At 39.1% G+C, this 72,089-nt stretch overlaps 3 protein-coding genes and 1 long non-coding RNA gene across 5 annotated transcripts in view; 3 read left to right on the forward strand and 1 right to left on the reverse strand.

Annotated features, from left to right (window-relative positions):
- LOC131220338 (F-box protein At4g09920-like) overlaps positions 1-1,779 on the forward strand; it is a 2,427-nt gene extending 648 nt beyond the window's left edge. The window contains exons 2-4 of the mRNA XM_058215285.1: positions 1-550; positions 752-919; positions 1,402-1,779. The exon at positions 1-550 is cut by the window's left edge and continues 450 nt beyond it. Coding sequence (XP_058071268.1) covers positions 1-550; positions 752-919; positions 1,402-1,779 — 1,096 coding nt within the window. The remainder of the gene's footprint in view (positions 551-751; positions 920-1,401) is intronic.
- A 30,651-nt stretch (positions 1,780-32,430) lies between these two features.
- On the forward strand, positions 32,431-34,167 carry LOC131220689 (uncharacterized). Its single transcript, XR_009158778.1, has 3 exons — positions 32,431-32,750; positions 32,909-32,964; positions 33,127-34,167. It is a non-coding gene; the product is annotated as an uncharacterized LOC131220689 (long non-coding RNA).
- A 4,623-nt stretch (positions 34,168-38,790) lies between these two features.
- LOC131220339 (uncharacterized) lies at positions 38,791-48,591 on the forward strand. Its single transcript, XM_058215286.1, has 7 exons — positions 38,791-38,853; positions 39,130-39,207; positions 39,356-39,468; positions 47,002-47,398; positions 47,477-47,545; positions 48,134-48,190; positions 48,303-48,591. Exons 1-7 carry the CDS (start codon positions 38,791-38,793, stop codon positions 48,375-48,377), a joined length of 852 nt encoding a protein of 283 aa, XP_058071269.1. The 3' UTR covers positions 48,378-48,591.
- A 15,357-nt stretch (positions 48,592-63,948) lies between these two features.
- On the reverse strand, positions 63,949-66,496 carry LOC131221921 (callose synthase 3-like). Of its 2 annotated transcripts, XM_058217228.1 has the most exons (5): positions 66,389-66,496; positions 66,154-66,248; positions 65,938-66,022; positions 64,780-65,521; positions 63,949-64,210 (listed from the first exon to the last, which is right to left on the reverse strand). In XM_058217228.1, the coding sequence occupies exons 1-4, from the start codon at positions 66,467-66,469 to the stop codon at positions 65,510-65,512; spliced, it is 273 nt and encodes a 90-aa protein (XP_058073211.1). In that variant the 5' UTR covers positions 66,470-66,496; the 3' UTR covers positions 63,949-64,210; positions 64,780-65,509. The 2 variants fall into 2 exon arrangements, with proteins under 2 accessions (XP_058073211.1, XP_058073210.1); XM_058217227.1 differs by lacking the exons at positions 63,949-64,210; positions 64,780-65,521 and having other exon boundaries at positions 65,726-66,022.
- Between the last annotated feature and the right edge of the window lie 5,593 nt (positions 66,497-72,089).

A 72,089-nucleotide genomic window follows, 5' to 3' on the forward strand; every position in this document is an offset into this window, starting at 1 on the left:
AGCAGCAAAAAGAGTCAAGGAGCTTCATATCGACTTCAAAGAACATGTGCCTTATAAATTTCTTAACTCCATCTTTGATTGTGATTGTATAACCCATTTAAATTTGAGTGGCGGCGATTTCAGATTAGCATTGAATTTCAAAGGTTTCACTTACCTCAAAACCCTCCACCTAAGTGATTTTAGAGTTACAGATGCCTTGTTTGAAATCATGCTTTCAAATTGCCCTCTTCTTGAGGATTTGAGTTTAAGGAGTTGTCCTGATCTGACTCGTGTCAAGGTTTCCGCCCCGGATCTGCCACTTAAGAGGTTGACTGTGTTCAAGTGTTGCAATCTCAATGAGATTGAGATTTTTGCTCCAAACCTACAGTCATTCTATTTCGATGGTAGTTTTGTTCGTACGGCTATGTCTTTCAAGAACATTTCGAGCTTGGTGGATGTCTTTGTTAATGGTAGAAGTCGGGATTTATATAATCAAAGCCGTGATTGGATTACAGTTCTGAACCATCTTAAACATGTTAACATTCTGACATTGTGTGATGTCTCACTTAAGGTATATATGCATTTGTGCCAAACAAACATCTATATTGATCTGCATCAGCTGGGGCCCACCTTCTAGATGGCCTGGCTTGAAATCAGTCAGTTCCACCTGAAATTTTTGGCCAGGTCATCTACACAGTGGGACCCACCTGATGCATGGAGACCTTAGTAATGTGACTTTTATGTTACTAAGTCTTTCTTTTGATATCCACAGCATGTACATTATGACTGGTATGGTAGAATCCATGATTTGCCAATTACATTCTACAATTTGCAAGAATTGGAGTTATTGGTGGATCGGAGTGAAAGCCTCTTTCCAGTCCTCACATATAGCTTCTTCAAAAAATGTTTATCTCCTTCTCTTGAGAAGCTTTTCATTGAAGTAGGTCTACATATGCTCCCATTGTAATTTCTGTTCCCATTTAATTTCTTTGAAGAGTTTCAACAGACATCCTAGCTATAAATGAGATGGGCTTTACTAATTGATTGACCTGATGAAAAAATCAGGCCAATCAATTCATTAGCCGGGCCACAGATGTACATTGTTTTTGTACCCGTGCCTGGTCATCTGACCGGTGGGGTGTTGTTATAATGGCCATGGCCATGAATGCAGCTATAAAATGAGTCTGTGGGAACCCATGGATACTACCCAAAAACAACATGGCAAGGGTCATCTAAAACCCAATTGACAATTAGCGGCATTACCGATCACCTCTTCAAGCTTCGATTTCATCAAAGAATCATGGGGTCCACCTGATACATGGCCAGGATGTTGTTTTTGGTTTAGCCAATCTCGTTTTGAATAAAATCTACTTTAGAGCCGCTTATTTAGTATCTTTTTTTGCTTTCGATGCAAATTTGAAGCTTTTGTTTACCAACATTGACGAGGACAAGAAACTCTGGGCCATGCAAAACCGGGCCATGGGATGTCGGACAATTGAGACTCCGGATATTACCTTTCATCATCTGAAAGTGATAAAAATAAATGGTTGTAGAGGGCTCTATGATGAACTGAAATTGGTGAAATTCTTCTTAGAGAAGTCTATTGTATTAGAGAAATTGGTTTTGGTAGTTCATCCAATAGGTCTCAGAACGAAGAATGTTTTGCGCTATCTTCGCCGGCGGGTATTGCTCTTAGCAAATGCATCATCATCTAATGCTCATATATCAATATGTGAATATTGGGACGAAGATCGATCTCTAGCCCCGGTGCATGATGAAGTTTACCACGATAAGAAATAAGAGATAAAAGGTAGCAGGACACAGCAGAAGCTCGTGAAAAGGTTTTCATGCCCTTAATAATTATTATCTTTGATTTGGACTGACCGGCTCCAGCTTCTTATTTTATTTGGATTTCTTGAAAGGAGGTTTTTTTTTTTTTTTTCCCCCGCAAGTAATAAAAGTAAACATTTGATACTGTTGAAATAAGTAACTTAAGCTGGGTAGGTAAATGAGATTTTGCTTCTTCATGGAGCAGGAAAAATAACATGTATGTGCACTGAAATGATTGTAAGTTTGTAACATGCAATCAACCAAGATCTTGTCAAGTGACTGGAAAGAATGCTACTAGTTTGACCAATAATGGATACAATCAGCTGAATTGTTTTTATCCATACAAAAATCGATATCTTGTATGATGGTAGGTCCCCCCTTGTCCTTAGATTTTATCCAATGGGCCCCATCCTCCATCCTCTAGAGCAAAAGTTGATTGTTGGATAAAGCTAACTTTCTTTCCTGTGAACCATGGATCGGTGGTTTATAGAAAAGGAGCAATGGTTGCCATAGATGGATGGTTAGGATGATATGATTGGTGGAAATTTGGACCCAGTATCTCTGGGGTGGGGCACACCAGATGAAAAGTCCTGATTGGTGGTTGTCAACCAGTTGGATTTTAGTGGGTAGTGATATAAATAGTTCCAAAATATTGTGATATTTTCCTGAGAAATAAGCTGGATGGTATATCTAACAATATCACTAGATTTCCAAATTATAGACCTATTATTTTTGCAATATATTTTTTTGGATGCCTACAAGTTGTCCCCACCACTTTTTAGGGCAAGCTAATGCTTTCGGATGCAAACAATCACCTTCAAATCACGTGCATCATGTAAAGCATAGGGAAGGGGAATCAAACTCGCGTATGTGAGGAACATACCCACAATCTAGCCATTCACCCAAATGGCCAAACCCCAGATTTTTTTTTATTATTTTTTTTTTTGCAATTTTCTCATTTTTATTTAAAAACTATTTACTTCGAAATGCTTTGTTGTATTTTTTTTATTATTTGTTAATTTGTTATAAATACATTTTAAATTTTCTGTTGAGTGAGATTCTCCCAACAGTATCCTAAGAAAAACCTCAAAAAACTCCCCCGATATTTCCGAGAACGAGATGTACCACTATGCCGATAGGGCCATGGCCTGCCTGAGGTCTAGCCCAGCTCCTCAGCAATGGCCCATGACCAAGGTTTAAAATCAGTGTATCAGGCATTGAATCGTTAACCACCTAAACGACAATGTTTTGCCCCATATCTGGTTCTTTCAGGCCAACCATATTGTTCATGGACAATACTAATATTTATCAAGTGACACATATTGGTTACGGATAATACTTTAAACCTTACTCATGACAGCATTAAATGGACCTTGATCATGCTAAAGTGGACCTCCACACAAATTAATTGAGTTAGGCTTGGATAGGCCCATTTATTCATTGGGCCTAAATCAGGCCCATGGATTCAACAGCTGGGCTGAGATGTGGCCCAAGAAACCACTCAGAGAATCCCAGCCAATTAATAAGCCCAGTTCAGATCATAGGATCAGATAAGTGGTGGGACCAGTTCAGACACACCCCATTGCCGAAAGATGGAGTTTAGAGCGGCCACTGCACCATCCAAAGGAAATGTGTTAAGAATCAACAGTATGGATCGCATTGGAATTAATGCATAAACGGTCATGATTCAGGTATGTAAGATGATCACAACCCACTTCCTGCCTGAGTTAGAAACAAAGTTAGGTGGTCCTCACAATCTCCCTAGCAGGTTGTGGGCCAGGATATCATCAGTATTATGATGCATTGGATCATTTCCTCTCTTTCTTATTAACTCTCCTTGCTATTTTTTCGAGTTTTGAAAGTATGACTCTTTTGCAATGCTGGATCTAGCACCAGGCACATGGTAGTGGCCCAACCATAGATGGATCATAGAGAGATAATTTCATTGGTCTAATACTCAGAACCATTTGATAGGTGGTTAATTTGACAACAGTTGAAATATTCCAATCAAAGATCATCTATGTTTCCTCATCAAAGATCACACGTGTGGCCCATAATAAAAATGGTTTGGATCATTTAGAGAAAGGATAAAGTCCCTATTGCAATGCCTCGGGATTTATTCTAGCAAACCTATCTAGTAACGTGCGGTTGAGATAAGTTAGGCAGATTATAAATGATTAGACAATGTGCGTTCTCACACACATATGTACTTAGATGGTAACACCTGAGTGTTGAAAGGTTTGGGAGTGTTATAGTGGGGCCCTCCACCTTTAGTGGCAGAGGATTGCATATTTTCAAAAAAAAAAGAAAAGAAAAGAAATCACCCTTGAACCGCCCGGGCCTGAGGTTGATCTTGGCCCAGATTTTGAACTGTTTTGGGTCGGGCCGTCAGGCTGGCAAAATTCAAAATCTTGAGTTTGCAGGTCCGACTTCGACCCATTGTCACATTTATCTTTAACTTTGTTAATTTTTTTCTAAAATGACTAAAATGCCTATCAAGTTGCATTTGGGGTCATTTAGCACAAGGAAACAAAGTCAAATGGTGGGAATCAAAGGTAAATGCATAAAATAAGTATGTTTGGAGAGTAGTACGAGAGGTAGTAAATGTATGATCAATTTACCATATTTTCATGCGTTTCAAATTCCTTCCCAAAAGCTTTGTTTCTAAATCCTATTACCACAGTTTATCATAGATTACGCCAGCTTTAAAATCAACACTATGATTACTCCAAGAATCAGTGGGCCCCACTATTATGTTTATGTGAAATCAACTCCAATCAATAAGTATGTCCCATAAATTTAACCATAGAGCCCAAAAATTAGTTCAATGTGTGATTCAAGTGGGCCATACCAAAGAAAAAGTCCATAGAGAGACACTCACCCTTGATTTTTTCCAAGGCACACCATGACAATTATATGAAATTTACTCCAACTTTTAGATACAAAGTTAAAATGTAGATATCCAGACAAAAAAAATCAGGCCCATTCTTGATTCATGTGGGAAACACGAAAGAAAATAATTTAAGGATGAGGCTTACTATTTTCATTCTTATGGCCCACTTGAATCAGGGAGTAATCTGACATTTGGGCCCTACGGCTCAAATTAAGCGACACAGTTAGTCATTGGGTGGATTTTACATAAACATCAAAAATGGCCACGTCCCACAATATTTTTAAGTGCCAAATGGGTTCACATGAGTTCTTGCATTAAAATAACTTTGTTGGCTTTAAGAATTGATATTGGAGCCTTACTTTAATATTCAGCTGAAATCCACCCCAATAATCATTAGGTGTGCCACTCCATTTAAGCTGTAGGACCCCAAAATCAGCCCAGATCATTATTCAAGTGGGCCATATGAAGGGAAACAGTTAGGAGAGGTAAACCCTTGTATATTCAAGTGGGCCTAGGGTTCTCGCTCGATCGCAACCGTACACCGCTATTTCATGCCAGGAACTGTTTAGATGTCGTGGCTTCACCGTTGATCCTCTTTGCATGAAACTTATCCAATGTTTGGGATGGATTCCCACCATCATGGCCCACCAGATGAGTGTCTTTGATCGAAAAATGGGGCCCACATCATCATGGTATGGTGTGGGTTTCCCGACTGGATGGGGAAGATGGAATCACCACCCATGGCAAGTTTTTATCGACGGTGTATTCCGACGATCCGAGTTGTCTGGATGGACCAGATGGGTCCCCTGACCGTTCTGGGGCCTACTAATCCTATCGTAGGTCACCCGAATGCAAATACTCGCGAGAAACTCCACCGTGGCTTTTTCTCATGCGGAGGGTAGATCTTTTCGGAAGTAGGTGGCCGGCCGTTGTGCCATAGATAGGACGTCCGGGATGGTGACATGAATCCCCAGCAACGGTCCGGATCGCGCCAGCTCGCACCACCCGAAGAGGAAAGCATCTTTCCTCCTTTCGTCAAGCCACGGAAAACGTCCTTCCTGGATGCTGAACAGAGGGCTGGGATGGGTCAAGGTGGATGGCTAAGATGGAAAGGGAGGAGGTTGCGCGGATTGCCACCCTGGCAAGATGAAACGGAGTTCCGTTTTTGAGTCGCACGCACACCTCTTCTTGGGCCGAAGATTGCATGCATGAACACGTGTGATATCACGCAAAAAGGGTTAGATTTTGGTCGGAGGCATCCCCAGTCACGATGGACGGTCCCGATCACTCATATGGGACATGATGGTGGGCCCCAGTTCGAACGAACGAACGCTGTCCGTTCAAACAGCGTTCGGTGGGAAGATGAGAAGAGGTTTCGTTCTTTTTGAGAAAATATTGAGTCAACGATTGGTTGACCTGATTCAGGATTGGGTGCACAGCGGGTGTACTCCCACTAAGTGCACACACACAATGTTTGTGGACTCACAGTGATTTTTGGAGAAATCCACTCCGTCCATGATGCTCCATGAGTCCAACTGAGTCGTCTGAAATGATATGAGGTAGACAATTGGTTTTACTGTTTCTTGATGAGCAGCATTGAAATTAGAGGAAATAAAAGCATGGATATATCAGAGTGAATTTTTTCCTCTATTTTTTTTATTGATATGAAATCTAGGTTTTTGTTGTTTTTCAAATCAACGGTACACCAATTGTTTGTTTGAGTGTTTCATAGAGTTTGAAAGTATGTTTTTGTCCTAACTCGAGATTTGATGGTTTGATCATTGAAATCGAAATATATATACTAGCTCTTGGTGTAAATCTATGTTAATCAGGCCCAAGTCTGTCCTGATTAAATTCTTTTGAAACCCAAACCGTATATGTTAATCAATTCTGCATTTATATTAATCCTATGTTATACATATACATATTTTTAAAGCTTTATACATATCCTGTAACACCCCGCCCTCAGTGTTACCAACTAACCTAATCAAATAAAACCTAACTAGATGCAATGCAAACGTCCACGATTGTTATGGATTGCATCCAACCGTTGGAGGAAAACATCACCTGTATAGGATAACGTCGATTTAAAATAGATAGTGGCCCTGGGTGGCTCACCAGTTATATGAACAGTGCTGCTTACGGGATCAGACCACAGATCACCGTCAGATCAGCGAAGATCCATGATTAATATCCGATATGTTGGATCGGCCTCATTCTTAGACTCGTGGCCATATATGCCTCAAAGGATCGGATGGACGGAGTGGATTCATCAAAACCATCATCATGGCCCCACCCTGAACTATGTATGCATGTGGGGTGAGTGCACCCGCTGAACACGGTCAGGAAACCTAGTCAAACGAGTGATGCTCGCTGTAGTAAGGTGTGACCCATCACACGTGATCGGAAGACCAATCTGAGCCGTCCATCGTGATAGGACAGCAAATCCCACTGGGACTTCGCGTCTCACACGCTTCCATGCACGTGTGCAAGTGCACAAATAGCGTCGCAATCAGGCAGAATGCATTGCCTTTCGAAACGAAAACCACTCATTTGCATTGACTGGTAGGCAATCCGCAAGCAGCGGAATCTTCCAATCTCAGAGCTGCATTTGGGCGTATCCCAGCCCTCCTTTTGGTGCCACGAAAGGAAGGACATTCCACTGAGCGGCGAAAGTAGAGGGATTCCCTTCCTCTTTTAGTAACGAGAGCTGGAGCGATCCAGACCGTTCCTGAGGCTTCAGGCTGCCATCCTGGATGTCCGAATTGGGGCAGCAGCGGCCCTAGCAACTCCCCATAAGAGATATCCCGTCCGCATGAGAAAAAGAGCTGAGGCAGGTAAAATATCGTGAGTCAATGAGGTAGCCATCAGGGATGGTATAAGTGGACCCCACAATGATCTTAGGACTCATCCGGTCCCTCCAAATGGTTTGGATTGATGAGATGGACCGTCAATAAAAACCCGCCATTAACGGCACCTTCATCTTCTCCATCGAACCGAAGAACCCACCATGATGGTGTGGGCCCCATTTCCTGATCAAGGACGCTTTTCCGGTGGGCCATGGTAATAAGAGATCCGTCCCACGGTTGATTTGTTAAGATTATGTTAACTTAAATTAAGAGATATTATTTCATGTGTATATTTATGAGATTTGCAATCCCTTCAATCAAGGGAATTACATAGATCTTAAAGGATATTATTTCATGTATATATTTAGGAGATTTGTAATCCTTTCAATCAAGGGAATTAGATAGATCTTTATTTTATTTTTTCGTAATTTAGGATCTTGATTTGCTCTTGTAAGTTTATATATAGTAGTCCATTTTGACTGTTAAAAAAACACAGAAAAAAACATAAATTTTTTTGTAAACTAATTTTTCTCATGGTATCAGAGCGCCAATGATCTTGTTGCCTCTATAAATCATTTCCGCCTACTCTGATCATGCTATGTCTACGTCTGCAATTAATTCTGCAGATCCTTTTTTTCTCCATCCTTCTCCTGGCATGATTCTTGTTTCAAAAGTCTTAGATGGAATCAATTATGCTATGTGGAAGAGATCTATGCTGGTAAGTCTCAGTGCTAAAAACAAACTGAGGTTCATTAAAGGAACAATTTCCACCCCAGATAAAAAAAGATCCAAAATACTCTTTATGGCAGCGCTGCAATGATACGGTGCTTTCTTGGAAATTTAACTCTCTAAGTCAGGAGCTTACAAACAACGTACTCTATGCTGAAACGCCTTCAGAGATCTGGACAGATCTTCAAGAACGATTCTCTCAAGGTGATTTTTCTCATCATTATCAAACTCAACGATCTATTGTTGAATTGAAACAAAATCAAGAATCAATTTTTTCTTACTATACAAAGATGAAAATGTTGTGGGATGAGCTAACTACCTGTAGTCCTTCAATCACGTGTACTTGTGGAGGACAAAAAGATCTAAAAGAAAAGGAAGAAAGGATTCGGCTGGGACAATTCCTTATGGGATTGAATGAGACATACTCTGCTGTGCGAGGGCAAATCATGTTAATGCACCCTCTACCAACTGTCAAAAAGGCATATTCACTTCTATGTGAAGAAGAAAGGCAGCGAGGACTTACTGAGGCCAAGGGTACTGATCTCATTCATGCTATGAGTATCAAAACCTAGACAACTCTAGGGAATCATAGTCTGATGCTCAATGGCAACACAGACAGTGGTCATCCTCTCATTCCAAGTCACATGGCACCAGAAAATCTCTTTAATGTTCTTATTGTGAGGGCACAACTCACACTGTGGATCGTTACTACTACTTGAATGGATTCCCAATTGGTCACAAGCTTCAGGCAAAGATGTACAGCCACCAAATCGAAGCAGAAAACATGCTGCACATCAAACCAATGCCGAGATACATCAGGACTCAATCAAGATACCAATAGAGCAGACCCCTTAATTCACCTCTAAAGAGCTTGCCCAAATAAAAGCCTTTTTCCGTAATGGTAAAAATTCTGTCAGATCAAACTATACAGGTATCTTTGTCCCTTTTTGCTCATCCTTTAGTGTCCAAAAGAGATCCTTGAATCATTGGATTATTGATAGTGGTGCAATAAATCACATAGCATATTCAATATCTAATACCTCTCCTTTATCTTCTCAAGTAACCTTGCCCAATGGTGCATATTCTAAGATAATTGGCATTGGCTCCACACAACTCTCAGATCATATGCATGTTAAAAACATTCTATATGCACCATCTTTTCATGTCAATTTACTATCAGTGAGTCAACTCACAACTGCCATGAATTGTTCAATTCACTTCTTTCCCACTTTTTGTATATTGTAGGACCTAACTTCGAAGAAGATGATTGGATTGGGGAAGCAGCTTAATGGCTTGTACTACTTTGTTCCTCCAGTGAAGTCTGTACCAACTTCTTATCATGTTGATTCTACTATAAACCTTCCATGGCACAAGCGGTTAGGACATCCCTCCAAGGCACCTTCACAATTTTTGAGCCATGTTATTCCCTCATTTGTATTTGATTCTAAACATTCTTGTGAAACTTGCCATTTGGCTAAGCAAACACGGCTACTATTTTCTTCAAGTTCTATTCAAACTTTACATTCATTTGATCTTATTCATTGTGATATTTGGGGACCTTTTCGTACTGCAACTCATACAAGGGCACATTATTTTTTAACCATTGTTGATGATTATACTCGATTCACGTGAATATTCTTAATGAAATTCAAATCTGAAATGTAAGGATTATTAAAAACTTTCATCTCTTTTGTCAACACTCAGTTTAATTGCCTAGTTAAATGTATTCAAAGTGATAATGGCTCAGAATTCATCTCCATGAAATCTTATTTTTCCAACCTTAGCATTTTATTTTAAAGCTCTTGCCCATCTACACCTCAACAAAATGGTGTAATTGAACGAAAACATCGACATCTTTTAAACGTTGACAAGGCCTTAAGAATTGATACAAATCTTCCCTTGCATTTTTGGAGGGAGAGTGCCTATCTTATTAATCGTCTTCCTACCCCTATGCTGCGACATAAATCCCCATATGAAATGTTGTATAACAAACCACCTATCTACTCTTACTTGAGAGTTTTTGGATGTCTTTGTTATGCAACCAATTTGTAACCATCTCATAAATTTGACTCTCACGCTAGAAAATGCATCTTTGTCGGTTATCCTGTAGGCCAAAAAGCCTATCGCTTATATGATCTCAACACTCAACAATTTTTTTCAAGCTGTGATGTCATTTTTCATGAATCATTTTTCCTTTTCTTGCTCCAAAAACCTCACCAGAAAACATTATTTCCCAACCTGAGATATCTGAATATATTACTGATTCACCTTCACTTGCAATTCCTCCTGTTTCTTCATCATCCGAGATCACTCCTTCATCCTCTCCTTCTTCCTCTATATCTCCTGCTGCACCTCCTCTTCGCAGAAGTGAACGTGTCAGACAGTCATCCACCCTCTTTCAAGATTTTCATTATGGACAAGTTAGTACAACGCCATCAACTGCAACTTCAAAACAGGCATCTTTGACTAAGTCAGGTACTCGGTATCCTTTAAGTACTTATCTTTCCTATAATTCTTTATCTTCTGCTCATAAACACTTTATTAATACTATTTCGAGTGTCCTAGAACCCACCTCATATGCTCAGGCTATCTTAGATCCCAAATGGCAAGACGCAATGCAACGTGAACTTAATACTCTCACTACCCAAAAGACATGGTCCTTGGTTCCCTTGCCTGTTGGTCATCGCCCCATTGGCAGCAAATGGGTCTATCGTATCAAATACAATTCCAATGGCACAATTGAATGCTACAAAGCTCGATTAGTCGCTAAAGGATTTTCTCAACAAGAAGGCTTGGATTACACCGAAACATTTGCTCATGTTGCCAAGTTAACCACTGTTCGTTGTGTTCTTGTTGTTGTTGCTACTAGACATTGGCCATTGTATCAAATGGATGTGACCAATGCCTTCCTACATGATGATTTAGAGGAAGAGGTGTACATGACTCCACCACCAGGTCTTTGACAACAGGGGGAGAAATTAGTATGTCGACTCCATAAGTCTCTTTGTGGGCTTAAACAAGCCCCTCGAAATTGGTTTGCAAAATTCTCGCATGCTATCAAACAGGCTGGCTTTGTTCAATCACATTCAGATTATTCATTGTTCGTGAAGACTAAAGGCTCATCTACAACTATGGTGCTTATCTATGTAGATGACATAGTAATAACTGGAAATGATGCAACTGCTATACAAAGTCTCAAACAATTTCTTCATCAACAATTTCATATTAAAGATCTTGGTCTCCTTAAGTATTTTCTTGGGTTGGAAGTTGCAAGGTCCAAAGCAGGTATTGTTATCTCTCAACGAAAATATACTTTAGAGATCATAGAAGATGTTGGATACTTGGGTGCTCAACCATCAAACTTTCCCATGGAAATGAATCTGAAGCTCACAGATTATCAAGGTGATCTGCTACATGATCCAGCTCACTACAGGAGATTAGTTGGACAACTAATCTATCTCACAATTACAAGGCCAGACATCACATACTCAGTTAATATTTTAAGTCAATTTATGCATGCTCCAAGAAAGCCTCACTGGGATGCTGCTCTTCGCATTATCAAATATTTGAAAGGCAGCCCTGATTTAGGATTGTTGTTCTCCTCAAGCAATTCCTTTGCCTTAAAGGTTTATTGTGATGCTAATTGGGCAAACTATCCTATGACAAGAAGATCAACTACAGGTTTTGTGTGTTCTTAGGGAATTCATTGATTTCATGGAAAGCAAAGAAGTAGAAAACAGTTTCAAGATCATCCTCAGAAGCTGAGTACAGGTCTATGACAGCGGCAACCTGTGAGCTAACTTGGCTCAGATTTTTGCTCAATGATATGCAAGTTTCTATAGGACCAGCAATGTTACTATGTGATAATCAAGCTGCTCTCCACATAGCAACAAACCCAGTATATCATGAGCGCACCAAACATATAGAACTTGATTGTCATGTTGTAAGAGAAAAGATACAAGATGGTCAGATTATCACCAAATTTGTTCCATCTCATTTGCAGCTAGCAGATGATTTTACGAAGGCTCTTCAAGGAAATGTGTTTAAAGAATTAAGAATCAATTTGAACATGTTGGATATACATGCTCCAACTTGAGGGGGAGTGTTAAGATTATGTTAACTTAAATTAAGAAATATTATTTCATGTGTATATTTATGAGATTTTTAATCCCTTCAATCAAGGAAATTATATAGATCTTAAGGGATATTATTTCATGTATATATTTAGGAGATTTGTAATCCCTTCAATAAAGGAAATTAGATAGATCTTTATTTTATTTTTCTGTAATTTAGGATCTTGATTTGCTCTTATAAGTTTATATATAGCAGTCCATTTTGACTGTTAAAAAAACATGGAGAAAAACATAGATTTTTCTGTAAACTAATTTTTCTCATGATTTCTCCCAAGGAAAGCGGAAAATGGAGAAAAGAACGAGAGAAGTTGCCAATATCCTGGCTGTTCGTTGTAATGGATAGGGGCGATCATGAGCGAGCCATAAGCCTATAAAAGGGGCCCTGTTTCATCAGGATTCCTACCAAGAGTCAGGAGAAATAGAGAGGGGGAGAGAGAGAAAGCAAGAGAGAAAATCGGGTCCGAGTTAACTCGAACTCGGGCAAGTTTGGTTATGGGAAGAATCAGGAAGGAGAGAGAGAGAGAGAGAGAGAGAGAGAGAGAGAAATCAGGTGAGAATAGAGGAGAGGATGTGGGCGCTGCCACTGCACTCGCTGCCTTGTTGGGACAAGTCGACACGGTCGACCCGAACCGAACCGGTCTGACTCGGGGCGAGCTGGGGACCCTGTGATAGGGACAGAAAGAAGGAGAGAAAGGAGGAGAGAAGAAAGGAGAAAAAAATAGGAGAGAAAGGAGGAGAGAAAGAGCTCAGGAGCCCAACACAGAAACTCTCCCCGCCCTGCTGTCTCAATCGTCGGGCTGCTGGTGGCCCTTGAGTAACTCAGACTCGAGCTGGACTTCTCCGAGTCACAAGGTAGGGCCCTGACTCAGTCTTGCTCAAGATCCAGCTCAAGGTCCACCACTCCAGAACGTCCCACCAAGAGCAGAGAAAGAGGGATCAATGTGGTTAGCCTCTCGCTGAGTATAAACGTACAAAATTGATGAACGCGGCCCACATGCGTCTGCAAACAACTGAATCAAAGTGCGTACTAAATTCGTTTCAAAATGAGAAACTTCCCGTGTAATAGATTATTCTTCGCCAGCTATTTTAAAATCGGTTTCGATCAAGATTAATATGGACCATTGATTGTTTTGATCAAAGCAATGAATGATCGATCAAGATTAATCTGGACCGTTGATTGTTTTGATCAAAGCAATGAACACTCCAGATTAATCTTGACTGAAACTGATTTTAAAGTAATTGGCGGAGAATAATCAGTTACAGTGAAAGTTTCACATTTTGAAATGACTTTGTCTCGCACTTCAATTCAGTTTTTTGCAAAGGCGATTGTCCAGATCTTGTGGGTCAGCACTGTTATGTGAATGTTCACTGCGTTCATCAATTTTGCAAGTTTACGTTTCTATTACATTCCAATTATAAGAAAGATTAGAAGCTCCGGTGGGCCACAACATAAGGACGTTTTAGCCGGAACTTTCTTACCGTTGAAACCAACCTAAAACCTGCTTGATTAACTGTTCAGATCATGAACATGCATGATGGTGGGCCCATAAATAAACTCCCGTCCTCATATCTCCCTTTCCCTCCAACAACCCACGCATCATCTCCCTCTCCCTCCCATGGCGTGTTGAGGTAATTCCTTCCCCTCAAACCCTAAACTTCATCTTTTAGGGCCTGTTTGGATGCCTGTAACTTTTTTAAGTTGTAAGAAAGTTACATGTAACTTAACTTACAAGTGTAAGTAAGTTACAGGTAATCCTGTTTGGATGTAAGTTGTAACTTACTTACAGGTAACTTTGTTTTTGTGTTTGGATAACCTATAACTTTGTTATAGGTAATAAGTTGAATATTCACACTAGATAGAGTTGAAATAGGGAATCGTTGAAAAATCAGATTAAATGGGATAAAATTATTCCATTTTATTAAGCCCATGTAAATGAATAGTTTGGCCGATTCTTAAGCTAAACTAATCAACAGGTGGGCCATAAAAGTGAGCCCATGTTTTCAAAATGCTAGTAATGTGGGCCAAAAACTTGAGCTACATGTGTGTTTGACATCTTAGCTGACCATCAGATGAGTCCACTGTGTCCGATGACTAGCCCATAAAATTAGAATGGTCTAATTATCAGAAGGTCAACTTGTACACTGGACGTGGACCACTGAAACAATCCATCTGCCGAGCAAAATGGCCTATGTTTGGGCCAATACATCTACACAAGGGCGCCCGCTTGATGCACGACCTGGTTCTCCCATACATGACAGGTTGGCATGTATGGCTGCATGTGTGGGATTAGCAAAGCTCAGGGTAATGATTTCATTAACAAAGGAGACTAGCCAAATACAACAAGTATAACCATAAACCAGCAGTGACTTGATTTGCAAATTTTTTAAATGATGTTATCACTATAAGTAAGCCATGAAGGCTATGTGACGTGTTATGTGGGCCCACTATGATGTATTTGTTTCATCCACACCATCTATCCATTATTCCATATCATTTTAAGTCATCAGCCCAAAAATAAGGTACATCAAAATTTCAAGTGGACCACATCACTGGAAACAATGTTGATTGAAAACCCACCATTAAAAACTTTTGGTGGGCCACCAATGTTTTCGATCAAACTAATATTTGTTTCATTCCCTTCATCTAGGTCTTTATGACCTAATCAACAGCTTGGATGTGAAACAAACATTACAGTGGGCCCTAGTAATTTTTTAATGGTGGATTTTCAATCATTATTGTTTTTGGTGGTGTGGTCCACTTGAGATTTAGATATCCCTCGTTTTTTAAATCAAACCCTTAAACGATCCAAAAGAATGGATGGACAGCATGGATAAAATAAATATAATATGGTGGGCCCCACAGATATCAGCTATTATCCACGCCACCTCCCCAAGCTGTGTCCGTCAACGCAGAAACATTTTTTTAAAAAAAAGGAAAGGAAAAAAGAGAGAAAAAGGGTTTCCTACTTTGCGGAAGCTCGATGGGAGAGGGAGAAGTAGACTGACTGAGGGAGAAGGAGACTTGGGAGAGGGACGCTTCTTCAATACATGTGCGATTCTTCCCAACGATTTTCATTCCAAAAATTTCAACTGTTACCTATATCAAAGATATAGGTAACTTGAAAAATGACTCAAGCACCTATAAGATTTTCGCCTCTTTCTCCTGTAAGAAAATCACGGGTTGAGAGAAAGTTACCTGTGACTTTCCTCCCCCAAACACCAACTGTAACAAAGTCACCTGTAACTTTGTTACATTTTAGAAAATTTACAGGCATCCAAACAGGCCTTTAGAGCAATTGCGATTATTTTTATTTCATTTTTTGCTAGTTTTCATAGTTTCTCTCGATCAATTTTGTTCTTGCTTTCGTTTGTTGTTTTTCCCTATTGAATGTAGAGTGAATACTTATTTTGATGCATGTCTCTAAATCCGTGTTCGTTGTAGAAGAGAATCTGTAACACCCTGTACTTCTGATACGCGGGTGTTACCATCTAAGCCCAAAGCAGTGGATATCAAAGCTCAACTAATAATCGACTTGAATCAAACATATTCAGGATGGGACTTCCAATCATCAATAAAGTCGTCCATCAGGGGCCCTAGGAGCTGAGACAAACTCCATGTCTCTCAGAAAGGTAAGGTCAACTAAAAACCCCAACTTATAGAAGCTTGTATATCATTTGATCGAATCAAATGAGGACTCCTACAACCAACTCTTGAGAGTTAGTTAGTGTCCAATCAAACCCTCATCGTGACCTAGACCCCAAATTGACCGTTGAAACCTGATTTCAAACCGATCCAGCCCTTGGATCAAGGTATATTGGCCAAACAGAGGATGGGGATGTGTGGTACGGCACCCTGGGCCTCGGCCCCACTCCAAACTGGGCCAGTACCCCTATATAGGACCCTCATGGCAAATGGACGGACTAGATTTGTCGCAAACATTATGGTGGACCCCACATGGAGCGCATGTGCACCCCATACGTTCGTGCATGATGTGCACCGGAATGTCGGGCTCAGTCAAACAGCCTTTGACCGAGCCAAAATTTAACAAAAAAGGAAAACGGACTTCTCCCTCCAATGGACCGTTTAAATCTAACGGTTTTCGGACTCAAAAGTGGCCCACCTGGGCACTTTCCGAGCGATCTAAACCGTTCATTAGACTCTTGGGCCCCATTTAAACAAAACCGTATAAGTTCTTAAGCCTACGTAAAGGAGCGAAGAAATTAGACTAAAATCGTCCAAAGACCAACCCGTGGCTAGGATCCATGATGTGGGCCCGATCTGTGGCTGGATGGGTGGCCCATGATCGTCCTGATCGTTCCATCCAACCATCCATCGCCCATGGAAGCCACGTTCTCCCATTTCCGGAAATAGCCGGGCAAGGCCTGCCTATAGAAAAGCAAAAGAAGAGATTTTCCACTTTGGGAAGGAAAGGCTGGCGCTCCTGGCCGTTCTTGGGCCACGTGGAGTCATCCCGACCTTGCCTTAAGAGCGGTACGAGATCAAGGAGACAAACACTCTACATCGTGAGAAAATGAAGAAAATCGGGTTATCTCGCGAGATAATCTCAAACTGACGTTTGAGGCTCAAAAAGTGGACCCCACATTGATCAAAGGTTCCATCTGGTCCGCTCAAACGGACCAGATCGTGTTAAAATACGTGGTGAAGTGATTTGCCATTAGAGGCCCGATCGTCTTCCCCGATTACCCACCAAAATCCGATCACGAGATCGGCCACACCGGGCCCAAAAATTTACTTTTCGGATGGGCCAGGGCACCATCAGTCCATCCGCAGGCGTGGATGGGCCCCACACATAGCCCTCTTTTGATCACAACCGTTACAAGGAGGGCCATTTTTCAGCCGTTGGGACTCTCTCTCCCACTCCTATAAAAGGAGCCCTGTGCCCTTGGGATTCGCACCAAGAGAGAGAGAGAGGAGAAAGAGAGAGCTGAGTCTGTGGGTCGACTCGGCCCGCCCGTGAGTTGACTCGGTCGAGAGAGGAAGAAGAGAGGAGCCCGAAAATACCAGGTAACAGTCTACCCTTCAGCTGCACTTGGCTGTTAGAGTCGTAATCGGCAAGAAAAGTCCGGTCTAGCCTTCACAGTGGCTGTGTCCTGGGCCGAAGCTAGCCTCCATCCTAGATGAATTAGGGACCGAAGCCAGCCTACGCCGTAGTTGTATTTTGGGCCGAACATCCGGCTATAATCTATGAGAAAGGCAGCCTCTGATCAGGCCAAACTAGTGGCGGTGTTTCGGGCTGAAACCCGGTGATATAGGAGCTCTGTTTTGAGCTGGAAACAGGCCGAGCAATGGCCGTGTTTCAGACTAATAGCAGGCCAAACAGCTCAGTCCCAGAGACCACTACAGAGACCAGGAAACAGCTCAGTCCCAGACCGAAATCAGGCCAGGAAATGCCTGCGTTTGGGCCGAAACCATGCCGAACGACGGCTGCCAAAAATCAGGCCAAGGCAGCAGCAGTATTTGAGCTGAAACAAGCCAATCAAATGGCTGCGTTTTGGACCAACGTCCAGGGCCTTCATGCCAAGCCAAGGTGAGCTCTCAGCTGGACTGAAACCGAACAGAAATCGGTCCTCCAGCGAGCAGTAATCTGGGCTGAGAATGACCCTCAGATGGGTTTGAGTTGGGCTCTCGTCTAGGCCTCAAACCCAACCGTGATCAGGCCTAAGATTGTGGTCGAAGCCAGCCAGCCCCAACTGGACCATGTTGGGTGCTGAAATCACCGACCAGTTGGGCCGTTAGTGGGGTTGCAACTGCTCCCTGAATGGACCTTCAATCCAAGCTGAGACCAGCCATGTTTCGGGCTGAGATTTAAACCAGGAGCAGACCTTAAATGGGGCTCTGCTATGAGCTAGAACTGGTTTCAGCTGGGCCGAAACCAAGTCAAAAAATGACTGAATTTTGGACTTCTAGTCTGGCCACAACATGCTGCACATCGGGCCATAAATGTCTCAGCAAACGGGCCTCGTTTCTAACCGAAAAACAGGTCAGGTCTTCCAGTTAAAGTCAGTCTGGAAGTTGGGCTGAAATCAGGCCCAATCTGGACCTTGGAATGACCCAAATGCAGCTTCCAGTCTAGGCCAAAAGATAGCCCAGACCTCCAGCAACACAAGTGGGCCGCAGTTTGAGCCAAGCCCAACTACAGACATAGGCCCAAACCAATTTCCAGGTGAGCCGCACGGTTGTATACTGTGGGCCTCATAAATTTCAGTGGACCGCACCTGAGACCAGCTCAGTGGGCCACACCATGTAGTCTCAGTGGGCCGCACCATGCCAAAAATCTGGTGGGCCGCACCATGTAGCAGTGGGCCGCACCACTCTGGGGTAGTAGGCCTCGCCGAGTGCAGCCCATCCTCACACATTAGGTGGGTCCCACCTACATGCTGAGTCAAACCATCGGCTGTCCATTGATCTAAGTGATGGAACCCAAAAATAGGCCGTTAAGCCCACTAATCGGGGCCTTGTCGTGGAACAAGGTCAGGCCTAATTTGGATCTAAGCCTTGGGTAAACTCCAGGCCCTGTCAGCCCACTCGTTGGGCCAAGTGTTGATGGGCCTGATTCCCTTAGTGGAAGCCCAAACAACCTTAATTATGGGTTTTTCAAACCTTCCACCAACCTTTATGCTTAAGGCCTTAGAACTTATTGTCTAATGCAAGCAGAATTTCTCTAGGGGGCTATTTGAGTGACGTGGAGCCGCTAAATGCTCACAGGAATTCGCATCTAGGGGCGAGCTGCAACTTTTCTGGTGATGACTTTTTCCCCTCGAGCTTTCCATCCCTGATCTAGACTAAGGATAGTTCTTATTGTGACTACGAATGATAACCCAATAACAGTTGCTGGTTCGGTCAAACGTTTGGACACGTCTAACCATTGATTTGATCATTTGGTTAGTTACTTGAATTCATTGAATCACCTGGGTAGTTCACTTATATATGTATGCCTTAGAATCCATTAAGTCACTTGATTAGCTTACTTAAATTTGTTAAACCACAATTTGTTAAACCACTGAGTAGTCTACTTAACCACACGTCTTAGAACTTATTAAATCACCCAATTAGTTTATCTAATCGCATATCTCAGAAGTTATTAAACCACTTGTTAGATTACTTGAACACATATTTTGGAGTGGATTAAATCACTGGATTAACTTGCTTAGATACATGCCTTAGAATTGATGGGTCATGATCATATGAATGTTAGGACTTGACTACTTAAGGGCCTCCTGAATTATATGGATATACGAGCTTTACTTGATTATTGAACTGTGCTATTAAATCTCCATGTCGTCCTTTCAGATTATTGTATTGATTTTAAGAAATATGATTCAAAATCTCTCTAAGGAAACCTCCATTCGAAGAGAGTCAGTACTTGGGTGTAACGGAATTGATTATGATAAGATTAGACCCTCAACATAATGGTTATGTTAGTGGCAGTCTGATTCATGGGGTTTACCATCTATGGAGTGATTCCACCTACCTGACTATGGAATGAACCCTTCCACATTTTCACTGTGGACGATTAACCACGTTTAAATCATACATACCGCCTTCATTTAGTTGTTGTATTTAATATCTACAATCCTTCATTCCCAGTCAGCATACATTGGTAGTCCTCGTACATTGAGAGTTGATTGGCCACGTGTTGATGGGTCCTACCCACACCCTAAGGCAGTAGACTCATGGGTCAGGGATGGTGGTCATGGGATATTATGCTTGAGCCGTTGGCCTACGCTGGGCTAGAAGCTCCCCGTAGTGACCTTGAATTTCATTAAACCTGTTGATTGTAAATGGATTAATAATGGCCTGGCTAATCATGCATTCATAGCATTCGGGCGATGACGGGTGGCTAATTCTGGATGTTGTAGCACGTGCCTAATAGGATTTAGTTGGGGTGTCATTTCGCTAGCTTCCAAACCATCAACTATCGACCCACTTTCGGTGAGTTTGGCACTACACATGTACTATGTACTTTCACTGGTGACCGGCCATATTGCATGGGTTTTCCCCAAAAGTCAATAAGATTTGCATCTTGCCCTGTTTTATATGCCATGTTGTTTTATGCTATTTCTTGTTTATGGCGGCGGTGTGTAATCTTGAGGGGAGATCACACTGATCTGACCACTCATTCATCAATGTTCAACCGTATAGAGGATGCAGGGGCTGATAGACCCGCGGCGAATCTGGAGGCAGCTGCAGTCGAGGAGGAGCCATACCAGGAGGCAGTTGCATATTATGGCCTCAACCAGTAGATTTTATTTACGATAGTTTGTTTTGAATTATTACATTTGGGGATTTTGTATTTGGCCCCCAACTGAATGGGCCAGGATATTGTTCCCATTTTGATCATATCTATGCTATGGTTGTTTTCCGCTACTTGCACTTTGATTTCCATTGATTACCATTAATATTCAGTTAACTCCTGGGTTTTTGGGATACGAGTCACGTACCGGGTTCTGAAAACTGGGGCATTACATGATCGGATGAAATATTTTTGTTATTTTAGTCTTCATTTTATTGTGTTTGTAGAAGAATTGGAGATGCCCACCAGGCATTTGATGAAATCGGAGAAGATGAGAATGGTGAGATCGGGGAAGAGGACGAGCAAGGAGTTGAAGAAGATGGAGAGTACGGAGAAGATGATGGTGAGGATGAGGATGAGGTGAGATTCTTATCTTTTACATATATATATATATATATATATATATATAAAGGACTATCCTTCGATTAATGTTAGTTTTTATTTTTTTCCTCGTCACTTCAGTGCTTTCTTTTACTTTTTCTTGTGATTTCATGGTTCTGTTTTTTAGTTTTTCTCATTATATATGATTAATCTGTTTCTATGAGGGTTCATTCTCCAGATACCTTATTTTGAATTCCTTGGTTGGATAATATAATGTTTTTGCCACTTGTTCTGATGATAGAGGGCCCAAATGGTGAGTTTCACTGAAGATTCTTTCCAAGCTTGGAACATCAGGAAAATATATATATATGAATGACAGATTTTTAGTTTAATTTTTTCCCATTTTGTTATTGTTTGGTTATGTACTGGGAGTGTCTGTCATGTGTTAATTTCGGCATCCATCATGTATTTTGTGGTGTTTTATCCATCTAGTAATTAATTAACTATAGACACTTTTATTTATGCATAAACCAGTTTAGGAGTTAACAAGTGGGGTAAGTTGTAAGTTAATTGTATGAGGTTTGCCAATAATAATGTGGAGAATGCTTCTTCCTTGCTCATCTTTAAAATTTTGAGAACTAGTTACAGCAGTCATATCATTTTCCTATGCAAGCTTTTATTTTGAGTTTTGGCCTTTTGAAGGTTTTAAGATTGAAATGTATCCTCCCTTTGATCTGGCTTGTGGTCTAGAGGACATGATCAACGGTTTAGCTAGGATGTTCATGTTCAGACTTCTGTATGGTGACCCAAACCACTCACCATGATTATTGTTATCAAAATAAGGTGCTTCAGTGGAAAGTGGGCTGTATAAGCTGATGGTTGGATCATTATATCTGTTGTATGATACTTAGTCCTTTTTTCCAAGTCCTTAACAAAAAAAACAAAAAAAACAAAAAATTGAGTTGACCCGGCAAGTTCTCCACCCATGTATTTAACAATGCATAATTCAAAGAAATTTTAAACACCCGTATAAAGTCGTAGCTTCTCAGGAACACGATGTACCTTCAAGATGGTATGCATAAATAAACCCATGAGCAAATCTGAGATTACATGCACACAAATCAATTCAAGGAACTTCTAGACCAAGAACAAAGAAAACGACAATGACAACTATAATTTGCAAAACAGAAACCAATGGTAAAACTCAAAAGAGGAACAATCATCCTTTACTGGTGTGCCGCAACCCCGTTCCTTTTTCAACAAGCGGGACAATAAATAACCGGTACTGCCAATGTATAACGAAGATGAGCAATCAATCATCCAACTAATATAACTGAAAAAGCAATGATAGAGTCAGAAATCCTCCAGCATAGACTAAAGCAACAACACAGGTATATGGTACAGAAAAAGCAACTTAACCAGAATGTCCAACAGAACCAAAGCCTTAATCACCCAAAAGAAAATCTAACACAACCATTAATAATAATAATAATAATGAATTAAGTAACAAACAGAAAGAAATTCAACCAGGAACTTTGGTAGAAAGAAGCCTTTTTCCAACCATTATCTGACACTGACTTCTTTATTCATACACATGTATTATAAAATTATCATACATGTTCTTGTCTTTCACATGTATAGTCACACAACCAATATAAAAGTTTCAGTTCCTCTTCAATCGCTCTCCTGTTCTTAAATAGTAACCTTGTCCAAGCTATTTTGGTTATGCTTTACATTTCCTATTTTTTAACAATCAATTAGCATTTCTGTGTGTAAATGTTTTGTTAATTTGTCTTGCACTCGTGCTGTCTGATCTCTATATGCTTTTTAGGCTTTTCATAGATAGTCATGACAATCATTTTAATGGTTATCTACTTTTTTAGATCTTGGAAATGAACCCAGAAGATGAAGCTGAGGAAGATGGTGCCAATTTTGATCTTGACTAACGAAGGAAGGGGAAGTATGTCCTTCTATAAGCATCTACAAGCCCATGGTGAGTTTGGATTTCTTTTTTCATTGATTCAGTATCTCTTGGATTGCTTTATCTGGATTAGACTACTGTTTTTTTTTATTGGATGGCTGCTTAAGTAATACTTTTCTTTTCTTTTTCTTTTTCTGTTAGCTATTTGAGCTAACTTTATTTTTGGTTGGTTTTTGTCCTTCACGATTAGCTTTTCTTTGTCGAGTTTTATACATTTTTTTTTTTTTTTAATTTTTTGTTGAGTTTTATACATTGTATTCAGATCATGTTTCAGATTAATGAGATTTTTTCTCACCATTTTTTTTTAATGATTTCTTTAACTAATTGATGACACGTGTGGATTGAGCAATTTTCTTACCTTGTACAGAAATTAGTGGACCTGTCGGATGCACCTAGCGCCAGATTGATCGATGGCATCTTGCTCACAAAATTTGATACTATTGACAACAAGGTATTTCATTGTAGATTTTAATCAATCTCCACCTTTTTTTATTTTTTTTATTTTTATTTTTTATTCTCTTCCTTTGTGTATTTTCTTGCGGTCGTTTTGGGCTTCTGCATTTTGAAATTTTTGGGGGTGTCCTTTTCTAACAAGGTACTATATGTACAATGCTAGATTCTTTACTTGAATTGTACAAGTAGCGGTGGACATGGCATTGTTCTTCTTGATCTGTAGATGAGGGGTGATGGACATAAATCATCTTTTATTGAAAGTAAAACTCTTTCATGGTAAGGGTCCTTTCTTGTTTCAAAGTTTGTGGTCTAAGGATGTTCATGATGTGTGCTTATTTCATAACTTTGGGAATGCCTTGTACAGATTAGCTTATGGGTTAGATGGATCCAAATTCCATTGTTCCAATTTATCTCTTGTCTAGGCAGGCCTTTGCTTAATATCCCTACCATAAGATGATCCTGGTTTTCTTGTTGGGCTTCATGTCGAGTTTTTTTAATAGAAATTGTAACACTCGGGGAACCATTTGGGACCCTCTTCAATTAGATGATGTTTGTTGGAGCAGAATTTGAGTAGGTACGTAGTCTGTTCTTTTCTTTTTCAAACAGTTATTGTACAGTTCAACTACAAGGAAAACCTCTACTGTTTCAGTTTAGGAAAAATAAAAATAAAATTCAAATGTCTAGGTTGCATTTGGATGCTCAATTGAATTGATTTGCAATAGTTTGATTCAAGGAAGCGGAAGGAAGTGGAAATGACTGAATTGGGCTAGTCAATTTGCAATTTAGAACATCTTCATGATGTAGACTGTGGTCCAAATGGTTACCATTTTTTATTTTATTTTTTTTATATATGCAAGACCAAGACGATCAGATGTATGGGCAAGCAGGAATATTGACAATTGGATGCCCCATGAATGTCTCAACAAACATGTGCCATTTTGGTTTCGCACTGCTGGGACTTATTTGCGTAGTGTCCTTGAAGACCAGTCATCTTCAAAAAGACTATTTGTTGTTCTCTGCCCCTTTCGGTGGCCAAAATTGAAATGGACACCAACCAACTTTAGGCATCTGCTCCTTTGGGCTTGAGTTAGACACTGGTATTAGTGGACCCCACAATGGTCAGGGGACCCATCCGGTCCATCCAGACGACTCAGATCGTCGAAATACACCGTCGATAAAATCTTGCCATGGGTGATGACTTCATCTTCCCCGTCCAGTCGGCAAACCCACCATGATGATGTGGGCCCCATTTTCTGATCAAAGACACTCATCCGGTGGGCCATGATGGTGGGAATCCATCCCAAATGTTGGATCAGTGACATGCAAAGAGGATCAGCGGGTGAAGCCACAACATCTAAACAGTTCATGGCATTAAATAGCGGCATACAGTTGCGATCAAGCAAGAACCCTAGGCCTATATAAGGCCCCTTCTATCTCAGGATTAACTCCAAGAATCAAGGAGAGAGTGAGAGAGGGAGCGTGAGAGCGGGTGCTGCACTGCCGAGTCAGGCCGAGTCACAGTAGCAACTCATGGTAGGGACAGGCTCTGTTAAGCCTAAGCTCAATCCCTCAGCCTGAGTCGAGCCAGTTAATGAGCTTATATCGACTTATGTCAAAAAATATATAATGATAAGATAGCTGAAACTGTTGAGATTAGTAGTCTATACTGCGTTGAGTTAAAGTTACTGATGCCCTGCTTGAAAGCATGCTTTCAAGTTGACCTGTTGGTGTGCCGGAGAGATTGAGATTTTTGCTCCGAACCTCCAGTCATTCCATTTCTCTGGGCATAACATGTTTAAGATCCTGACATTGTGTGATTGATCATTTCAGGTAAATGTTCATTTCTACTCTTCTATGAAATTCTTAACAGTTTTTATATGTGCCACAGAAACCTCTAGAAGTGTTTGGAATATTGACCTGTATCATTCTGTCCCCACCTTATAGATGGTCTGGCTGAAAATCAGTACGTTCAACTATCAGATGTGAAACATTGCACGGATTTAAAACAACAACAACAACAACAACAACAACAACAAAAAATAAATAAATAAAAAATAAAAATAAAAAAAAGAAGAAGAAGAAGAAAAAGAAGAAGAAGAAGGGAAAAATGGCTAATGAATGGACTGGCCTGAAATTTTTAGCCAGTTCATTTACACGTTAGGGCCCACCTGATACATGACCATGATGCATCATGGAGCCCACCTGATGCATTGCCATGATGTGCTTTTCAGCTTAGAAAAATCTCATTTTGAATACCATTTTCTCTCAGAGCTGTTTATTTATGTTCTCTTTGTTTCCATGTGAATTTGAAGCTTCCATCTCTCAGTAAGGATCCCTTAGAAATCCAGATACTGTCAGATACTCCAGAGATTATTAATCATATGAAAGTAATCAAAATCAAAGGTTTTAAAGGTATCAAGATTGAAATGGAGTTGGTGAAGTTTTTTTTGAGGAATGTTGTTTGACTCGAGTCTCTGGTTTTGGTAGCTCCTACGCAAGGCGTCCTAAACATGAAAAATGATTTTGCTTCAGAGTCTACATCTTGTCCAGACACCACTGAATCTTCTTCAAAATCAAGTATTGATGTTAGCAAAGTCATCATTATCTCATGCACATAAAGTAATATGCGAGTATTTAGATGATGATTATCCTTTAGCCCCAATGCATACCAAATTTTACCACCTTCAAAGGGGATGATCCTTTTTCAAGGTGGTAAAATTTGGTGTGCATTGAGGCTAAAGGACCATCATCATCTGAATATTCACATATTACTATATGTGTATGAGATAACGATGACTTTGCTAACATCAGTACTTGATTTTAAAGAAGATCTAGTGGTGGACAAATGTAGACTCCAAAGCAGAATCATTCTTCATGTATAGAGTACTCCTTGCTTATGAGCTACCAAAATCAGACTCCAGTCGAATAGCATTCCTCAGAAAAAACTTCACAAACTCCGTTTTCATCTTGACACCTCTAAAACCCTTGATTTTGATCACTTTCATATGATCAATAATCTCTAGAGTGTCTGGCAGTATCTAGATTTCTGAGGGATCCTTACTAAGAGACGAAAGTTTCAAATTCACATTGAAACAAAGAGAACATAAATATGCAGCTCTGAGAGAAAATGGTATTCAAAATGAGATTTTTCTAAGCTGACAAGCACATCATGGGCATGCATCAGGTGGGCTCGATGATGCCTTGTTCAAATTGAAGCTCTGAAGAGGTGATCAGCAATGCAGGACTGCTAGACGCTAATTACCAATTGGGTTTCGGTGACCTTTGCCATGTTGTTTTTGGGTGGAATCCATGGTCATCAGTTACCACATACTCATTTTATAGGATAAACATTCTGTAACCACCATTGTTTTGCCCTTGATGACAATTAAGAAAGATTAAACAATGTACATTTGTGGCCCACCAGACGAATTGATTGACCTGATTTTTGCATCAGGTCAATCTATAAATAAAGCACATCTCATTTATGGCTAGGATGTCAGCTGAAGCTCTTCAGAGAAATTAAACGGGAACTAAAAATATAGTGAGAGCATATGTAAACCTACTTGAATGAAAAGTTTCTCTAGACAAGGACATAGACAGTTTTTGAAGAGGCTATAGATGATGTCCAGATAGTTATCACCAAACAAATCCATCCTCATCATCATCATCAACATCCTCATCATCATCATCATCCTCATCGGCATCCTCAACAGCATCTTCATCATCACCGGCATCCTCATCATCATCAGCATCATCAACTATAGCTTCTTAAAAAACTTGGGGAACCATTTGGGACCCTCTTCAATCAGATGATGTTTGTTGGAGCATAATTTGAGTAGTTATGGAGTCTGTTCTGGTCTTTTTCAAACAGTTCTTGTACAGTTCAACTACAAGGAAAACCTCTACTGTTTCAGTCTAGGAAAAATAAAAATAAAAATCAAATTTCTAGGTTGCATTTGGATGCTCAATTGAATTGATTTGCAATAGTTTGATTCAAGGAAGCGGAAGGAAGAGCAAATGACTGAATTGGGCTAGTCAATTTGCAATTTAGAACATCTTCATGATGTGGAGTGTGGACCAAATGGTTGCCATTTTTTTCATATATGCGACTCCAAGACGATCAGATGTATGGGCATGCAGGAATATTGACAATTGGATGCCCCATGAATGTCCTGGCAAACATGTGCCATTTTGGTTTGGCACTGCTGGGACTTGTTTGTGTAGTGTGCTTGAAGACCAGTCATCTTCAAAAAGACTATTTGTTGTTCTCTGTTCCTTTCGGCGGCCAAAATTGAAATGGACACCAACCAAATTTATGCATCTGCTCCTTTGGGCTTGAGTTAGACACTGGATAGGGGCTTATGTGGGCCCTTAGTGTGGTGTGGATGCTGCTATGCGTACATGTGAGTGTGGGTTTAGATACCTTTCCTCGTCCTTCAAACACACCGTGGAAATAGAGTTTTGACACACTATACTAGCCTGATTGGCTTGCACGTAATATTAGTGGTAAGTGGTAACCATCAACTAAGAAATGAGTTTTAAAAATGTAAATACAACAAGTCAGGATGGCATTGAAGTAACAATGTTTTTTTAATCTAAAACCATCAACTAACAAATGGGAAACAATGTAAATACAAGAAGTCATGATCACATTGAAATTTGTTTTTATACAAAAAAAAAAATGGAATTATAATCACTAGGTTGTCGCCTGGGCCTGTGTCTAGTGGCATGATTCTGTGTATGTTTTTCCGTAACTTCTCTCATGTTTAGAGGTGAAATTCTATGGCATTCTCTCTCTCTCTCTCTCTCTCTCTCTCTCTCTCTCTCTCTCTCTCTCTCTCTCTCTCTCTCTCTCTCTCTCTCTCTCTCTCTTTCTCTCTCTCTCTCTCTTGATGGACTGGTTACAGGCTCTGATGAAAAGATGGTGGCATTGAAAAATGGAAGTTATGGCAAGTGTGAAAAGATGTTCGACTTGAAATTAATGTAGTCACAAATTTGGGAGCCCGCTCAATTGTATGAATGCTATGAAAATCTTTGTTCGGTTCATAAAACAAAGTTAGGTCTGACTTAATGGTTCTTTGGATGTAATCATAGTTACTCCATTGATTATTAGCCACTTGACCCCAACTGAGCGGATTCTCACAAAACCAGATATAGTTATTCATACACCAAAATCGCTGATTAGGAACTGCTGCGATTTTGATGTTACCAGCATCCTGACTCTTGTGAGGTCAGGTTTTCCTGATCCAATAAGGTTGGTGCTGGTCCACTTTCCATCACAGATTGAGGCGATGAATGCCTTCCATGTAAAAAATAGAAGCTTTTGTCTCAATAATCCCATTTCGATGCGGGTCCTTTAGTAAATAAATTCACTCTTCTGGTTTTCCATATGGAAAGATGATTGTTCAAGTTATATATATATACACACACACACACACACACACACACACACACACACACACACACACACACACTCATCACTATGAAGCTGAGAGTCTGTCGTGTAAATGTGTGATCAAACAACAAAAAATGTCACACATGAGGAAAACATTTTTTTCCATAGTAGAAAATAGAATTCCCCCAATCCAAACAGGCTTATTGAATTGAATTATTAACACATAGTTCAATGGAGCATCCAAGCGCAGCTGTAACAACAACCTCCATATTCAAAAAGAGGTTCTCAAACATATATCATGCAAATTCAAAGTTTGAATTGCTAACAACAATACTTTCACAGAAAAATTCACCATTTCCATTTTATTTTTATTTTTTTGAAGAATATTCACCCGTTCCATTTACAAAGGAAAGTATTAAACTAAACCACTTGTTAAAACACAATAGAGCTAGCAAAACAGATTCATAAAGATTAAAAAAAAAACAAATCACTCACCACCCCTCTCTTTTGTACAATCACAAAGCAATCCATTAGCCCATTCAAGCCTAGAAAAAACATATAACAATGTGTTAATGCAAGCATGCCACATCTATTTTGTTATTCAAACTATATTAACAAAATAAGATGGTAAGAGAATCGCAGGTGAATCGGTTTACCATGTATCTGTCTTGGCAGTTGTTCTGCGCCTGTTGATCTATCTCTGCCACTTGAACATGATGATACTCCGCAAGCTTCTGAAGTGTGCCTATAGGTGGTGAAATCCCACTACGGCATGAGTGTGGGGTTGCGGGTGCATGGTTTGGTGTGGGGTGCATGTGTAACAAAAACAAAATTAAAACAGAAAAAAACTCTGCTTTTAAACTTTTAAAACATCAGGTCAATGGAATCTTGGATGACAGAATGCCAAACTTGATGCATGAAGAGGCATTTTACAATGCTCATTTGTACAAATACGGCCCATGGTTCAGTGATTGAGAGAGATTACGAACCCCACCATCAATAGCCCATGCACCAACAATGGCTTAGATGGAAAGAAAAAAAAAAATCATAACAAGAAACTGTAGCAATGGGTTGCTATCCCACATTAGGAAAGGAAAAAACAATTTATATCTAGAAGATGAATTTCGTGTTTTTTTTTTTTTAATTTTTTGGGAAACCATTGGTGTGAGGGATGCAGTATTGGCGGCTTGGATTATCAACCGTATAGAATTTTGGAAACCGTGAAATGATCGATGAATTCTCTCTCTCAAAACCCTAGTCTTCTCTCTCTCTCTCTCTCTCTCTCTCTCTCTCTCTCTCCCCCCTCGGCCCTCTGCTACAACATCAGGTATCTCCCTCTCCGGTTGATCTACAGCACATCAAGGGGCATTCTGCTGCAACATCAGGTATCTCTCTCTCTCTCTCTCTCTCTCTCTCTCTCTCTCTCTCTCTCTCTCTCTCTCTCTCTCTCATATCAATTTGGGCATTTTTTGGCATTTTTTGGCATTTTTTAATCCTTCAAGTAGCATTGTGCAATGATTTATGTATTGGGAATTTTTGAGTTTCGAATCCCTAATTAGGGATTTGTAGTGTCGATTCCCTAATTGTGCATTATAGATTCAAAACCTATGGTATTCCTTGTTGTCTTTTTTTTTTCTTCTTTTTTAAACCAAGGGTGTTGTGCTGCATTTATTATGATGTTTTGATTGATCTCATGCCTTTATCTTCACCTAGAATCGGATCATGTAGGATTGTGGCATGCTTCACTTTCAGTATTTCACAGCTGCAAATAGCTGCATCAATACCCTGTTTTCAGTGGAATCCATGCTCTGTTTTTGGTAACCAAGCTGTTAATCAATGTATGATTGCTGGTCCTTAGGTTCTAACCACCTTTTATTATTATTCACCGTCAGCCTCAATCGCTGTCTGTAATCGATAACGATTCCAGTGCTTGACACTGTTGGGTAACAATGCGTAGATTGTTTTTGACGGCTTTGTATTTGGTGTTAGCGCATTGATTACTTGCTTGTCATGGGCTGTTTGTTTTGGTTGTGGGCCTGTGGCATGATTGGTTGTATGGATTATTTTTTGGCATTAGAGATACATGTTAGTGCATCAATCATTGATATCTTACGGGCCAAAGACCATCTCTAGACACTAGGTTTGTGATGTACATGAACCCACTTTGGACCCTTTAGCAGTTTTGCCAACAAACATCATGTGAAGAATTAACTAGTAAGGAGTAGTTGATGCAGGACATGGAAAATTAAATATGATATGCTAGATTTCAGGCTTAGATCACACCAATTCAGAAACAATCACACAAATTCCATATCCCACATGAAAATCCAAACATTCAATTAAAGGGGAATCTATGCGGGTCCAAGCCGACACAGGCTAGGACTGGACCAATAAAAATTATAAACCAAACGATATCAAAGGGAAATAAAATCAACTACTCATGCATAAAAATTAGTCCCTAATCCAAGGGATTCCCTAATTTCAATTCAAGGAACCCTAAGGTGATAAAAAGAGGCAAATCAATTAGGGATCATGTAATCTAGGGTTAGGATTCATGAAAAATGGCTATGAGAGGATAAAAGAGGATAAAAACCTGAGCTAAAAGATGATCCCGCGTGTGGACAGCAACAATGGCCCAGACGGACGTGCGTATAATCTCGGCCGCACGTGTGTGGGGCCCACTATTCAGAAAAAAGGCCACCTTGGCCCTGGTCGGCCAGGGATGGACTCCAAAACTCCCAAATCTCAGCTCGATCCGATGTACGGTTTGTGTGTGGTGCTCCGTCGAAGTTTCAGCTCGCCTGGGGGTCGAAATCTGGAAACCTGCTGTAATGAAGAAATCTGATGCAACAAAAGGACAAATTCGAAGTACGGATGGTGAGGGAAGATGAAAAAAAAGGTGACGGAAGATGGGGGTGAATGGAGATCGATGTGGCTTCGCACCACGGTAGTTAGCCCTTCGAAAAGGGAGGGCTTCGCACCCACTTTTGAATTCTTCCACAACTCACGAAGAGAGCAGAAAAATAAAGCAGGAATTTTTTTTATTAACTTCAATGAATGAAAAGAACTACAAGGGGTGCCTATTTATAGGGAGAACCCTATACCCAAAAACTCGCACCATGTGCGACACCTATTACTTGGCGATGAAGTAAACTAAAATAAAAACCAAACGAGGAAATCTAAAACGTTCATGATGTTCTAAATAATAACAATAAGCAAAACATAAAATATAAAACCAATCTGACGAATGGGCCACGATCATGAGATCCCATGGTGGGCTTTTCTTGACTATCGGGCCACTTTTCTGAACCAAAACTTGACTTTTAGCTAGGAGGCCCTCCCTGGACGTCGTCATCGAGGCAGATCGATGGTGGGGTCCTCCATCTACGTACGTACGTGCGTAGGAGTGGCGGCGTGAGTGCGCGTGTGCGCGTGATGTCCCCATCAGTAGTCTTCCCCACCTGACTCCTTTGTTTTGTGATTCGGGCGTGAGCAACTATAATGGATTATCTCCTCCCGAGCTGTCTTTTGTATGATTCTTGCTAAGGCCGGTCCACTCGTCATGTAGGCTAGTGCATGAGTATGAGAAGAATTAACTAAATTTAAAAGCAGACATGTGAAGAATGCTTGATACATGTGTGGCCCACCTGATGTGCATTTCCGTTTGGGTATTTCTGCTCATGTATGTTTGGACTGACTCCTTTATTAACCCTTGCTTGTGATGTCTTCATCTGGAGCTACTTCCACACTGGGAGAGCCTACTGCTTCAATAGGCAATTCTGGGAAGACCCAACTTGCATACAGATGATCTGAGCATTCTCTTGTACAGACCAAGTTGACATCACTGACAGTAGCTACATAGGAAAAGGCATGTAAATATGCTAGGAGCCAATCATAGCCTCTTTGAGGTTGAATGATTGTGAAACTATAAAACTAGCTGCATAGTTTTTCATTTTGTCATTATTGTCTTGCCTACACTTCTGTTTTATCCATTTGGGTTTTAAGCAAAAACTTTAATACCATCAGGAAGAAGCTAAAGACAAAGAAGAAGAGGAATACGAAGAAGAATCTGAAGAAGAAACTGAGGTCAGTGGGATGTCGATCTGATTATTGCTTCTTTGTGCTTTTCTGTCTCTTCTTACTTTGGGAATCTTATGTTACAACTTGACAATTTCATTTTGCACCACTTAGCTGTCATTATCTGTATTCACTTCTTTCTTTTATGTAATTGTGCCTGATGTTTGGCAGAAAAAGAAAGGCACGCAGGGTGTTATTGAGATCGAAAATCCTAATTTGTAAAACCAAAGAATTTGAAAGTGAGAGACGTTTTGGATATATCCTCCTAATTGTTGTACAGTGGGAAAAGTTTAGCATTTTGACATCTGGAAGCTTATTAGATAGTATGAAATTTGTCATTTAATGATTCTGCTAGAATTTTTCTGAATGCATTGGCTAAATTTATTGGTGTGTGGGGCTGAATATGTCTGTAGAGAAGGCCTTCTTCCTCTCATGTGGAATGTCTGAATAGATCATTGCTGCTCATAATATCTGTATTATATTCTACTTATGATTATATCACAAGGAATGGAAGCTTCTTCACCTCAAAATTTTCTTCAGTGTATGTCAATAACACCAAGTCCACTAGCACCTTAAAATAATTGCTCACAGACAGCTAACTTTTTTCCATGTGATCACCAATGGGGAAGAGTTTCTTCAAAAAATGCTCTCCAATTGATGGTATTTAGTATGATATCATATTTCAATTCTTATTTCACAACCCATTCTAGAAGGTAACCCAGAAAATTATGCTGATCGATAACTCAAGTGGGCCACACCATAGGCAAATGTGGGAATGGAGATGTCTGCCCTTGAAATCTTCCAGAGGCGCAATGTGATGTTTATATGACATCTAACATGTTCATAAGGTTACATGGATGATGAAGAGAAAAACTAAATACATACTCTATCCAAGAAGTCGGTTGGGTCCTAGGAAGATTCAATGGTGTTTGTTCTATTCTGTTGTTCCCAGTAGTGTGGTCCACTTGAGATTTGGATGGCCCTGATTTTCTGGTTTACCTCCTAAAATGGTCTGTATCAGGTGATAGATGGATTGGATTTCAAATATACATCATGGTGGGTACATGGTACATTCCCTCTGAGTAGGGAGGAGTGGAGACGTCTCTTTAACATGGGTGAACTATGGAACACCGTAATTTTGGAGTGCTACTCACATGGGACCAAAATCAGTAGGACTCTGCATCATGTCATTTTATTCCTGAATTGTTCTGCTGACTGATATATAAGATTAGAATGGTATTGTATCATATCAAATGATAGTTAACCCATGCTTCAAGGTCGGGACTTATCTGCCACTTTGACATAGTAGACTACAACATCCATCCCCCAGATGCACATGCATTAATACAACACTAGCTCATGAAAAATGTGTTTCATTCACAATCAAACTGGGTCCCCATCACTCTTCAAGGACAGGTGATGGCTTCCATTGACATGGCCCAACATAAACATTGCACTTGAGTCATGTTAAACCATAAGATTACATATATGCGTGTTTATTCCACTAACAATGGGGAAATTATACATAGAGAGATGGGATGTCCAGGGAGAAATTTGTGGAGATCAGTTAAGAGATACAATTTTAAATTTTTTTTTCTTTTTTAAAGAAATGTCTTAATCTAAAAGATTACCTTATTCACTTACATAACCAGTCAAAAATATAACTTTGGCTCCCCCCTTTACTGTGTTGTGTGGATTAGAAGAGATAGTGAACTCACTATTTTGGATATCTTGTGAGATGGTGGTTGCTTGGACTTTAGCTTATGGTACTTGTGATGTTTTGAAGAACTGGATGTTGAAAGATATGAGATTGGCAATTTACTATAGCAGTTTGCTACCTCATCCATGACCATGCCTTTGAATATTAGAGCTGTAGATGCTTTGGAGTCTATGGTTTTAATATTACATGTTTGGTAATGAGTGGATGCATGTGAGGAGCTGCAAAGGGGCACTATCACTTATCAAGGCTTTGCAGGGAAAGCTTGAGGGACTATAACTTTGGTGCTGCAAGTCAGGCTTGTTGGATTTTATTCTTTCACTATTTTTTTAATCTTACATTTACTATTGGTTATGCTTGTAGATGTATGGAATACTTGATGATCACTCTTGGTTATGTTGTTCTTGGCTTGTCTTGTTGCCCATGATTGTAGCTGCTTAGGTTCATGGGAATGTGTTATTGTTCTTACTGTATTCCTTGTCATTGCCTTCAACTGGAAGCTATCTTTGCAACATTGATCTGTTGATTTCTCTGAATTGTGTTATGCAGCTCGGTATGCTCATGTTCCCGGGTTGAAAGTGCTGACTCCATACTCATCAGAAGACGCTCGGGGCTTTTTAAAAGCTGTTATTAGAGATCCTGATCCTGTAGTTTTTCTTGAAAACGAGTTGCTATATGTAGCTTTTTGAATGTGGAACTATTTGTCATGTGAAACTTGAAGTATTTATCTGATTAACATTGATTTTGGAGAGTCTTTCCCTGTTTCAGCGGAAGCTCTTGATTCCAGTTTCTGCCTTCCAATAGGAAAAGCTAAGGTATGATTTTTTTTGTAATGCATCACACGTTATCTGCAAATTTAATTTTTTCTTTAAGTTCCTCATCACACGGTACTCATATTATTGACTCCTTAACTAATGCTTGGCAGTGATTGCTTGATCTTTCTTTTCTTTTCATATCATGGTGGGTTGTTCTGCTTTGTAATCCTTGTTGTCTATTGAACTTCCTTTTAAGCCAGATTTCAGAGATGCATAGGTTCAGTGGCATACTAGTCTGTTGGTGTTTCAAGAACTGGTTTTCCCCTAAAATGATAAATTACTCGAACCTGAAATTTCAAATCATTGGTTCTGATAAACAAGGCTACAAGCCAGATTAATCAGTTTTATGTGGAGTCTAAGCCTCCAATTTGTTAGGGTTGAGGAGACTCAGATCATTTGCTTCATTGTTTCCATTACTTTTCTATGTTTGGAATTTTTTTTTCTGCTTTTCTGTCACTTATTTTGATTTTTTTTTTTTTTTTTTCTGGCTATGCATGCATCATGGATCTGATTTTGGACAGTCTGGATTAGCATACAGGCACCCCATTCTTCTATCAGATGATATTATCTTATCTATGTTGTTGAGGAAATTTTCTTCAACTTTAGACTGATTATTTCCTGTAGGATGTGTAGGAACCTTTTCTTCTTTTATTTCTTTCATTGAGGACATGCTAATTACTGTTTGGGACTTCAGAATGCAGCCTTGCTTGAGTTTTGGGCAAGTGAATATTAAGAGAGACTGCACACATGCACCTTTGAGATTAGCAACCCTGCTAGTTTTACTAGTATTAATTAGGACACATTAATAGGGGTATGTTCTCTTCCTTGTTTGGAGAGGAGGAACTGCGTGTTTTCATGGGTATTTTGGTCAAATTCCATATGTGGGGTGTTACAGTGGGTCTATATTCAGAGACACCTCTGGCCCAACTGATGAGTTGACATTCTGGATTTTTGATAGAATCTATTTTTCAGCCTTATTCGTTCCTTAGTGGGCTCTGAGATGGACATCATGGCCTCACAGAAAAGAGATGGTTAATAGCACTGTAATTCAGGGTGTGTTTGAGAATGTGAAAATTGATAGACCCAAATTTATTTCCATGCAGAACTGAATTCTGAAACTATGGTCAAGTTCTCATGCACAGGTTAACTATTATGAGATCTTTATGAGATTTCCAAAGAGAGGTAGATTTCTTTAGAACAACAGCCCGTTTGGTAGAAGAGGTAACACCTCTAGCCGTGCTCTCTGAGCAGTAGCTCCTTTGGAGCCCGCTTTCACGTCGACTCAAGGGCCGTAGTGTGGAAATACCAGATCTGCCCGTTCAGTTTAAAAGTGAGACGTAGTGTTTTTTGTTTTTGTTTGTTAATCTTAGTTTATGCTTATACCTATGAAGGCACTTAATGTAATGGATTTGATATTGAATTTGGTATGCTTATAGGAGTTGAGGCTAGGGGCTTTATATTCATCAATCTCTTTCACAAATAATTGATCTTGCTTAATTTATTTTTGAGAATTTTATAGATAATTACCTCCTTAATATAGATTGGAAAATATACTCAAAGAGAGTTTGATTTCTTTAGAACAACAGCCCGTTTGGTAGAAGAGTTTGATTTCTAGGTGACTAAGAGCTGCAACAACTGCTTCACATCTTCAGGTACTTGTTGAAGAAGTGCATTATGGATTAAAAAATGGTTTTTTGACACAAATCATGTATGATTGGAAAATATACTCAAAGAGAGTTTGATTTCTTTAGAACAACAGCCCGTTTGGTAGAAGAGTTTGATTTCTAGGTGACTAAGAGCTGCAACAACTGCTTCACATCTTCAGGTACTTGTTGAAGAAGTGCATTATCGATTAAAAAATGGTTTTTTGACACAAATCATGTATGAAATGCTCATCGGTTATCCACCATTTTACTCTAATGAATCAATGTCAACATGTTAAAGTGAAAAATGTGTATTGAAATCATTCATTTTTGGTGAAACTGTTAAAGTTTCCTGCACTATTAGTTCATTGACAAGACCTTCATTTAGAATTTGAAGAAGTCTACTACCATTTGAGGTGCTTTCCTATGATCCTTGCAGGGATAGTTGCAGCACTGAAACTAGTTGGCAGAACCCTGGTTGAGCACACTTTCTTTATTTCTTGGTGCAAGCAAGGTGCTCTCATGTTTCCTTTATGGTGACTTGTTAGTGAAATAGAATTGGTGAAGACCTTTCTTGTGAACTATAAATTCAAACTTGTCACTCATCTTGTCACGCGAATCATGAATCTGCTCACCAGTAGGACCCTTCACCTAATAATTTTGCACAATTGTGGGATCAAAACAGTGGTGGTATAAATCAAACAAATGTAGATGAGAAAAAATAAACGTTGGCCCCCTAAAAGAAAATTTGATTCCGTTAACCAAGTGCTTTTTTATTGGTAATATCCTGTATTTTTAAGAAACTGACTCAGTTATTATTGCCAATACAATCTACTTTCTATGAGATAGCATGATCACTCCCAACGGACGGTTCACCACACAAAAAAGGATCTGCCTGTCCATGAGTGATTGTAAGTCTTGGGCTGAACTATCTATTGGTATATTTATTTGGTAGTGCATAATAGCTAGTGACAAAAGCTAGGGATGGCAATACATTGGTCAGGGCTTGGGCTCCTAAACTTGGCTCAAGGACCCATTGGCATGCTCCAATCATCAAGTGGGTCATGGTTATACAAAAGGTATGAATGATTTAAAGATACTTGAAATTGATCTGTCTGATCATCAGTGTAAGTCAGTGGGCCTACCTTTTTCATTTTTCTTTGTTTTTCTCATATGGGTCCTTTTCAATTTTCTCTAATGTTGGTGGGTTTGGATGCAGGTACAGAGCCTTTGATGAATATGAAGGGATTGAGGTGGCATGGAACCAGGTGAAGCTGTATGACTTCTTATAGAGCCCTGAAGATCTAGAGAGGCTTTACTGTGAAATCCATCTCGTCAAGACCTTGAAACATAAGAACATCATGAAATTGTACACCTCTTGGGTTGATACTGCTAACAGAAACATCAATTTCATCACTGAGATGTTCACCTCAGGCACCCTCAGACAGTAAGTTTTCTTGTTGTCGTTGTTGTTGTTGTTGTGTTTTTTTTTTGTTTTGTTTTGTTTTTTTTTTTTATGAATTTTAAATTTTGAGGTTGGGTTGGATCGGATTGGTTTTGGGTGGTGGTAGGTATAGGCAAAAGCACAAGAGGGTGAACATAAGGGCAGTGAAGTATTGGTGTAGGCAGATCTTGAAAGGGCTTCTTTATCTCCATAGCCATGACCCACCTGTCATCCACGGAGATCTCAAGTGTGACAACATTTTCGTCAATGCTAATCAAGGTGAGGTCAAGATCGGAGAATTTTAAATTACAACAGATTTGTAAGTTAATAAGGTTTATAAAATACCAATTGAACATTGGCCTGTTTATCCTGTTTTCAGATGGTTCCTTTTTGTTCAATATTATCTCTTGGGCCTGGAATTATAATTAAAAAAACTCAGTTGTGCATTCTTCCTCTGCTTAACCCGAGTTAGATTTGTGCAAGACTTTGTTCTTTTTCGATATGCTAGCTTGTGATTATTACGGCATCTCTAATTGAGGTGTTTTGGATGTGCAGGTTGAAAGCATAGTTTTGAGTATTATTTCCATGCTTTCAGGTCCTAATGATGAATTTCCTGCAAACATTGAAGCCGCAGTAAGTAAAAATTCGCAATTCATCCATTTTCTTTGCTTACTCGTTTGTTCATGACGGTCAAATAGGGTGGTATTGGAATTTCATAAATTCGAATGGAACAGAATGACCTTTGCCTGAATGTCTTTACTGTTGTTTCTTTCCTTTGAAGAAACGGGCCGACTCACCATTTCTAGCTGGTTTGACATTCCATTCTCTGTTCTCCTCAATGAGGACCAGGATTTCCACACTCTCCAAACATAGCACTGTTTACAATTTAGAAGAGTTGTTTAAATAGGACCAAGTTGCCATATATGCTCTTTTCCAAAACTGCCTTAGCCTTCTAGGTTGATGCTATCAAATTTTTTATTTTTCACTAGTTGTTTGCCTTTGTGTTTTATCAAGGGAGCTGTATTTACACACCAACCCTTGTATATCCATTTTTGGCAGTATAGTCCTTCAACCAGAGTAGAAAATGGGGAGATGAAATTCATGGGTTGCCATTTTGAAATATAAAATTTTCTGCTGTTCAGAAATCTTAGGTAATGATTATTAGTATCCCCAGTCCGTGATCATGCATTTCTTGTTTGATGTATATTATTCAATGTTTGGGCAAGGGATTGTGAAGTAAGTTTGGGTTTTCAAATTGTTCAAGTGAGGCCCATGGTTCAGGGATCCAAATAGTTTAGTTGATGTGTGGCCCATGCACAAAAAATCTCCCCAGTTGGAAGATTCCAGCTATCAAACATCTGGACCTCGGCCTCTTTCTGTATATTTGGCCTTCTTTCAGCTTTTAATGTAACGCTGTGTGTATTTTCTTCTCTATTTGTTGCCACCTATTGAAGATGAGTTCCCCATCTGGACATTCTCTGGTGCATGGGTCATCCACAGTGAGGTCCAAAATATCAACTGTCTTTTTTTTTTTTTTTTAATTATTATTGAACATTGGTCGTGGAACAACTGTCATTATGTCTGATAAATTACAACAGATTTGTAAGTTAATAAGTTTATAAAATACCAATGATTCAACTACATATGTTTTTACTTTCTAAGTAATACGTGAATCAGTTTATTATTCTCTAATTGTATTAATTAATAGTTAAAAGACCTATCTAGTTGTGGCACTAGTTTCATTGTTGCCATAACATATTATGTTTTGACCACACTACAAGAAAACGTAGCTTAGCCGACGGACGGGGCTACCCTTTGCCGGTGGCCAATTTTAACAACCGCGGGCAAAGGGTCCCTATAAAAAGAAAAAGAAAAAAACCCTATCTCATTTTCCGTTCTTTCATCTCCAGCCACGCACTGACTCTCTCTCTCTCTCTCTCTCTCTCTCTCTCTCTACCTCTCCCTCTCCACTCACTCAAGCTCTCCCTCTCTACTCGCTCTTCCTCCCTCTCCCTCTCACGTGCTCTCCCTCTCCCTCTCCCTCTCTCACGCTCTCCCTCTCCCTCTCTCACGCTCTCCCTCTCCCTCTCTCTGCCTCTCCATCTCCCTCTCCCTCTCCGCTCGCTCTGTCTCACTCTCCCTCTGCCTCTCACTCTCTCTATCCCTATCTCTCTCTCTCAAAACCCTAGTCCTCTCTCTCTCTCTATCTCCTCGGCCCTCTACTGCAATTCGGCCTTCTGCTGTTCGTGAATCTCAGATTCTCAAGTATGATGTAAGGCTTTTCTGCAATTTAGAATACCTCTTGGGCATATGCATTGACAAATCCCTAATTAGGGATTTGCATTGTCGAATCCCTTTTTAGGGATTGCTGCTGTTTATTTCATTCACTATCCATTTGTTTGTCATTGATCTAACGATCGTGATCTTCCCAAGTACATTTGCCCACTTGTACTAACTGATGGTAGAGGAGGACACTAGGGGTCCTACTACAGTGGGCCCCCCGATGAACCTTGCCATCCAGTTTTTGGCCTATGATGGACGACCAAAAATAGGATATAACCAACTGTCCATATGCAACTCCTTGAAATCCACTGATTGGATGGCTTGGTTTTTTTGATGGAGGTGATGATTGGCGCAATCACCCATCCATGGTAGAACCCACCAGATGGTTGATCTGGATCCTCAAAAGTGGGCCCCAGCCAACTGAAATTAGCAGCATAGTATAATGTTGCATTTCTAATCATATCATAAGATGTTTAAGCATTTAGTATAATTTCTGGTAAGATCATAATGCTTATATGCTATGGTGATTCTATTACCTCTGCCTTTCTTGTTCTAAATTCTCTGTATAAATCTCTATTGCATAAATCTCCCATTTCATAGATTTATATCCTCCGATGATGTCCATTCACAGCCTTCTTTATTTGCCTTTCCTTCTCTATTATGTTGAGCCTCCATAATTTTTCCCACCTCCATTGGATAATAATTTGACTTAAGCATCACTGTTTGGTTATTTGCAAACAATGAAATACAACTTCAATCACATATTGTTCAAGCCAAAGACGTTTCAGGAATTACTCTTGGATAAGGTAATACAGCTTTCCCTCTTTTCAAATGGTGAAATTTGAAGGAACATTTAGGTCCTATTTGGATGCCTAAAAATGAGTTCATCATTATATATTAGAGATCTTGATCTCTAAACTTAATTACTGTTGACATGAACTCACTATGTATTAGAGGTAATGATTTTTGCTTATTAAGATTATATTCAATCATTTCCCTTAGAAAGATGCTCTCTAATACATAATTACGATTAACTAAAATGATATGAACTCATTTTTAGGTGTCTACTGAACAGGCCCCTAGCTGATTGTCCTACACAAGGTTTGAAATGGCCATATCGGGTATTATATCCTTCACCATTAATATGGGGATGTATGCCCCATACGGTCTATATAGGTGTCTTGTTCATATGGTTCTGGACAATACCAGCATGTATCAGGTGATATATACTAGTTTCAGATGATACTTTAGACCGTAAAGAGTGGTTTCCTTTATTTAGAATTACTGCAAGGACACTTATCAAATGGTTATTCGTTTGGGTTAGTTATATCATCAAAGCCATTTTCAACTGAAATATAAGTTGCTTGTAGCTATTAAAATGTGAGTTACTTCTCCTGATATTACTTTTGGCCTTTGATTTCTTGTTGTTGATACACACCAATTGCCACATTTCATATAACAAAAAATTTGGGTTTTTCATGGATGTGGATAAAATGGCAGCTATTGGCCGTGATGCACACGGTCGGTCCCACCACAAACATGCCCTTCTCTAGTAGCATTTTAGATAGACTCAAGTTAAGCCGTCACAATCAGGATTGAACTTTAGGTGAGTCATAGGTCAAAAATTTACAATGGACCGGTGCCTTTGATTTGGATGGTTTGAATTGGAGATACACTCATGGCAGTTCACACATATTTCAACCGTTGATTGCATTTGATCATTGATTAATATCTACTAACCTTTAGTCTTCTCTCATGAGAAAGACAGATGTAGAAAACATGGCAGCAATTAATCATTCGTTGAAATGTGAGCAGGTCGAAAAGGGTCACTCTCTTTCAAGAGTTCTATGCTCTTCTCGTGCAATGCCAGAGGGTTCACATTCAGATAGAAATGATTTCAATGGGTACTTAGATCCATGGATATCCGAAATGTCCGACCCAATTTAACCGTGAGCTAGATTTTGGGCGTGATTGATTAACTGGGTGGGATTCGAGTCCATGTATTTTGCCCGACTACAAATCGGGTTCGGCGTCTAATTGGGCTAATCAAATGAAAGTGGTAACCTTTAGGCTTAAGGTGGTCCTGGGAAGATATGGGGCCCGCATTGTGTATTTATCACATCCAACCTACCCATCTGATGTGTCCCCTCCGGTTACCTTAATCACAAAAATCAGCTGGATCCGCAATACCAATGTTAAACAGTCATTGCAATAACATTTCATTGAAGTGAATGTTTATGTCATCTTTACATCTTCATGTCATGGTGTGCATATTTGGTGTTTTGGTGGTGAAATTTGTGTTCATGGACACATAAGATCTATGTATTGAAATAAATTCAATGGTGGTCCATTGATCAACGTAAAGTGAAACCTTCCATTAAATACAAAAATAAAAATAAAAATGAGTTAGCAATGACCATCATCACATATTTTGTTATAGTTGTAATTGAATTGATTTTGTTTAATCAATTTAGCTATGAAAAAATAGTGAAAGAAATGCATATGGACCAAAATCAGCAGTATATTTTACAACGAAGGGAGAAATATTAGTGCTATATAAGTGTAAAATAAAGAAGGGAAAAAAAAAAAAGGAAAAGCTGCTATGCATAGGAATGTAGACCGTGCCTGCCTCTTTTGGGGAGAACAACTTCATGTGCATGATTGATTGATGGGGGACCACGCCTAACTCCAAAATAGAAGGCATGCCACAATACCATGCTAGAGTACTTAGCATTTACAGTTTATTCAAAGTTGTTCTATATGAGAATAAATGAATGAGTTAGGAATAGATAAGAGGGCTAAGATTTAGGATCATTTTAGGTTTACATTTAGATATTTAAAGTTTTTTTATGGGCATGTCTTTGGGACACGATCTATTCTATGTTATTGCTGGATTAAAAGACCACAAAAATTTCATCTCCATTAGGAGTTTGATTTTACATTTTTTATGTTAGATAAGAGGGCTAAGATTTAGTATCATTTTTTTTATGGACATTTTACATTTTACTTGTTAGTGTTGAATGCTACCACTTTAAGATGCCTTTGTTTTTTTAGTGAAAGTCTTGTGGAACAGGTAATTCACTCTTCTTCTTTTTTTTGTTTTCTTTCTTTTTTCAGGAGTGTTTTAGTTTTACAGAAAGAAGAGAAAGGTTAAGAATAGGTAATTCACCTTTAAGCAGCTTACTGTTTGCTATGGTTGCATCCTTCTTTTTTTTTTCTTTTTTTTTCTTTTTTTTTTGTTGATTCTAATTTTTTTGTAGTTGATTTGGATTTTTCAGGACATGGATGGATATAATTTGTGCTCGGATTTTGATTATTTTGTAGTTATTTGGATTTTTTTTTCTACTTTTCTGTCGCTTATTTTGATTATTTTGTAATATGTAGTAGATATTATTAGATTAATTTATCAAAATAAAATTTGTTTATTCAGTTTAAACACATTTTGTTATTAGTTAGCTAGATGATGAATGTCAATTATGATTGATTATGGAATTGTTTAAGTATAGGACAATCAGTTACCCATTATGGGATTGATTTCTTTAGAACAACAGCCAGTTTGGTAGAAGAGGTAACACCTCTAGCCGTGCTCTCTGAGCAGTATCTCATTTGGAGTCCCCTTTCACGTCGACCCAAGGGTCTTAGCATGGAACTACCAGATCTGCCCGTTGAGTCTAAAAGAGAGATGCATTGTTTTTTGTTTTTGTTTGTTAGTCTTATTTTATGCTTATACCTATGAAGGCATTTAATTTAATAGATTTGATATTGAATTTGGTATGCTTACAAGTTAAGTTGCAAGTTATTAATTTAATGGATTTGATATTGAATTTGTTATTAGTTAGTTAGATGATGAATGTCAATTACGATTGATTATGAAATTGTTTAAGTATAGGACAATCAGTTGGCCATTTGAGAATTTCTATGTGGCCAAGCATAGATATAATGTGCTTTTGGAGGCATAGAAATTCTCAAATTGTCCCACGTTTGGACAATTTTATTTAGGTCATATCAAAGGATGGCTACTACACAAGCACGTATATTATACATCAGTTAACTACCTTAAAATACGTAGTCTTATCCGGACCATATAGATATAGGGGATATAACCATTCGGTGCATCATTTTGCACTAAAAGAAGGTTTTTCTTACCCTCCAGAAAGCCCCGTTGCAAATAGTGACCCATTGATGTTAGGAAACTGATCACCGGATCCTATCTGAATATCTAGCCGCCTAAAAGAGCTCCTACACTGATGCTTCATTCGAGAAATTTCATTTGGCAATCTAGTTGTTGTTTGTATCACTGTCAAATCTCAAGATGAGTATTTATTTCTTTCCTCCAACAATTTCAAAACCAATGATAAAAGCTTAAAAGGAAAAAAGAAATTGCAAATGAAAGAGAACTGTTACAGCAATGTTCACCATTTAATTTCTCAAGTTGCATTTGGATGACCAAGTAAACTGAATTGCAAATCTGTCAACCAAACAAGTTTTTCTCGTTATTATAAATCTGTCAACCAAACGGCATGTTTACAGGTTTCCGGATTTGTGACTCTCAATTTTCAAGATGAACTAAGATGAACTGATTGTGAGTTCTCAGGGAACAAAACTCTACATGTTGCAGCATGAAAGTATAACTGATTGCCAGCTATGAAACAAATATCGACATGAACATGTGCATCAACATGGCTGAACATGTCTGGGAACATTTTAAAACTTTTTTTTTCAAAAAAGTGAAAATTTTCTTATTTTTTAATACTGTTTTTGGATATTTCATACAAGAAATGTTCTATTTACTTTTTATATAATTAAATACATTTCAGCAGACATGTCTTGACTAATAAGACAGCAAGCCCACTTATTTTATATACATATATGGGAATGCAACATATTTGTATTTGTGGTTACATGTACTTCATGTGAACCAAGCAAAGCTCCTGGGATTAACATCATGCCAAACTCTTCAATGCAAGTTCCAGCTCATAGATAAGCAAACATGTATTGGAAACACAAGTCAAAATAAACTAACATTGCCCGCCAATGAACAGGAATTTTCTGAATTAAACATAATGGAGTAATCATTACAAATGAGAACTGCTCTTTGGCAGATTTGTGCTAGTAAAAGTATGAAATACAATATACAGGTCACCTAGAACTTCAATTTGTATAGAGTAGTCCCATTGCGCTCTAGCATGCCAAACAATGTCTAGGTAAAAGAGAACATGGCAGTGAATGGGTTACCTCCCAGTCCCAATTGCTTAATGGGTCCCATAAATGAGACCTAGATGTATTAACATTGGGTTGGATTCATCAGGTACCCATTGACAGCCACATACTAGGTGCAAAAACTCTCTTGATTGTACTCATGTCTGGTCTTCTCTAAGCCCAACCATGAAGATGTTTGCATAGGTCCCTTTGGCGAGCAATCTCAATTCGCAGACCCCAGCACTGATTTCTGAGTAGGAAGCTTCTTCAGCCATTGGATGAGGGAAACCCATTTGGATGTAGATGCTATTGTCCTTGTACATCTATTTGTATCCAATTATCTACTTCAGTAGTGATGCGATATTGTTTTCCTCAAAAAACTTGCAGTTCTTATACATTAAACTTCAAACCCATGCCAAATGAAATTTCATTGTATATACAATGCCTGGTTTTATCCACAACTTCCAACTCCAATCAAATTGGATAAAGAAAACCTATTTGTTGCTTTCAAGAGCTCTTTGTAAGAAACCTTTAAATGGGGGCATCGAGAGAAGACGTGCTTTTAGTGTTGGGATGTACTCTGGTTTAGTGCTGGGATGTACTCTTAAGTAGCTCTTGCTTCATCCTTGGTTATTTCTGGTTTAGTGCTGGGATGTACTCTTAACTAGCTCTTGCTTCATCCTTGATTATTCCCAGTTTAGTGCTGGGATGTACTCTTAACTCTTCACATTTTAAAAAAAAAAATGTACCACCTACTTTTTATTTACTACTGAAGTTTGCCTGTAGTCTTGTGGCACATGCATTGTAAGAACGCTAGCTATATTTGATAATTCAGTAATTTTTAGTTGCAGGGCATTGAAGAAATATTGGAGCATAGTCAAGGAACCACTCCATATACTTTTAGCAATGGAAAACCGGATTATGGTGATATGTTTAACGCCCAAGAGGGGTTTTTTCATGGACTCACCACCTCTGTTTCAATGGCATCAATTCTGGTTGGAGCAGTGCTTTTAGTGATCTTATTTCAGAGCTGTACAGTCAAGCTGAGCAGATATCCACTGTAAATTCTACTCGACAACCCATTGCAAATGAATTTAGTTCAACTCAGTTGGGCCTGAATTCAGATTTAGTAAATGGTGATGATGATTTGGATGAAAATGACTGGGAATTCAAGGATGCCTTCTCAGAAGGCACAGTTGGAAATGGGAATCCTGAATTTGAGATTGTAGATGCACATCAAAACTTTTCTGCTGAACTAAAGCTAAAGAATTTTGTAGGTTTCTACTCTAGATTGAAAGACGAAGCACGATTTTTCATACTTGACCATCATGATGATCTCAAGGTGAGTCCAAATTCATTGTTAAGATCTATCTTTATCATTTCATAGAGCTGAAAGAAATTGAATGGTGGTAGGTGTTAGAAAGCCAAGAAGGATGCTGCTCTTTCTAGTGATGAAGTAAAGGTTATGGCCTTTGATGAGGAAATTCAGGTGTGTAGTTTCATCAAATTAGCTTGGTCTTTTCCTTTGGAACCTTTTTGTGTGTGTGTGTGTGTGTGTGTGTGTGTTTCGACATGTTTGCCTGTGTCCTATATGTTCCAGTTCACTTTTGGGGGTGTGGTATTTCTTCCTTAGGATGCTTCAGTTTAGTAATTCCAGGTTTGTGCTAGTAAAAGTATGAAATACAATATACAGGTTACCTAGAACTTCAATTATTTTACTTGGGCTAATGATGGTTAATCATCTACATTGTTGGAGCTATTTCTGTAGCCTACTTGTGCTGCTGTCTTCAATGTCACCTAGTTGTCGTATACCCGGTTGTTTAGTACATAAGGCTGTGATCTGGAGTTGAGTATCAGTTGTTTACTAATGGGATCTATTTTGGGTAGGATACAGATTAAAAGGTTGTGAATTAAATGAGTTTCTGTTAGGAAGCATAGTGCTAGTATTTTAAGTCAGATATGGACCAGAATCGGTTCCCAGAGTTATCTGTGTACATCATCCAACTGGATTCAATTAGCTTGAGGAGAGGCTCCTAATCTGCTTTAATTTGACATTTGTTCCGTTTCAGGCTTTCAGCCAAAGGAGATATATGTGGATGATGAGGCCAAGTTGACCCTGCATTGTCTCATACAGGTACTGGATGTTTCTGAAATGTGCATTGAGTTCTCTTATTACCTTCTGTTTTCTTGTCTTTTTGTTAATTGCTCCGCACTTCTTTTCTGACCATTTTATTAATTTTCTGAAGCACTGCATTAAACTGAGCGAGTTGGAGAAAAAACGCAAGTTGAATGACCTCCTAGATGCATCGGATTTTAATTAAGTCGTTATTTTCGTTAAAAGTGGGAGCAGAGCAGCTGAGCTGAACAAGCTACTCGTGGAGTGTAATTTCCCATCTATCTGCATCCATTCTGGAATGTCCCAGGAGGAAAGGTTGGTAAACGTCTTTGGGCTACACATTGATTTGCTTGCAAGTGCTTTATTTTGTACCTGCGCAGGTCCTCACATTTTCTCTGATTTGGAAGGTCAACACTTTGTTCAGTTGCACTGTTGTAGTGAATTGTAATAATGAGTTCAATCAAGTGCAAATTGACTAAATTGCAATTACCTTAGTATTCTGTGGCGGTCTGAGTTAACTCTGTGGTTCACATGCAGTTTCCAAGTGCCCGCACATCATCAATCACACTTGGACAGAGTATTAAAGCATTTCTCTTGCTACAATACATCCCAATGCATGACAATAGGTGCACGGGACTTTCACCGTTGGATAGGAGTCCCTTTGAATGACCCAAGCCATTTATGTGGTGGGCCTCACAATCGATAAGGATACCTAAAAATAATCTCACATTTAAATATTTCATCTCTATGATTGTTTAAAGATTAAAGAGACTTGGCATTTGTAAAGAAAAAGAGCAAGATGATCAAAGGGTTAAAATAGTTCAATTTTAATTTTTAATTTTTATCTTCATTAATATTCAGGCCCATCATAAAAACACTTTAGTTCATTGAAAGATGACCCAGGTTGCTTAGATGAGCCACACAATATGAAATCATGTAATTTTATGCCCAAAATATCCAAAAGCATCTGATGGGGATTACTTAGAGTTTTGAAATGACTTGAAATTTAGTACAACCCCTTTTTCATGTGAGACACACATAATGGATGCATTATGTCTCAACAACATCTAACTAGGAAGGTTTCAATGGGTGGGCATCCACTCTTACCTATTGTCTATAGTGTGACCCACCTAATGTATGGATTGGCCTGAACACCACAGATAACTAGAGTGAATGCCCACCCATTTAAACCTTTCTCATTGTTTGGAGGCCCAATTGAGATGTGGTTCAAACATCTAACTCTTAGATGGTGGGCCGTGGGCCTGATTTCTAGGCCCATGGCCCACCATCTAAGAGTTAGATGTTTGAACCACATCTCAATTGGGCCTATAAACAATGAGAAAGGTTTAAATGGGTGGGCATTCACTCTAGTTATCTGTGGTGTGGCTTGCTTAAGTCACAGATTAGCCTAATTTTTAGGCCCATGGCTCACCATGGAAAGGTATATCTAATTGATAGTGTGAATGTCCATCACATGTTACTGTGAAGCTCATGATGCTCAACCTTGTGGGAAGTTCTCATAAAGTCAACCTCATAGAACGTTTTTTTCCATACATGTGTGTTTTTATTTATCCTTAAATTATTTGCTCAACAAATTGAATTGATTAATACAAGTTGATTTTCGATGACGATGGCACACTACAACAAAAGAGGCCTTTAGCCACAGTTCAAAACTGTAACTAAAAAGGATAAAACTGAAGCTAAAGCTTTTAGCCTCATATTGGATTATATTTTCTCTATTTACTATGCTAGACTGAGTTACTAATGCAGATTTGGAAGTTTGAGAAATGTTCCAATGCTCTCAGAGCACTGTCTATACTGAAATGTAATGAGAGTAGCTTTTGGACATTTTTTGCCCACCTGCATCAAGCTGATCCTTCATCATTGATGGCAACCTTTGACTGACAGAATATCTGCTTGAGTTATATCCAGTAAAATCCACATTTACATATCAGAGTTCTGATAACGAACACTAGATGCTTCTAAACGAAGATAGATGGTCGATTGAGAGAGGGAAAAGGAGAAATAGAGAGAGAGGGTCGATTGAGAAAGGGATAGTAGAGGTGGAGATGGCGATGGCTGTCGCTGCATCTAAAGGGGGAGAGAGAGAGAGAGAGAGAGAGAGAGAGAGAGAGTCGGGACGGAGAGAGAGTTAGAGAGAGAGCGTCGGGAGAGGGGAGAAAAAAGGGTTAGGGCTTTTGATACGTACGGTATTTATACCCGATCACTGACAGACGCCCCATTTTAATTAGCGCCGGTAAACTAGCCACGCATATCGTCGGCTAAGCTTGCTTTTGTTGTAAGCATCAAGCCCATTCGAGCAGATTGGAAACTACTACTCTACCAGGTTTCTTCCCCAATATACTGGACGGAAAGTTATCTTACACCCTTATGCTACATTGGTGGATGTAGTTGCATTTAGTTGGGAAATGCCCCACGCACATGTGGGCTTAGGAAACCTCACCCCACAACTTATCCCTTGGTTCAATAATCAGGTCAGATACAAATCAAGTAAGCCAATAGTATATGGATAGAATGGGTAGTGAGCACTTAGCATACATGTATGGCACGTTTGATGAGAAGATGTTCTGAATTTTGTGCAAGGGAAGCTATATAGTGGCCCTCACTGGATGAGCAAGCAAATAGAATCTAGGACCCTCTATGGACTCGTTCATCTTACCTGTGTGCCACATTGGCACATGTGGGAGGCACTTATGTGACTGTGCTAGACATGCGTGTGGGATAAAGGATAGAAAAAAGTGATAAAACAAATACAATTTCTTTTTCTTTTTTCTTTTTTGAAACGATTAATTTATTCCGAAAAGGCTAGGGGCCGAAAAAGCAGAAAACATAGAAACAAAAGAGAGAGAGTGAAAAATTATATACAAGCAGTTCAGCCAACAGAGAGCTGAGACAATGCTAAGGAGTCAGCAACCCAATCCTTCACACGATCAGCGGCTGGCTTGCAGACCTTTGATACATTACAGGACCTACTACTGAAGCACTGCTGGTTCCTTTCGGACCATACTGACCTCAAGTAGAGGACCATATTGAAAAAACAAATGCAATTTCAGCTTCCCAAAAGAAAGAAAACACATTTCCATGTCCTCAAGTAGAGGATTCAGAGATTATCATTGTAAGCCTTAGTTTAGATGTAATATAAACCAAAAATCACCATTATTTGATTACCTGACGATCAGAGGAAGCGCTGGTGTAGGTATGTGTCGTGAAAAGACTAGCGCGAGATCATTTTAGAGCATTATCCAAAAAATGAATCATATCCAAAGATGACCCCACCACAAATAGTAGCGAGGATAATGATTTTCACCGCTAAAAAATCCATAGGGCCCACCATAACATTTTTTTTCCATCCAATCTATTCATAAGGTCACAAAGACTGAATGAAGAAGAAAAACAAATTTCATATTGATTCAAAACTTTTGTGACCCCTAAAAGGGTTTCAATGGTAGAAGTTCAATCCCACATTGCTTTTTGCAGTGCGGTTCACTTGATAGTTAGATATGTCTTACTTTTCATCTCAAGCCTTAAGACTAACTCACAAAATAGATGAACGGTTTGGATTTAACACATATCTCATGATTAGGCCCACAGAACTTGCTGACATCAATACACCAGTTACACCAAGCCAATCCGCTTCCCCGATAAATCTCTACCACTCTGATAGTGGAAGCGGTTTGGCCGGTGTACCACAAACCAATTATATAGTCACAAATCTTAATGAATAGGCATAGCCAAAAAGCAATAGAGATAAGCATTGACATAATTAGCAAACTACCCAATGAAGTCCTTTATTACATCATTTCCTTCATGCCAATAAACTGAAAATACAATGGTAGCATATGTATACCTACTTGCATAAAAAGCTTCTCTAGAAGAGGACATCGACAGTTTTTGAAGAAGCTATAGATGATGTCTAGATAGTTATCACCAAACAAATTCATCCTCATCATCACCGGCATCCTCATCATCACAGGCATCCTCATCAAAATATTTAGGTACCTGAGCATTAGATGATGATGATGATCCCTTTTCAAGGTGGTAAAATTTGGTATGCATTGGGGCTAAAGGACCATCATCATCTGAATAGATAACGATGAGTTTGCTAACACCAATACTTGATTTTGAAGAAGATCCAGTGGTGTCTGGACAGTTGTAGACTCTGCAGCAGAATCATTCTTCATGTTTGGGACGCCTTGCTTAGGAGCTACCAAAACCAGAGACTCTAGTCGAATAGCATTACCCAGAAAAAACTTCACCAACTCCATTTCAATCTTGATACCTCTAAAATCCTTGATTTTGATCACTTTCATATGATCAATAATCTCTGGAGTGTCTGGCAGTATCTGGATTTCTGAGGGATCCTTAAAAAATTGATGTATGTACCTTTTTTTAGTTTCCTCTAATATCTCAATCAGCTCTAAAGAACCTTGATCTGCGTATATAATACAAAATATACAAAAAAAATAAAAGGTTAGTCATTTAATGGATGGTAACAAATTAATTTTAGATTGGTAGTATTATCGTATACATTATAAGACATGTTTCGTAGATGCCTAGTAATAAGTTCATCCCAGTTTATTTAACATTATTTATGTATAAGAAATCTTGACTTGTCTCATATATAATAACTTAGTAATAATATATCAGAGGTCCATTATTAACTAAAATAAGATGAAATTTGTAACACCCTGATCCTCATAACCCGAGGATGATCGCTCATGTACGAGAACCCGAGGGTTACGTCATAAAGTGAACTACCATACATCTAATTAATAGCAAATTTCATAACATCAAGAAAGGTAACTGCTGTATAAACTAATAAAAAAGTTCAACATATGTAAATGGAAGAAAAAAAATATATAAAAGTGAGATCCCTCAGTAGGGGAGTTTTAATTACAATCCTCAAATGAAAACAAGACAAAGATAAAGTCTAAAACATGAAGGTAAGTAGATCCTATGATATTAGTTGAGCTCCAACAGCTCAACCATATCAGCATATAGGTCCTCCTCACCATATTCCTCTTCAGCTACCCCAGGAGTCCCATCATAGATGCCACCCTCTGCCATCAAACTTGTGTCTATTTGGTACAACCGCACGACTGGGTGAGTGAAAACTCAGTGGGAATTTCCCTCAAAGATTCAGATATATCATGTCATTCCAATATAGTTTAAACTAGCATATTCAATTCATAAGACAATAATAATCATGTATACATATGCATGAATGTATGAATGTACGCTCAAGTCGCAGATCTGGGGATGCATATCCAGCTGTCAAAAGAAAAGGTCGCCCACGGTAGATAGACTACCTGGAAAAGACCATGAAGGTGAGTGCGCCCAAGGATATCTGACCTCCTGGAAAAATACACGGGGTACGCCCGAGGAGGTTCTAAACTCGGAAAAGCCTCATGTAAAGAGAGAGCAGCCCATAGTGGTACAAATGCACATATTGTGAGAGTTTAACTGAAGTGATAGGACCTTTAGTAAACATGGTAGAATCTGGCTTACATTGAGCACCCGGTAAAGCTCATATGTCATGCGTGGATGTCATGCACCATGCTATTAGATTTAGCAAAATAGTTCTTTAAATCACAGACATAATCAAATCATGTGGTTCTTGGTAAAATATTAAGCATCAAACTTGAGTTTGACATGGATCCTTATAATTCCTCTAGGTCCAAGTGAGGGCCCATAAATGTGACATATTAGATGTGATTAAATTATTAGTGAGTTTATTCTACATTCCTCATGAAAGATAACATCTCACACATAATCTAGATTTGTAACATGGAATGAAATGAAATATCATAATTCTTGTCCTTACCAGTAGGACTATGTCCAACATCAAGCAATTTAAAATAACATAGAGAATGCAAGGCTAAATCCTAATCACATAGTTAATAAATATAGGACTTGAGTAATAGAAAATAATGTATTAACTCATGTTCATCACGACAAAATAGGAATAAAAGAATTAGATTACTATTCACATTATTCTTAAAATTTCTTGCACATTAGATTCAAACTAAAATGGGTCTAGCATATATGAGTAATGGGGCAATTTTACCATTTGAATGGAAACAAGATTCCTTACCTCCTATTACAACTAGAAGAAGTATATATGTAATTAAGCAATTCCAAATGTGGCATAAGGAGTATAATACAAACTCCTATAAGATGAATTAGAGCAACAAGGTTTAAACATTCACTCATGATTATCAATATCGATTAAAGATTAAAAGGAGCAAAATCAACATTTACACAATTATAGTGTCTCTACACTTTAGGCTTAAATCTATCTTAGAATTCAATGAAATGAGGAAGCAATGTGGGAAATTCCTCACCTTGAATGAATGTTCCTCTTGATTTGAACCTTAGGTGAGTTTATGAGTTCCTAAATCAAAGTAATGAAAATCAAATTCTATTCTAGTTCATGTATGGGCTATGGGTGATTTGAGATTGCCTTCACTTACTTGATTTTAGATTGATTGAAGGGAAGTATCCTTCGAGGAGGACAGTTGTAAACAGCACCTAAATAAGGCATTGCAAGATTCCAGTGACTTACTACCGAATCAACTCGGTCGGGATTCTCAACTAACAAACTAGTTGAGCTTAGAATTTCAGAAAACTACAAGTTGGGGTATTTGATTACTGGTTTTCTGGATTTGTAGTGGCACTTCAGATTTTCCAGTAAAGGGTAAGCCCTGTTCATGCGACTGCAGCGAGTTATTACTGAGTCGACTCAGTTGGGTATTTATAAAACTGACTCGCTAATGAGTTCGGTGTAAAATCATGGCAGATATGGATGGGATCACATTACCTGCGCTGGAGTTGACCTTGCTTGACGGCACAACGAAGGTCAGATTCTGACCGGTCCGAGTCGAATCCGAGAGCTGTGACTCGGCGTTCGACTGAGTTACACGAAGGAGGCTGGTTCGGGACTCCTTTTCAAATCTAGCTGAGTCGGAGATCCGGTACATGGATAGTTTTAGTGGGGGATGAGATGAGAGAGGGCAGGGGAGTTGAGTCAGTGGGTTTAGCAGCTCACCTGAGTCGACTCGTCGAGTCAATCCAGCGATCTCAAAACTTCTCTAAGTCGACCGGGTGACGGGTTCAAATCACGGAGTGAAGTAGGGCTGTTGGAGTAGAAGAAGCTTCCTCTCTCTCTCTCTCTCACCTTCTTCTTCTCAGCAAATGGTTGGGTCAGGGTCTGCCACTGACACGCTCACATGAGCGGCTGAGTCGATATGCAATGACTCGCCTCAAACTCAGCTTCAAAGCTTGTCTGGGAAATGTTCTGTCATGGGGAAGATGTGAGTGATGGTTTATAGTCGAGCTGGTCAGGTTCTATCCAACCCCCACCGCACCAGATGCGGCGCCTCACACTCTCACCACCAACTCTCTCTTTCTTTCTCTCTCTTTTCTTTTCTGATTCTTCGCCCTAAAACCCCGCTATTTATAGCCGTTTCTATTTCTGGGTCCTTCCACAACTAATCCGCACCGTAGAAAACCCATCATCAGGGTCCTCCCATTCCACTGATCTTGTCCGATCGGGGAAGATGACCCGCTGATCATGGTGTTTTTACAGTGGTCGGGTGATTCGGTGATCTGGGACGTTTAAAAGGTTCGGATGATGCCCAAAAGGCATGTGTGGTCCATCTAACGGTGTTGATTAGGCCGAAAACCATTGCGCCGTTTCAATTTCTCGTTATTATCTCGGTTGCTAGGAGAGATATTTTGGTAACCCTATCTTATACGTCCCAGATTACTCGAGCGAACCTTCTAGAAACCGGAGAAGGGTGGAGATCGTGCCAGCCCGAAATGGAAGTTATTCTTCCGTCTTTTTCCGGATAGGTGGCTGTTTCCGGAAATGGTAGGTATGACGAGGCCTCTGTTGTGTGCGTGGGTGGCGTCCGACGTGGATTCCTGCATTCGGAGAGAGGGCTCTTGGCGCCACGCTGGGTGGAGTGGGTGATCGTGCCCATGCACGAGCTTTATTGAGCGAAATCCGGACGTGGTTAGGGTCGGTGGGACCGTTTGTTGGAGATGAACGGTTTGGATTTCGAATTTGGTAACAGATGGTGGGTCATCTCGGTTACAGACGGATGTGTCCGTTTGAATTTACGTCGGGCGGGAGAAACGGAGGAATGTAATTCCTTTCTTTTTTTTTTGAGCTTCATCGGGTCAAAGAGAGTTTGACCCGATATCTGATCCCGTGTTCGGCGGGTGTACACGGTATGTGTACACGCGGGGATAAAAATGGGGCCCACGCGATGATCTGCGCAATCTACACCGTCCATTATTCTTCGCAGGCCTATGAAACGTTCTGGAATGATGGTTAGTCCGATTTGTAGCTTTTAGGGGCATATTTGGAGATTTATTCGACATAAGTGTTGGTTATTTTGAGCTGACGGTTGCCTTAAATTCCAATACGTGTTTTAGTAGTTATGAGGTGTGTTGATGCATGGTAGAGCTCTCTCATTGTTGGAGTTTTACTATTGTGTTTTGTGAAGTCGGCAACGGAATGGTTGATTTTGTCTGTGAGTTAAAGTTTAGGATTTAAAAATACCGGTAGTTACAAATTTGTTTTTAGCTGTTTAGTAAATTATCTTTCTTAAAGTAATTGATTATAAATTTTTACCTAAAAGTAAATTTGGTATTATACAAAATAAATAGGGTAAATTTTTCAAATTAACAAAAATAAATAAATAAATGTAAAGAAAGCTATTAACCAACTCATCTTTTTCATCGAAACATATTAAATTTTTATTCACATTTGGGTGATGTAGTTTAGAGTTGGGCATCGGACTGAGTCGGATCAAATTGGGTCCGACTCAAACCGATCCGAAATCTACATGGCCTGACCCAAACTCAATCTGATCAGGAACCGAGTCTGGGTCACCTAACTCGAACCGATCCAAAACCTACATGGGCTGATCCGATCCGAGTCCGACTCGGTCAGGAAAACCGAGTCGGATCGGATTGGGCACAGTTCAGATCGGTCTAGATTTAAAAATAAAATAAAATAAAATTTAAAAATAAAATTAAAAAATTTTCTACCGGATGAATGGAGAATGTAGAAATTAAAAATAAAAATAAAAAATTCTACCTAATGAATGGAGAATGGAGATGCTAAAGTTGGATCGGGATTGATAGACAGATTCAGATCGGGACCAGGATCGGGAGTGGTGTGTCGGGATGCGGAGTGGAGTCTGAAGACTTTGAACTGGCTGGATCGGGAACGAGATCTGTTGCGTTCGGGTAGAAACGAGGCGAGAGGTATTTGGGGATTTAGGGTTTGGTGCGGCAAGCGTTCGGGTGCTGGTATAGAGGATAGGGTAAAAACATAAAAGAGTAATGTAAAAAACTATATGTGTGTGTGTGTGTGTGTTAGGGTAAAATAGTAAATGCATACTTACTAATAGATCCGGTCCGAATCGGATCCAATTAGATTGGATTCCAAATCGGATTGGTCCGGATTGATATTGATCTGAACTCGATCCGATAAACGGTCAGATCTGCTCAATCCTACTTGAACCACACCGATCCAGGCCTTCGAATTGGATCCGGTTAGATCAACCGAATCGGGTCCAAAATACCCAGCTCTAATCTAGTTCTTTACATCGACCTATTTATAGAATTCAAGAATACCAAGGATAAAAGAGTCAATTGAGAGGTTTATAGGACAATTACACGTGTCTCTTGATGAATGATAAAGATCTTTTAAAAATTAATAAAAATAGGTGAGTGGAAGTAGGTGAGTTGTCACAGGTTGATGAAGCATTTAAAATGCATGATTACTTTTATCAAAGTAGGTAAGGAAAGTAAAAGCAAGCAAAATATTCAGTATGAGTAAAATCATTCTCTCTTTTTTCTTCCTTTTTTTAACCTGTAAAAGTAGTAACATTATAAATTAACACTAGCAACTTAATTTAAATAATGAAGTACCTCATGTATGAGGGCCACAATTCTAAGACCATTGATTATGTGTGTCACCAGAACAATTAGACCATCTTGGCCATCAGTTCATGGCATGCAACTTGACATCTAAAAAAGGCGAGCAAATAATGAAAATGGTTTACGTTTTTAAGGCAAACATTGCACGGACCGTTGGACTAAAATTAGATGGTCGTTGTGGTTTTTGGGCCATGGTCCAATCACCAAGTGGTTCTCCAACCTAACACCTTACCTGCCAAATTTGGACCTTCCATCATCTTCTTTCCATCTGTCCATGGATGTCCGTTACCCGACATGGATTGCGTCCTACCGCCACCTGTAAGTGTTTTATCCACGCCGTTCATCGCTTTTCTCAGATCATTTTAAGGTATAATAATAATAATTAGGAAGGTCCACAGCTCCAATGGACCACACCAAAGGACGTTGCGGTGATAATGATACCTACCGTTGAAACCTTTCTAAGGGTCACCGTGATGTGTTTTTTTACCATCCAACCTATTCGTAAGGTCATGTAGACGTGGATGAAGTGAAAAAACAAATATCAGCTTGATCCGAAACTTCTCCGGCTCCCAAAAAGTTTTTAACTTGTTGTTCAATCCACACTTTGTGGTCCACTTAAGACCTGTACCTTCCTCATTTTTTGGCTCATACCTTAAAATTATGCTAGACAAACTATGAACGGCATGTATAAAACACTTACATCTCCCAAGAAGTTTTTAACTATGGATGTTCAATCCACACTTTGTGGTGCACTTAAGACCTGTACCTTCCTCATTTTTTGGCTCATACCTTAATTAAATTTACGTGAGACAAACTATGAACGGCGTGGATAAAACACTTACATCACATGGGCACCACAGAGCCCTGCTTGGACGGATTACTGTCCGGGCCGAGGGCCAGGGTAGACGCAATCCGCGTCCGGCCGTTGCCACCATGTTGTGCCAATTTGGCCATACGATGGAACCATGATTTAGACGGCTTGGATTGATTACATCCACATTAGTGAAAGCTCAACAAGCCCAACCAGGCAAATGAAACGAAACTCTCTTCCCCGAAATTCAGCATGCAAAACAAGTGGAGGGAGTGTCCATCCAGTGCCACTCGATGATGTGGGGCCCACCTAATCTTATATAGGCCTAGGGTTCTCGCTTGATCGCAACGGTACGCTGCTATTTCATGTCACGAACTGTTTAGATGTTGTATCTTCACCGACTGATCCTCTTTGCATGGAATTGATCCAACGTTTGGGATGGATTCTCACCATCATGGCCCACCGGATGAGTGTCTTTGATCGGAAAATGGGGCCCACATCACTGGACGGGGAAGATGGAGTCATCACCCATAGCAAGTTTTTATCGACGGTGTATTCCGACGATCTGAGTCGTCTGGATGGACCGGATGGGTCCCCTGACGGTTGTGGGGCCCACTAATCCCATCGCAGCGCACCCGAATGCAAATACTTGTGAGAAATTCCGCCACGACTTTTTCTCGTGCGGAGGGTAGATCTTTTCAGGAAGTAGGTGGTCGGCCGTTGCTGCCCTAGATAGTACATTCAGGATGGTGACATGAATCCCCAGCAACGGCCCGGATCACGCCAGCTCGCACCACCTGAAGAGGAAAGCATCTTTCCTCCTTTCGTCAAGCCACAGAAAACGTCCTTTCCGGGATGCTGAACGGAGGGCTGGGATGGGTCAAGGTGGATGGCTAAGATGGAAAGGGAGGAGGGTGCGCGGATTGCCAGCCTGGCAAGAAGAAACGGAGTTCCGTTTTCGAGTCGCACGCACACCTCTGCTTGGGCCGAAGATCGCGTGCATGAATACGTGTGATATCACGCGAAAAGGATTAGGTTTTGGTTGGAGGCATCCTCCGGTCAAGATGGACGGTCCCGATCAATCATATGGGACATGATGATGGACCCCAGTTCGTACCATCGAACGCTGTCCGTTCAAACGGCGTTTAGTAGGAAGATGAGGAAGCAGATTGCGTACTCAGTAATCTCTATGGGGCCGCCATGATTTATATATTCAATCCACTCCTTATATCCATTTTAACATATAATTTTAAGTCTTAAGACCAAAAATGAAGTACATACAAAGCTCAACCATTGAAAATTTTCTTGGGGTCCACAGAAGTTTTGGATCAATCTAATATCCGTGTTTTCCTTTCATCCATATCTTTGTGATCTTATGAACAGGTTGTATGAAAAACAAACATCACTGTAGACCCTTAGAAAGGTTTCAACTGTAGAAATTATTATTCCCAATGTTTCCTGTTCTATGGTCCGTTTGAGCATTGGAAATGATTCAATTTTGGTCTCAACCATTAAAATGTACTTGAAAAATGGATGGACGGTGTGTATAAACCAAATCCATCCACAATGGGCCCAACATAGTTTACTCGGTACGATAAAAGCGTACTGAGTAACTCAGTACGCAATCCGATTTCGGAAGATGAGAGGGATCCTTTATGAGAAAATACCGGGTCAACAATTGGTTAACCCTAATCAGGATTAGGTGCACAGCGGGTTTACTCCCATTGAGTGCACACACATAATAGTTTTGGGGCCCAAAGTAATGCTTAGAGAAATCCACTCCGTCCATGATGCTCCATGGGTCCAACTGGGTCATCTAACTGGAGATGAGGTAGATCCAAAGCTTAGGTGGGCCCCACAACCTGTTTTGTGTGATAAATAGCATTTTATAACAACCTAATGGCTGGATTTCTTCTGATCTTGATCCATTCCTATCAGAAATGTCCTAAGGTCTAAAGGCTATCCCCATAGTGATTATTAGTGGTTTTTAAAGCCCACGTAGTGAGGTCTTCCAATCTTAGCTTGTGTGTCAATGTCAGCTTGATTTTATAGTTAATGAATAGTGGATTTGGAGATTAAAGCCCCACTAATGATGTTTCCCAAGATCCATACTGTCCAGGAGGTTCTATGGGTTAACTTCTGTCAATTTTTTTCTAAAATGAATAAAATGACCATCAATTAATAAGGTTGCATTTGGGGTCATTAAGTACAAGGAAACAGAGTTAAATGGTGGGAATCAAAGGTAACTGCATAAAATAAGTATGTTTGGAGAGTAGTACGAAGGCAGCGTATGTATGATCAATTTACCATATTTTCATACGTTTCACGTTCCTTCCCAAAAGCTTTGTTTCCAAATCTTATTACCAACATTTATCATAGATAACGCCAGCATTAAAATCAACACTATGATTGCTCCAAGAATTGTTGGGCCCCACTATCATGTTTATGTGAAATCAACTCCAATCAATAAGTGTGTTCCATTAATTTAACCATAGAGCCCAAAAATTAGTTCAATGTGTGATTCAGGTGAGCCATACCAAGAAATAAGTTGAGAGAGAAACACTCACACTTGACTTTTTTCAAGGCCCACCGTGATGATTATATGAATCTACTCCAACTTCTAGATACAAAGCTAAAATGTAGATATATAGACGAAAAATATCACGCCCATTCATATGGGCCACATGAAAAAAAATAATTTATGGATGAGGGCTACTATTTTGGTTCTTATGGCCCTCTTGAATCATTGAGTAATTTGACATTTGGGCCCTACCACTCAAATTAAGTGACACACTCAGTCGTTGGGTGGATTTTACATAAACATCAAGATGGCCATGTCCGAAACTCTCGAGAAAGAAATGATAGATGATCTCGCTTGCTGATCACTAGGCCTCTATCATAGTCGGTTTTGATCAAACCAATGAATGGTCTAGATTAATCTTGATTGTAATCGATTTAAAACAGCTAGAGGGGAAAATTCTGTTACAGAGGAAGCTTCCGATTTTTAAACTGAGTTTTGCGTACACTCCCGGCTCAGTTGTTTGCAGACGCATATCGATTGCCGAAATCCTGTGGAGTCCGCACTGTGATGTGCTTTTGAACGATCCACTGCGTTCATCACTTTTGCAAGTTTACGTTTGGAAGCTCTGGTGGGCCACAGTAGAAGAAAGTTTGAGCATGAACTTTCCTTCCATTGAAACCATCCTAGAACCTGCTTGATGAACGATTCATATCGTCAACATATATGATGGTGGGCCCACACATAAAAAATTTACACATGTGGATAAGATAAGCTTCATACATATTATTATCTGTTGCAGCTAATCAAGAGTGGCATTTATATCAATTAGATGTTTAAAAAATAACTTTGTGCATGAAGATGTTCACGAGGAAGTACATATGAAACTACCTCATGGACGCCTCAAGAAGGGAGCACTGTATAGTATGCAAATTAAATAAAGTAATTTGTAGGCTTAAACAATCACCAAGAGCTTGGTTTGAAAATTATAAAGCCTGCCAATGCCAAGTCAACCGCAATGTTTGGCTTTTTAAATAAATAGGAAAGCCTATGTAAGATATCGGACAGTATCAATGACTGGTTAGATAACTCATGTACCTCACTATTACCCGTCTAGACATTTCTCAAGTCGTTTCTTTTGGTTAGTCAGTTTATGCTTAAGCCATCATCCATCTACGTGAAGCTTTAATTAAATTCTCTTATACCTAAAGGGTTCTCCTAGAAAAAGAGCCCTAATAAAGTGCAATGAGAATTTAAAGATTAAGAGCTACTACGATGTTGATTGGGTATGTTGTCTTCTTGATAGAAGGTCTTCAACTTGTATGTGTACCTTTGTTGGTGCTAACTTAGTTATTTGGAAATGTAAAAAAAATAAATTGTTATTGCTCAATCAAGTGTAAAAGCATGATACAGATCAATGGCCTCAACCACGTATGAGCATGTTTGGATAAAAGCTTTATTTAAAGACTCCAAGTTTCATGATGAAAATCCTATTGATCTATTTTGTGACAACCAGGCAACTATTCATATTGTGATTAATCCTGTATTTCATGAATGAACAAAACACATTGAAATAGATTACAATTTTGTCAGAGAGAAGGTTCTAACCAAGGTGATTTCTACTCTATTTATACAAATTGAGGACCAACTAGTAGACTGCTTCACAAAAGAAATTGAAAAACTAAAGTTACAAAGCTTGTTGCACAAGTTGGGTGTCATCGACATCTCAACACCATCTTGAGGGTGAGTGTTGAAGGCTATTCTAGAAGTTGTGTTTTGTCAGTTATTAGGACTCTCTCTTGTAAATAGTTGTGTCATACACAACTTCTTTTCTCTCTCACTAGAAGTTGTGTTATAACACAACTTTCTTACTCCTCTCAACTGCTATAAATATATTTTAATGTATTCATAATCAAATTAATAAAAAGAAATTATAAATATCTCTCATACCTAGTTTTCACAGATTGGATCTATTTTTAAGTTAATGATCTTAAAAAATAATGGTGTAACAAGCTACCAAACACTCATGGGAAGGACAAAAGATGCCAAGCGATCAACACCATAGGCTGTAATAGGTCATCTCCACCGTACACGTGTCAAGAAGCATATCTTTCGGGGTACAACGAAGAAGGGGAAACAACTACGGATTAAAACCGTAGCTAATATTACCGTAGTCACCGTTCGTAGCACGTCCGTAGTAATAGGTCGCAACGATTTGGCTTCGGAATAGATAGTTACTGATTAAATTCGTAGCTATACTTTCAGTACCTCAAAATACATATAGCTGCGGGTTATATTTGTAGCTAAAACTAGAACTAGAGTACCAAGAGTTACGGTTCCAGATATAGAGCTACCGTTATTAGCCGTAGCTGTTGTCTATATTAAAAAAAAGAAATTTTAATAATGGTATTTCTTACCATTGTAGTACCCTGATAGAAATTATAATAATAATATCTGACAATAACCAAATTTACTTAGAGATCTCTGGTATCTACCTTCTTTCTCAAATAAGCGCCTACTACATGATAAAAGATCATTGAATTTCATGCTTAACTCTATTGAACTCAAATTTCAAGTTTTCATCTAATCACAATCACATGTTAAGGCATCACCTGGTCAAGATTTTGGACTGGCTCGACGGGATTGATGAGCTCAGCAGGATTCACAGCCTTTGATATAGCAGCCTTCACCAAAGCAGAATAATAACTGAGTTCCTATCAAAGTCGCACCTCTCCTGTGCAGGCACCGTGCAACATAAGTTTTTGCTTGAATTTATCCTCGCAATTCACAATTGAATCAAATCTTCAGTAATTGAATGCAGAACTCAAAATAACTAACACTAGGAAAGAATACAATGATTTTCTAATATCATCAATATATTTTTCTCCACACTTATTGTCAAAAGAACTGGATTTCCCTTCACATTCTATTCAGGTTAACAGGCCCCTAATGTTGAGAGCATATCTGGTGTGAGAAAATAGTCCATGTCATGTATATTAAATACTGTCCTCAAAAGAAAGGAAGCAATGCACGGAAACAGCTGGAAGATACTGTAAAGTTGACCGGCCTTAAGCATGTAACCACAAGCCTTTTCAAAATAGAAGGGGTATCAAGTTCACACATGCATCCCAAACTTCCTAAATTAAACAATTAACTTCTGACGGGAAATATATATATATATATATATATATATATATATATATATATATATATATATATATATATATATATATATATATATATCAAGGAATTGATGAGAGTTTGACATCTAGAGAACTCATGAGAATGAAAGCATATTACGAACTTTAGGTGCTGGTGGCATAACCACGAACAAAGAATTTGAGAAGAAAGAAATTCGCCTTCAGGCTTCTAGGTTGGATGGTACATCCATTGCAGATTCCTTCACAGTGAGCAACAGATATAGCCTTCTGATCTGGAACAAGGAAAATAATCAGCAAGCCACTATTAGAAGACCAGAACTTCTCATTATATCAGCTTGCTTACCTTCTCTTTCCAGGCTTCTGATTCAGGTGTGGAAATTTGATTGCTCCAGAGGATGCAAATAACTAATATTGTTGATCAAGAGGTGTCATCCCTTCATACCTTCCATAAGGACCACCACCATGGCTTGAATCCAAAAGGCTGCCCAAGAAAAATGTAGAACAACATTAAAACATCAACTAATAAATTAGCATTTTATGAAAGAATCAAATTGAAAATGCTTCCCCTGGAAAACTGTTCCTCCATTATGTCTCTAGTCACAACCTCCAGCATGTCTTGAAATAGAATGATGACCCGATCCCTTTCTTCAGGTTTATTGTCCAACTGAAATGATTAAACAAAGATTTGGCTTTTATAGATTACACAACCAAGCTCGTTTGTGGCAGTAATGAAATATGAAACATTTCAGATAGGAACCAAATATTTAACCAGCTTAACAAAATGGTCATAGAGGCTACGGAGACCGCTCATCTTTAATTCACTTATTAGGGTGTCATTGGCTATATGTTTCTCAACTTCAGAAAATATATCATTTATGACCCTGAAATGTAAGTGAAACCATGGACAAGAATTATCAGGAAATGCAACTGTAGTGAAATAATAATCCCACCAAAAGGAGAAAAAAAAAAAGAAAAAAGAAAAAGGCAAAGCAGGTAGACCCCATTCTATATCTGTAAAAAAATGAATTATTAGATCATTTGTATTTAAAACATTCCTTAATCTTTTTCACGTGGCCCATCAACTGAGTGCTTGATAATGTTTCTAAATGATGCATAGCATTCACGAACAACACAATACATGTAATTGTCTGCATTGATTCTCTTTTTGAGCTCATGGTCCTTACCATTGCTATCTTTCGCCATATCCAATGCAATTGGAATCTAATAGCAAATACAGCATAGCATGTGAGCATAGGATTCAGTTTTTTCAGTACTAAATCAAACAAGCAATACAAACCTTGCTGGCAAGCAGGAAAGGAGACCATTGGATAAGGTCCAAATCACGATCAGCACAATATGGAACTAGCAACAAGTCCATTTCCCTGAAATTTTGGATGAGCTTATTACATTTTTTGACATGATAAATGAGGGCAATAAGAAATTAAGAAATAATACTTGATGAATCTCCTTGACATAATTAGCTCCAGGAGTCAATATTTCAAGCTCCAATTACCTGTTACTTATTAAATCTTCCTCTCTAAAACTACTAATAATTTTGTTCCACAGTTGGGCAAATTTCACAGCCTGCTTCTCTTTATTAGGTGGGATCTGAAATAACAAATTCATGTCCATGTAATTTCAAAGTTGATAATTCACTCAGTACACTAGTAGGACATAATGCATGAAAAATCTAAAGCAGTAACTCAAGTAAAAACAAGTTAAAAGTAAACAATAACAAAAATACTCACCATTGGGGCATGAACTGGAGTTGGTTCAGTGCCAAGATCAAACGTGTTGGTAGTTTTTGATTTCTGGGGAAATGCAAGCATTGACTGCACGAAAAATCCATATTTTCCATTATTTTCAGGCCAAACTCTCATTCCCTGGGATAGCCAATCTAGAAGAAGCAGAGGCTTTGCTTCCAATAGTCAGAATTGACATAAATACTAAATGCACTCATTAGATGGTCCCCACTTACATGTTGAATTAGACCATCAGTTGTCCATTGACTTCAACATTGTGGCCCACCTAATGAGTAGATCATCTTGACTTTGATGCAAGGTGATCTTTATGATGGGCCAGGGTACAGATCTGCTGTACTAAGTAGCATGTTGATTAGAAAGATAGAGATGCATGACAGGTTAGCATATCTCAGCTTGTAGGGGATTAGTTCTATAGAAAATCAGTCAGGTCAACTTATCAGTGGATCACATTGGACTATTGAATGTGAACTACTGAATGTTTTTAATAAAATCCGTCTTCTTTTTGTTCAATAATACCACTCTTCATAGTGAGTTTTATGGGTCCAACACCCATAAGCTCCCCGTATATTGTTTTGTGATGTACAGCGGGCCGTAGACCTATTCCTAATGTAGATGAACCGAAGGAAGCTCAAATAGAAGCAGACATAATCCATCAGATTTGGGCCTAGTCCTACGTGAGGCATGGCATAACTAGGCCCCAAGCAACTTACCAGAATGTCCAACAGAACCAAAGCCTTAATCGCCCAAAAGCAAATCTAACACAACCATTAATAATAATAATAATGAAATAAGTAACAAACAGAAAGAAATTCATCCAGTAGGCCTCTTGATCAGCATTTCATCTCCATAAACAAGCCTATAATCCGTTTCATGCATTCGAGTCAGGAATTCGGCGAAAATCGGTGCCGAATGGATCCTTACTCTTGCTCCGGTGGTAAACTCTTCAGGAGTTTCAACACCCGGTCAGGGGTTCGAGTATCCATAGGTGGTGAAATCCCACTATGGCGTGAGTGTGTGGGGGTGTGTGTGTGCTAAAAATAAAAATTAAAAATTAAAAAATTAAAAAATTAAAAAATAAAAATAAAAAACCGGGAACTTTGGTAGAAAGAAGCCTTTTCAACCATTATCTGACACTGACTACTTTCTTCATACACGTGTATTATAAAATTATCATACATGTTCTTGTCTTTCACATGTATAGTAACACAACCAATATAAAATTTTCAGTTTCTCTTGAATCTCTCTCCTGCTCTTAAATCATAACCTTGACCAAGCTATTTTGGTTATGCTTTGCATTTCGTATTTTTTCCAATCAATTCACATTTCTATGTGTAAATGTTTTGTTCATTTGTCTTGCACTCATGCTGTCTGATCTCTATATGCTTTTTAGGCTTTCTGCAGATAGTCATGACAAGCATTTTAATGGTTATTCATTGACTTTTTTAGTTCTTGGAAATGAACCTGGAAGATGAAGCTGAGGAAGATGGTGCCAATGTTGATCTTGACTCACGAAGGAAGGGGAAGTGTGTTGTTCCATAAACATCTACAAGCCAAGTGAGTTTGGATTTCTTTTTTCATTGATTCAGTATCTCTTGGATTGCTTTATCTGGATTAGACTACTGTTTTTTTTTTTGGATTGCTGCTTAAGGTATATTTTTCTTTTCTTTTTCTTTTTCTGTTACCTATTTGAGCTAACTTTATTATTGGTTGGTTTTTGTCCTTCACAATTAGCTTTTCTTTGTCGAGTTTTATATGTTGTATTGAGATCATGTTTCAAATTAATGAGATTTTTCCCACCATTTTGTTATGATTTCTTTAGCTAATTGATGACACGTATGGATTGAGCAATTTTCTTACCTTGTACAGAAATTAACGGACCTGTCGAATGCACCTAGCGCCAGATTGATCGATGGCATCTTGCTCACAAAATTTGACACTATTGACAACAAGGTATTTCATTGTAGATTTTAATCAATCTCGACCTCTTTTTTTTGTTTTGTTTTTTATTCTCTTCCTTTGTATATTTTCTCGCGGTCATTTTGGGCTTCTGCATTTTGGAATTTTTGGGGGTGTCCTTTTTTAACAAGATGCTAGATGTACAATGCTAGATCCTTCACTTGAATTGTACAAGTAGCGGTGGGCATGGCATTGTTCTTCTTGATTTGTAGATGAGGGGTTATGGACATAAATCATCTTTTATTGAAAGCAAATCTCTTTCATGGTAAGGGACCTTTCTTGTTTCAAAGTTTGTCTAAGGATGTTCATGATGTTTGCTTATTTCATGACTTTGGAAATGCCTTGTATAGATTAGCTTATGGGTTAGATGGATCCAAATTCCATTGTTCCAATTTATCTCCTGTTTAGGAAGGCCTTTGCTTAATATCCCTACCATAAGATGATCCTGATTTTCTTGTTGGGCTTCATGTGGAGTTTTTTTTATAAATTGTAACACTCGAGGAACCATTTGGGACCCTCTTCAATCAGATGATGTTTGTTGGAGCATAATTTGAGTAGGTATGGAGTCTGTTCTGGTCTTTTTCAAACAGTTTTTGTACAGTTCAACTACAAGGAAAACCTCTACTGTTTCAGTCTAGGAAAAATTAAAATAAAAAGCAAATGTCTAGGTTGCATTTGGATGCTCAATTGAATTGATTTGCAATAGTTTGATTCAAGGAAGCGGAAGGAAGTGGAAATGACTGAATTGGGCTAGTCAATTTGCAATTTAGAACATCTTCATGATGTGGAGTGTTGACCAAATTGTTACCATTTTTTTTCATATATTGGACTCCAAGACCATCAGATGTATGGGCATGCAGGAATATTGGCAATTGGATGCCCCATGAATGTCCCAGCAAACATGTGCCATTTTGGTTTGGCACTGCTGGCACTTATTTGTGTAGTGTGTGTGAAGACCAGTCATCTTCAAAAAGACTATTTGTTGTTCTCTGTTCCTTTCAGCGGCCAAAATTGAAATGGACACAAACCAATTTTATGCATCTGCTCCTTTGGGCTTGAGTTAGACACTGGACAGGGGCTTATGTGGGCCCTATTATATTTTGTTTTAAAATAATATTAAAATTTGAATTTTCAAATTTTCGGTGATTTTCCTCCACATTTGAAAAGTTTTGGTACTTTTGTGTTGTGGGTTTTGTCCCACATCGGATTTGAAAAGGTAAACTATCTTGTATATAAGATAGTCTTTTTGTCTAAGGCTTGAGCCCCTTTCAGGGGGCATGTGAATTTGGTCTGTGGGGAGCTATGCCAATAGCTCTACTATATGCCATTGACCATACACGCGCGGGCGCCGAGCCGAGTCTGTGTCCGTTTCCGTGTCCGCGGGCGCGGGTGCGGGTACGGTGTGTGTGTACTCGCGTGGGTGTGTGTATGGGTACTCGCAAGACTGTATGTGCGGGAGTGTACTGGCACTTGCACTTTTTCGTTTTAAACCAGAGAGATGCGTCCCTTCTAGTTGGTCGCCTCTGTTGGGTTTAAACCCAACTGACCTAACCTTTTGTAAAGGGTGCTTATGCACCACTGAGTCCATATAAAGATTACCGATTCCAATTTTAAAAACGAAATTATTATCTCTCTTATAAAACTTTGTCCTTCACAATTAGCTTTTCTTTGCCAAGTTTTATATGTTGTATTGAGATCATGTTTCAAATTAATGAGATTTTTCCCACCATTTTGTTATGATTTCTTTAGCTAATTGATGACACGTATGGATTGAGCAATTTTCTTACCTTTTACAGAAATTAACGGACCTGTCGAATGCACCTAGCGCCAGATTGATCGATGGCATCTTGCTCACAAAATTTGATACTATTGACAACAAGGTATTTCATTGTAGATTTTAATCAATCTCGACCTTTTTTTTTGTTTTGTTTTTTATTCTCTTCCTTTGTATATTTTCTCGCGGTCATTTTGGGCTTCTGCATTTTGGAATTTTTGGGGGTGTCCTTTTTTAACAGGTGCTAGATGTACAATGCTAGATCCTTCACTTGAATTGTACAAGTAGTGGTGGGCATGGCATTGTTCTTCTTGATTTGTAGATGAGGGGTTATGGACATAAATCATCTTTTATTGAAAGCAAATCTCTTTCATGGTAAGGGACCTTTCTTGTTTCAAAGTTTGTCTAAGGATGTTCATGATGTTTGCTTATTTCACGACTTTGGAAATGCCTTGTTTAGATTAGCTTATGGGTTAGATGGATCCAAATTCCATTGTTCCAATTTATCTCCTGTTTAGGAAGGCCTTTGCTTAATATCCCTACCATAAGATGATCCTGGTTTTCTTGTTGGGCTTCATGTAGAGTTTTTTTTATAAATTGTAACACTCGAGGAACCATTTGGGACCCTCTTCAATCAGATGATGTTTGTTGGAGCATAATTTGAGTAGGTATGGAGTCTGTTCTGGTCTTTTTCAAACAGTTTTTGTACAGTTCAACTACAAGGAAAACCTCTACTGTTTCAGTCTAGGAAAAATTAAAATAAAAAGCAAATGTCTAGGTTGCATTTGGATGCTCAATTGAATTGATTTGCAATAGTTTGATTCAAGGAAGCGGAAGGAAGTGGAAATGACTGAATTGGGCTAGTCAATTTGCAATTTAGAACATCTTCATGATGTGGAGTGTTGACCAAATTGTTACCATTTTTTTTTCATATATTGGACTCCAAGACCATCAGATGTATAGGCATGCAGGAATATTGGCAATTGGATGCCCCATGAATGTCCCAGCAAACATGTGCCATTTTGGTTTGGCACTGCTGGGACTTATTTGTGTAGTGTGTGTGAAGACCAGTCATCTTCAAAAAGACTATTTGCTGTTCTGTTCCTTTCAGCGGCCAAATTTGAAATGGACACAAACCAATTTTATGCATCTGCTCCTTTGGGCTTGAGTTACACACTGGACAGGGGCTTATGTGGGCCCTTCATGTGGTGTGGATGCCGCTATGCTTAAATGTGAGTGTGGGCTTAGAACGCTTTCCTCGTCTGTCAAACACTCTGCTGAAACAGAGTTTTGACACTATACTAGCCTGATTGGCTTGAACGTGATATTAGTGGTAGCTATCAACTAAGAAATGTGTTTAAAAAATGTAAATACAGCAAGTCAGGATGACATTGAAATAACAATGTTTTAAAAAAAAAAAAAAATCTAAAACCATCAACTAACAAATGGGGAAAAATGTAAATACAAGAAGTCATGATCACATTGAAATTTGTTTTTATCCCAAAAAAAATAAAAAATAAAAATGGAATTATAATCACTAGGTTGGTGCCCGGGCCTGTGTCTAGTGGCATGATTCTGTGTGAGTGTTTTTTCTTAACTTCTCTCTCTCTCTCTCTCTCTCTCTCTCTCTCTCTCTCTCTCTCTCTCTCTCTCTCTGATGAAAAGATGCTGGCATTGAAAAATGGATGTTATGGCAAGTGCGAAAAGATGGTCGACTTGAAATTAATGTAGTTGCAAATTTGGGAGCCCACACAATTTTATGAATGCTTTGAAAATCTTTGTTTGGTTCATGAAACAAAGTTAGGTCTGACTTAATGGTTCTTTGGATGTAATCATAGTTACTCCTTTATTGATTATTAGCCACTTGACCCCAACTGAGCTGATTCTTACAAAACCAGCTATAGTTATTCATACACCAAAATCGCTAATTAGGAACTACAGCGATTTTGATGCGTC

Source organism: Magnolia sinica, chromosome 12 (genome assembly GCF_029962835.1).
Source record: "Magnolia sinica isolate HGM2019 chromosome 12, MsV1, whole genome shotgun sequence".
Classification (NCBI taxonomy): domain Eukaryota; kingdom Viridiplantae; phylum Streptophyta; class Magnoliopsida; order Magnoliales; family Magnoliaceae; genus Magnolia; species Magnolia sinica.

Bases quoted from the DNA above. Each gene is read 5' to 3' on its own strand.
- LOC131220339 (XM_058215286.1), top strand. From the start codon at position 38,791: ATGACCCACCTGTCATCCACGGAGATCTCAAGTGTGACAACATTTTCG. The intron at 39,469-47,001 runs GTTGTTTAAATA...TTAACGCCCAAG, and splicing joins ACTGTTTACAATTTAGAAGA to AGGGGTTTTTTCATGGACTC. The intron at 47,399-47,476 runs GTGAGTCCAAAT...GGTAGGTGTTAG, and splicing joins ACCATCATGATGATCTCAAG to AAAGCCAAGAAGGATGCTGC.
- LOC131221921 (XM_058217227.1), bottom strand. From the start codon at position 66,469: ATGCTTGCATTTCCCCAGAAATCAAAAACTACCAACACGTTTGATCTT. The intron at 66,249-66,388 runs GTGAGTATTTTT...TTGTTATTTCAG, and splicing joins CTCCAGTTCATGCCCCAATG to ATCCCACCTAATAAAGAGAA. The intron at 66,023-66,153 runs GTAATTGGAGCT...CCAAAATTTCAG, and splicing joins GAAGATTTAATAAGTAACAG to GGAAATGGACTTGTTGCTAG.